The sequence below is a fragment of the Myiozetetes cayanensis genome, unplaced genomic scaffold (assembly GCF_022539395.1).
Source record: "Myiozetetes cayanensis isolate MyiCay16 unplaced genomic scaffold, myiCay2020 scf13, whole genome shotgun sequence".
NCBI lineage: Eukaryota > Metazoa > Chordata > Aves > Passeriformes > Tyrannidae > Myiozetetes > Myiozetetes cayanensis.
The window spans coordinates 6,601,590-6,672,822 of record NW_026086937.1 but is presented as its reverse complement, the minus strand read 5'-3'; the positions used below and the strand labels follow the sequence as shown (position 1 = coordinate 6,672,822).

Below are 71,233 nucleotides of genomic sequence, written 5' to 3'. Positions count from 1 at the left end.
GACATTAAGGACTTGAGGAATCTTAAACTACAAGTGATGACATATGAACAACTTCACACACTAGTAAGCTCAAGCAGTAGGCAGCCTATCGAGCTTTGTGATAAAGCACTGCAGCTGCACTGCCTCAAATCCTGCCTCCCTGCCCGCCACCAAAGTCACCATATTCATCAGCTCAGGGATTGCATCCACCTGCAGATGGCAGGACCCTTCCCTGGTGAACTGGAGTTCTTCCCTAAGGCTTTTTCACATAGGAAAGGCATGCTCTGACAAAGTGGGATGGACTTCCTGGAGGTGACCCTGTAGCCCCCAGTGAAGCACGTGGCAGTTTGGTTGTACAGCTCCTCCATCGTCATTTGCTGCAACTCCTGGAGTCATTTTCCTTCACAAACCTGTTGTGAACGCAGCTCCATCTTGCCCAGCACAATTGGCTTTGGAAATCAGGAAGATACTAAAATAAGGGGTAGCCTTTATCTCTAAAAGAGGCAATGAATGCACATGAAGGATGAAGGGGTATTTGGAGAAAGAAACCCATTTTAGGCAGTTAATTGAGAATGGCTCTTGTTCTCTGTGCTGACTTGGTGGTGTGGCTCTTCTGCAGGCAACTGTTCCATGAATTGAAAGTGCATGTCCTTCAGCACACATACAGAACTGAAATCCTGTGCCTGTGTTAAACATTGCTGATTACAATTGTATTGCTTCAACTGATTCTAATTTATGACATGCATTATTAATGTTTGATGCATATACCCCAATATCCCTACAGAAAGCAAATAATATTTGAGTTTGCCTTTACTTTGTAAAATGTATATGGCTACATGGTGATTATATTTTTTCCTTTAATCCTGAAAAGCATCTCAGTTAAGTTTCATTTGGGAAATTATATTGAATTTTTAAAATGTATTTGCATCTCAGATCAATGCAGAAAGAAAATATAACAGTAGAAACCAACAACTGTAATGAGATGAAGAAGCTATGGCTGTGGAACTCTCCAGATGTACCCAGCTGTTATTAGGAGTATTTCTAATCCTTACTCTCATAGAACTAAACTGCTTTCTGACTGCAGATCTATGAGGTTTGTTGATTATGTCTTTGAACTCAGACAGTCCAAGTACATAACAGCTGTTCTTCAGAAAGAAATCAGCCTTACTAAAAACAGTATAAAGAGATGTGGTGGTAACACTATTGCCTGTAGTTTTATTAACCAGGCAGAACCATTGTAAACAACTATATTAAATGATATTACATTATATTATGTGAAAGATGCAATATTCTCAAGCTGGTTTATATTTTCTTTAAATTGTGTTAATTGCAATCAGAATAAGGATGTAAATTGCTAATCATATCACTTTGGACTCATAAAATATCACAGATGTAAGAACAACTCTGCAGCTACAGAGACATATAAGTATTTTTAAACTACAGAGATAGAGAGGAGGCACAAATGAACACAGAACAATTGAGCTCTGTGCTGTCAGTGAAAATCCCTTGTGTCTCTGAAACTTCTTTATTCCTTTAAGATGACCTGTAACCAGTCTGCTATTCCCCTTATTCCTTAATAAGGGTTTAATCAGAAGATGGCACTGATATGTGGGGTAATGTACCACTGCACTGTGAGGAAGAGGAGAGCTTTGCCTGTCCTGATAAGGAGTGAAGTAATGGGTCCCACAACTGACTACTGTGGGTGAGAAAAATTGTTGGTATCATCTAAATCTCCAGCCTTGAAAGAGCCATGTCCTCCTTCATACATAATCACAGCTTGTAAATGTTCCATACTACCATATTCCAAGTCTAAGGAAAACACAAAGTGCTATTGAGACAAAAAGTGTTTGTCATGTACATCTATGTATAATTAATTACTATTCTTCTCTTGTTAATCTTGTTAATTCATGATCATCCCTATTAATACAGTCATTTGGCAGATTGTTCCATTCCTGTGAATGTACTTACTGGATTTAGACAAGTGAATGAAAATTTGGTTGTAGTTGGGTTCAGGAGGTCAGAGAGCAGCTCTGGAAGCACAGAACTCTGCTCACTTGGCTGCCCAGGCTCTCTGTGGCACTGGGCACCAGCAGCTGGGAGACAAATGTCTGCAGTCATTTTCAAAAACTGTTGTTGGCATGACTGTCTCCAGAACTGATTTGTCCCATGTACCAGGGGACATTGTCGAGTGTCTGAACTAGATGAACTCCTCCCACACACAGAGACCTTGCTTTGGGGACTATTCTATATTTTTCTGAGGCTACTCTATACTACTTCATAAATATGATAGTAAACATGGTTATAAATCAAGTGTGAGAGATGAAGGAAAGCAATTTAGAAGTGCAAAGGGAAGCATCTTTCCGTCTAAGTAGAAAGTACATAGTTTCCCAATCAGTTGTCAGATACCATATTATCACATTCCTCTCCCAAATGCATCCACCTTGCAGATTGTTGTAGGCTCCTCAGCATGCTGAACCACATACTCAGAGTTGTACACTCTGCCTCCACTCAGGACTGGCTCCCAGGATGCTCTGGTAAAAGGAACTGTAAGGCTAAAACAGTTATCTCTGTGCCCATCAGGATTTACACTGGAAGCTCAGGTAGTCGGGCATCCCCAGCTCAGAAATGAAGCAGCTACAGAAAACTGTTTCAGAGACGGTGCCAGTTCTCACACACCTTGTTTGGAGTTCACTGTGAACTATTCGTCTCCTTCATACAACATGATTAGCAAATACTGAAATCAGGAGATGACAGGTAGGATATTTATAGATTTCTCTTTCATACAACGAACAGTTAACGAAGAACCACAGTGTGTCCTGTCTCAAATGCATATTCAGGCTGAAGTTTTATCTTGTGTGTGTCATAATTCTATTAATGTTGTGTTACAGTCTAATAATTTGATAACCAGCTGGCTTAAGAGCCTGCTACTATACACTGATTTACACTGGGGTTCAGTATCTGGATCTATGCCATGTCACACTCATGTTCATTAAAGCTCTGTAAGGGGAAAATGGACACCATCATCCTCCAAATCTTCATTATCCTCCTGCCTTGTAAAGGGCTCATGTGAGCAGTGTCATTCCTTAATTTGACAGGTTCTGGTTTATATTGCAGGGCACAGTATGTTCAGAATCAGTGCAGATGCAGTGCAGTGGTAGCACTGACCCCAAAGAGTAACCCTTCCCACCACAAAGAGTAACCAGTCTTATGTTAAAACAACTGTAATACAGCTGACTCTCCATTACTCACAGAAATGGGAACTAGGACAGTAAAGGTCATGGAGAAAACATGGCTCAAATGGTTACCAGGCTGCATGGTGCACAGACAGCTGCGTGGAGCCAGCCAGGATCCACCAGGGATAATGGTGAGCTGGAGGATACGGGTCCCTGCAGAGGAAAGGCTCTCTCTGCACATCAGCGCTCACTGATCTTGGTTTAGAGGGAACCAGTGGATGTGGCGAAGCACCAGCCCTCTTGTGAACCCGTGTCTGCCTCACTGAAAAAGCTTCTTGGGACCCAGAGTGCTGGAGAGAGTGCTCAGACGCCCTGGCAGCTCTGTCTGGGTGTCTCTGTGGCTCAGCACCACTGAAGTTGCACTCAGAGCAGCTCCTGCAGACCCTGTGTCAGTCTCTGCACTGGGATGGAAGTTACACTTCATTTTTAAACATCAATAAAGCACAAACCCTCAGCTTCCTCCTTATGAAATTTCCCACTGAAGTCTGCAAAGGTTTTACATTCAAAACAATTACGTCTTTAATAAGAGCTCTAAATATCATCCTATACATTAAGAAGAGGGTGTTTAGCAAAGCTCATTTCCCCCCATGTTTCTGCTCAGTTATTTAGCTACAATTTAGAAAGAAAAGAAGATGCAATGAAATTCCATAGCTGCACTGCATTAGAAATGCTGTCAAGACTGGCTGAAGATTACTGATTCTGCTTCAGTTGGAATTTGTACAAGTAATGTTATCTAAAGAAGAACCATATGAGAGCAAATTGAGAAGCACAGAATGAAAACTATTAAAGTTTAACCCAGCGGCAAAATATCTAAAAAAGGATCATGCATTCAGCAATACCTCTGAATATGTGAACATCTCAGATACCTAAGGAGCAAACCAAATCACTCCAGTTTCTATTCATCCAGCCCTAGTAAAAGTCACAAAATCTTTAGAGCATCTCATTGTTATAGATACACAATTAATCCCTTTCCCTTGAGAATGCTGGATCTGTTAATCTACAATTCATTAAAAAGGACTGATGCTTAACTACAGAATGCATCAACCTTCCAAAGTACAAACTGGCATATGTAAAAAGGAAACTTGCATTTTGATAGAGTTATTTGAATAAGTATTATCTTAGCATAGACAGCTATCATTTAATACATATCAAACCTGCTTCTCTGAATGCTATTTAGATTAGAAGCATGAGCACTTTATTTTGAAGAGCAACTCAGACAATAAATTATCTTTACTTGCAAATACTCCATGGTTAACTCATAATTCCACCTTTTGTTGAATTTTGTTTGCTTAAATGTGGGACAGTACTGGTACTCAGCATTAATACCATTCACTGTACAATCCTCATGCATGTTCCACAAAACATCACAAAGAAAGAGTCATAGGGATGAACTGCCACAACCTGGCATGTGGCAGCAACTACTGCAGTAAACTGAAGCAACAGTACACCAGAAAAAGAAAGATAATATTGGATAACACTTTCCTCAGCTAAGAAATTATGGGCCTTGTAGTTACAGCACAAGTGGAAGAGACAGGAAATCTGGGATTTATTCTGGGATCTGTCACAGATTTCCTGTGTGGCTTTGAGAAAGTCCTGTGGGGTTAATTTCAGCCATGGGGCTTTCTTCCCTTTGAGAGCAGCTTGTACCCATATCTCAATACCCCTCTGCAGTGTGAGCTGATTAACACAAAAGGGAGGATGTTACCACTGCAACTTTTGTACACAAGCAACAGCAGAGTCAGGATCTGATACAGGTGAAAAAATATGATCAAAATCAGCCTAGGCAATAAAATTCCAAACACTGGGGCAGGCAACATACCCCTTTCCAGGAGCTGGCAGGGAGGGAATAAAAAGAACATGCGCTCCAGCCATTGACTAGCACAGTTGTTACACAGGTGGAATCAGGAAACAGAAATTTATTTTCACTGGAAGCCAAGACTTCATTTCCCTACTGTCTTCCAACAATGAAAACTAAAGGTAACATACAGGGCTTGTAATTTCTTGAACTACACCTCCTTTTCAGTTTCCACCCACAGTCCATTCCCCTCCTGAAATTTAACTTCCCTTGGTGGGAATCCAAGACACTCATTCTTCCAAAAGACACCTTCCCATACTTTACAGAGATAGCCTGGAGTTTTCAGTTACAGAAAGTATTATGGTAATTTCAACAGGTCAGTTTTATTTATAAGGCCTGGGTGGCTTCATGTCTCTGATTTGAGCAAAACAGAATAAATCCTGCATGCTCCTGTTGTGAGCTCATACCCTTTTGGGTTCTTCTGGCTGGAGAGACAGTTCCACCCATTCTCTGAGGACTGCCCCAAAATTAAAATAGCTAACCCACAACAATAAACCATCTTGTGTTTTAGGTCACTTGCCCAGTGCTCTCAGATGATCAGTTTTTATCCCTGTGTTCTGAGCTGTTCTGTTTCTCCTCAGTGTTGCTACCTACAAGGGAAAAAAAAGCTCAAGAGGCTCAGTGCTGCTCTCAGCTTCGGTGTCTGGAGCAAAGTGTTACCCAACTGAATTTCCCACCCAGGAGCCAATATGGTAGTTAAATCACAGTAGGTATTTCTACTTGTTTCGGTGATGCTAATGATGCTTGGATGCTAACAGAGCATGCTAACGTCATACATTTATAACTTTTGGTTATTTATAGTCAATAAACAAATAAACTCCAATATTTTGGGCAATGGAAAATGCAGCCTAGAAAAGCCTTACTTAGAATTTGATCTGTGTGAAGAATTTAACAAACTTCTGAAGTGATTTATTGTAGTCTGTGCATCAAATCTTAAACTGAAGAATGACTTCCTTTAACCTTCATTTTTAGAGAAAGATAAGACTGGAATCAGACACTTGGGTCTTATTATAATACTGCCTCCCAATCTCCTAAATTATCCTCAAAAATTAAACATGTGACAACATATGGCTGCATCCACGTAACCCTAACTCACAACTTTTGTTAACACACTGTCTTTATAGACTGTGGTTAAATTTCTAGGAGACCTGAAACCACATTTAACCACTGAAAATGAGGCACCTGCTTTCTCAAAGATGTCCAGTTGCAATTCTTCCAGCATTGCTCTCAATTGGATCTGCTGGGCAATTGTGAGAAATGAATCACTTCACTGAAAGTCCTAAATGGAAACAAGTGGATGCTGTTCTGTTTGGTCCCATAAGCAGCACAACTCTAGAAAAAAAACCAGTTAGCAAGATAACAGCTTGTGTCCTGAGCTTTAGGCTCAGGTTTGAAATCAAAGTTGATTAGAGATGTAATGCAAACCTCAAAAGGATATAATGAACAGAAAGGTCAAGATACAGGACCACATGTTCCTTTTGTCCACTATAAATCTCCTCCTGGTGTGGAATCAAAACACATCCCTCAGATTCTTTCAGTGCAGTGCGATGGCTGCATCTGCCTGCTCACACCCATCCTCTTCCTCCTCAGCCCCATGCGCAACTTCACTCTCCAAGAGCTCAACATCATGTCAAACAAAGAGCCTTCTCCTGATTTGGGGTGGGTTATCAGCCCCCCTCCTCTTACCTAACTCCTACAAACACCGACAGGGACGTTCCCAGTAACACAACAGGCCTAATTATCCATCAGAACATATTAAGCATTCCATTGATCCTAATCATTACACCACACCAAAATAATTAACATTGTACTTTTCTCTTCCTAAGGGCTCCAAAGGACACTACAACAAAAATATTCTGGACATAATCTGTCTGTTTAAATCTGTAGTGACTCGAGAGAGGTCAAAAGAGTTCAGACCCAAGATACAAACCCAACATCTTCATGAAGTCTCCAGTTTAAGTTCTACTGCTCTTGGACACAGCACAGATCATGCCAATATCTGCCTCAGTAAAATGCATCTGATACCATTTATTGTTTCAATTATTTTTTCCTCTGATGCTGTATCAGAATCTTTATGAATCTTCTCAGAAAGTTGGAAATGCAAACATGGTAAAAAACTCTTCTGTGGTGGAGTGTAAGATGCAAGTCAGTCAAATCTCTAGAAAATTAAGTCATAAGTAAAGTATTATGTAATATTTCTGCTGTATGATATGCATTTTGTGCAAGTTTTTATTTCCTCTTTTTAAGAATTCAAATCCACGTATCTTTATGCAAACCTTGCTCACATATATCCACATTTCTAGCATGAGCATGGCTACTTCTTTTCCCTATTACTTTATATAATTGTGTGTTAAATGCAATTTTAACCTACCTGGGATGGTCATATTTGCCTATAAAAAGTAGAACTTACAGTTATACACCCTCAGGGCTCAGGGATTCCAACAGATGTGGCAAACCATAGCATTTCTCCTCCAGAGCAAACACTTCCTGCCCACATTCCATTGTCCCCAGGAATATCAAAACTAGGATCCAATTTTCAAATACAAAATGAGAAAGACTTTCCACATTTTCATTTAAGAGAAGAAAACTAAAAAGCCTTTACCTTACTGTAGTTCCAATAACGACTCCAAATTTTTAAACCAACCAACCAGTGCTGTATTTTCATAGCCATGGCCTGTCCAAAGCATCTTGGGAAGGTTCTATAACCGTGCTAATGGAAACTTTAGAAGAGCCTCTTGGTCACAGTGGGACCAAATCTGTGGCCTGTGCTTTTTTGCTGTGTGTTTGTGGAACATGCAGCACAACGAGCCTCTAATTCTGACACAGATTCCTGGGAATACAGGACAACAAAAACTACAAAAGGAGAGAGGGTGAAGGTGCCACTGCAGTTATGACTGGGGCATTCTAAGCATGGACATGAAGTTCAACTCATCCAGAAGGGATTAGGAGACCAGATTGTTTGCCATATAAGAGAAAAATGCAAGGAGTTTTTAATAACCATTTTTTCATGCTGTAACTGCATTTTGACAACAATATAATTTTGTTAAAATATCATAAGAATAGTTTATTATCTCACAGCATTCCTTCAAAATCTAAACTGAGTTCCAGAGAGCTGTACTAGATAATTGACATCAGAACAGTGTCCATCTGTTGTCCTTCCTGGTCACCTTGATTTATCACCGTTCCTATCTAAATTACAGTAATTAACTTTGTTTGCTTGTATGTTACATTTCCAGATATTTTTATATGTTACAGTAGACAAAACCTTTAAAATATTTTAAATTTCTTTTCATTTACTCTGTCTTTATTGCCATGAAACAGGCCTTCAGCCAGAGTAGATTCTTAATATCATAAATTTCAACAAGGGTTTGTACCTCTTATATCAGCCATTTTTGCTATGCATTTGGGAAATTATCAAAAATCTTATGTATCTCTTCTAGAAAGGAGAGAAAGCATAATTATCCCTTTCTAATTATTGCACTTTGGCTTCCTTGGAATATTTGTTTAGCAACAAGATTTGTTTATATTCTCTGATACATTGGTTAAGTTTATTCTTCATTTATTTTAATTTTATGTTCCAAGGATATTTTACTGAACACTCCCTGTAAGACCTTCAGCTGGCCACCCACATCCTGAAATTTTCTCTCTACCTAATCCTGCCTTATGTCATAACACCACAAATATATATATATATTTACAAAATACATTTCTGCCAGCAAAATATACGTGGTATTTTGTATGTTATTTCAAAAAGCTTGTGTAGCATTGCACAGTGTGTGTGTACAGAACTGTGTACACATGTTACCCCCTCAAGAATATACACAGAGCTATTGTTGAAAGTTTTCATTAAAACTTTGCAAAGGAAGTCCATCTGCCACAGCTCAGGATGTCCTGTTTCTGTGAGGGACTTCGGCTATTGCTTGGCCCTTTTCTCACTGAGAAACATAAAGTAGGAGATTTGAGAGCATTTAATCTTGCTACTGTTAAAACAGACTGATTTGGAAAGGGTGTTTGGAGGAGCTTTTCCCCAGCAGCTGGGAATCCTGAGGCACAGACACCTCCTCAGACACAGCACGCTTACTTTTGTGTCCCCTGTTGTGGTGTCATCAATGGGAAGGATGGGAGGAAAAATTCTTTCTGTAGGGATGGGGAATAATCTGGTCATTGAGATAATCTCAAAGCACAGCTGTTGTTCCCAAGCACTGTCTGTGCCCCGGTTGTCTTTCAAGGCGAGGCACTGTGGGCTCCTGGCAGTGGTGTGGGCTGTTCCTGCCCTGCCCTGCAGAGCAGCAGTGCCCCTGTGCCCCCAGTCAGGGGCCTCGGCACCTCTGCCCAGCCAAGGATGTGCGTGTTCCTCTCTTGCCAGAGGGAAGGAACAGAGAGCCTTGGCTTCTACAGGACGTATTTTGGGCATGGTATCTGCTCACAATATATATCTACTTGTTTTAAGAGCCTGATTGCTTTGTAAGAGGACAGAGGCAGCTCTGGGGCTAGTCAGGATTCCAATTTTATTTTGAATTAATGAAAAAAACCCAGAACATTTAAACCTTGGGAAAATTTTGTCATGATTGACTGGATATATTTGTTTCACTTTAGTACTTCTCTCCAAAACATTCAGTTTTAATTTTATAGTTGATCAGTCTGCAAACTGCAGAAAGTTCCCAATCTCATTTCCACTAAGCAAGGGCTTGTCCTTGTTCTTCTTCCTCACTGAGAAATAAAGGATTATAGCCATCAGAGGTAACAGTTCACCCCTACACATGATGGTTCTGAGTACCCAAATCAAAATGTTTTCAGTGGGGACTGGTATCAGACCCAACCAAACAAAACTAAATGCCACAGGGATGTGCCCTTCTACCAGAAAAAGAAGACGACAGAGAGGGACAATGGGTGGGAAAAAGGAAGTGCACAAGGGGTCAAAAATGTCAAAATAAAGCACCAGTGGGGAACATGGAGCAGAGACAAATAGCAAAATAGAAACAGGGGTGGAGAAGGGTCATTAACAAAAGACCCTAAACATCTTAGTTTCCCGTTCAGGCTTTCTTTTCCCGATGGAATGACTACTGGTGTGTCACAAGACAACAATGCATGCTGCTTTAGGATGGAGAAGTCAACGAAATAAAGCTGTCTGCTCTATGCTCTGCCTCTCTTTCTGCACAGAAAGCAGCACTGCCTGTGAGAAGAGAAGAATGAGCCAGTGCTGCCTTCATCCCACCATCATGGATCCTACGGCACAGCAGGAACCACAAGCCATGGACAGTCCTTCCACTTCCTGAGAGCATGACATGAAACAGCCTTTTAATCCACCTGTCCCCAGAGGCAGAGACAGCCTTTCTGCCCTACTAAAACCACACCAATGGGCAGAGGAATGTAACATTCTGGGATGTCTTAGGGAGGAATGCAACATTCCGTGGTGTCTAAGGGATAATGCCCCTCTGTAACGTCCTTGGTGGGTCCTCATCATTACAAACCTCCCTCTTGTTTGTACAGCAGGAATACACTACATGCAAAACTGTACAGAGGTGCACAAAGGTATCTCATATTTTCATTCTTCTAACAGTTATACCTGCTTGCATTTCCAAAAGGTGAGATAATTAACTGACAAACACAGGGCACTGTTTTCTCTTGAGGAAAAGTGACCCACACAGACTAGTTAAGAGAGAGACCTAAAGCGGTGAGGCAGAGGTAGGATGTGACGTGGAAAAGTACAACACACCACTAGTGTTCAAGCACAACACACCACACGTGGTTTAACTGGATGACCAAACACACTCAGCCTTTCCCTTCAACACCCTGTGCAGGAACGGGCCCTTTTCCACAACATGTCAGCTGTGTTAAAATCAGTGGCTTTGAAACCACCTCTCTTGAAGTCATCCAAAAGCAATCAAATACTGACAATGTAACAAGTGTTGTTTTCAAGATACTATTTAGGTCAAAATAAGGGTATAAGGTGGCTATTGCTACCCAACATCTTTTGCTTTTACCTAATTTTTTAAATTTTCATTCTAATCGTTGTCATAATAGTGAGTAAAAGGTTATTTGAGGAGAGAGAAGAGGCCAACACGCTCACTGTCATTCCTTCCTTCCTGTTCTGAGTCAAGAAGCATGTTGGTGATGTTGGGAACTGAAAATTCTCCCTTTTGATAGATTAATCGACTGGAGAGCTTTCTAGTACACCAAAAAATTGAGTAAATGTTCCACTCACCTGTCCAACTCATTAAGAAATGTTCCACATGCAGTCATAATGCAGGAAAAAGAAAGTTTGCGAAGTTTTTAGGGTGTAAAAACCGAGCATTTACACATTTTAATTGTTTTCATAATAAAAGGGCAATATTACAAATATTTTTGAAAGATGAGGATTCTCTCGTGTTGAGAGACTTTTGCTACTGCCGTTGCCGCTCATGACACACAGCCACACATTGCCATCTAGCGTCCGAGGCCATGCCGGGAATAGCCTGAGGACTTGGAAAGGTTATTCCGAATTATTTCACAATAACAAACACGGATTGGTTTTATTTTTCAGAAGTACAGTACTATATGATAAAACAATCACATCAGTAGTTGAGAAGGCAGATATTATTCTGAACTACCTTTTTTTCAATATTTTTGGTTTTGAGTAGCACTGAGGAAATTATTAGGAGAAAGCAGAAGGATGTCTGACTATAAAGTAAGCAACATTTAACTATAATTAGTAGGACATATAATCATATTTAGAGTACATTGCACATATTGTATCAGCATTTAGAAGAAGTTTGATTGGGCCTACAATAAAAAAAAAGAGAGAGGAGAGGAGGAGAGAAAAGAGTGAACAGCTAGTTGAAATTATGCTTTGCTTTAAGGGCAAATATTCAGTCCTCTGGGTTGAAATGTGCACAGAAGATGCACAGTTGATTTTGGACTCATCAAACACCCTCCAAGGAATAGCCTGCTTTATTTGTAAGTACCAATCAAAAATTACTCTGCTTAATTACAAAGTAAATGGTACTTGGGTTGGAAGGAATTCTGCTGCAACAGAGCACGGGGGAAATGAAGTGATCTCAGTTACGCAAAACTGTACTGTAAAATAAAATCCTAGTGGATTGGTTGCATCTCAGTAATACCTTGTAAGGTTTAGGAGATCTCTGTTGCAGAGACTCAAAGGGGACAGAATCCAGCTTGCTTTCCCATGCAGCATATATGCTCCCTTCCAGATCCTGAATTTACCTGTGTCCCAAACTGTTGTGCTTTTAATCAAAATTCAGAAGAAAATAGTTGAATTTGTTTAGGGACTGTCATGAAGACCAGAATGTCTTCAGCAAGTGAAACAGCCCAAGGGAGGGCTTGAACTGAGGGTACAGAATAGTCTTGGATCAATTTTGGCCAGTTATAAAATGGCATCTTGAGGCTGTAGTTACCTGAAGCACTGTGACACAATCTGGAGGTTTGCTGATATCAAAAGGAGAAGATCCTGCTTCCATTTGTTTTCCTTGAGAGGCTCTGGCTCTCATTAGACCCTTCTGTGACTTGATTCAGCTCAATAACCTAAAAGAAAATTATTCATTGTTTCCACTTGGATAATAAGCTGAGATTGTTTAAGATATGATATGTGTGTCTGGAGTGAGTGCAGGGGGAGGAATTAGAGGCAGGCAGCCCAGAAGGGGTGAGTAAAAGCAAGGACCAAGACAGTCCCATTTTGCTGTGCAGCTGTAAACCAAAAAAATATCTAACAAGATACAAACATTTGGACTTCTAGCACTTTTAGCTTTGCATCTTAATTTTCAGTCTACTCGCTCGCTGGAAGGTTGTTTTTCATGCTCTTTCCCAACAATGAAAGAATTCCACACTGTGTCTCACACACTTACCCTTTGACAAATGGGGACCTCCTGCACACAGTGCACAGTGCAGAGTCAGGCCTGTGTGCTTTATGTTTCTGTCACTAAGGTTCCTCCTGCCATGCTGGGCTGTCTGCAGGGTTTTTTTTTTCCCCTTGAAACCTCTTATAAAACCACTACTAGATCTCTCCAGCTACCCAGCTACATTATTTATTTAGGTATGTAATATGGGCCCTCAGAAACAGCCAAGCACTTGTTCTAGTCCAAATGTGCAAACTCAGTGAACCGTTTTAAAACAATTCATAAAGAACATACATGTATTTTTTGCCCCAGATTAAGCAGGTGTAGCACCAGCTGAATAATTTTTACCGGCGCTCTTCTGGAAATCATCTGGTGACATCTCGTGCTCTACTCAGACAGTTTGTCCAAAAATGGATGGGAATCTTCCTATTAACTCTAGTAGGCAGCCTAATAAATGCCAAGAGGCTTACTTGGAAATAAATGAGGAAAATAGTCTGATCACTATTTGAACAAATTAATTCTATTTCTGCTCTTCTTTCTAGAAATTCTTGATTTGTTTGGATAGAAAGAAAGTAACAAGAACAAACACAACTTGAAATTGTTCTTGTGAGACAGGCGCTTCACTAAAGAGCTGAATAACCATTTAATCTTGGACCTAAGATATCCTTCATATCAAACAGGTAAACAAAGCTGTTTGGTTGGCAAATGAAAATTCTTCTGCTTAAAACAGTCCAACAGGAATGGCTGAGATTTTAAGTGACACTAAATTCTTTTAGCTCTACTTCTGTGAGATAAAAATATCTTTTACTTTCTGAGCCTTTACGTTCACTTATTTGATCATGAAGAGAAGATACTGCAGATTTATGTGTTGTTTGTACTGAAGAGCACAGCTGGTTTAACTTTCCTGTCAGACCCCCAGGATCTTGTCTTTATAATGACTTTTTTAAACACACAGTGGGTTTGCCTAAGTGAATGTAATCTCTATTGCATTCTGCACCCATAGGAAAGAATAAGAAAAAACCCAGAAAAAAAACCCCAAACAACCCTCCCCCCAGTGCCACCTTTAGGAGAGAGGGGGTTCTATTTTAAATGGTGTGATATGGGTAGGAAATAGGTTAAAAAAGAGTTGGCCTTATCATGCAGGCTATTTAAATTTATAATAGCCAGCCAAAGGTACACATTGCCCTTCTCAACAACAACAAAGGAAATTAAAAAAAAAATTGTGTATGGCAAACTACAAGAGCTTATTTCCACAAAAAAAAAAAAAAAAATTTGGGGAAAGAAGAAAGTGGAAACAAGGTGATAAAACAAATCCTAATAAATCCAGATGAATTAAAATAATATGAAAACAGGAAGGCTGCAGGGCAATATGATGAACAATTAAGAGATTTAAAGAAAAATAATTGCATAAGCCTGAAGAAGTGAAATTGTGAAAGAATCCCAGAGAAAGATGGAGTTTGAGAAGCAAAAAAACTTGAGAAGGAAATGAATTGAAAAATAAGGCCTCAATTCAGAGCTTGCTGAAGTTAGGGAAGGACTTTAATGGGCTTTGGCTCAAGCCCTTACAGTGTAGCAAAGAAAACAATATAAACTGAAGTGGGATTTATATCCCTACTATAAATAATGTATGTAATCTCAGCTACTGGAGACAGTCTTTGTATATATCTAATTTATCATTATTAAAGTGAGATTATGGCAGCTTTATGCGAGACAGAGGCAAATCTGGGTCATTAATGAAAGCAGCTCATTTCCATGATCGGCTGGAACTCCTCGGGCACTTTCCTTCCTCCCGTTTAGCCCTCACTCCTGCCCCACCGTGGCCCACGGGAACACAGCACAGTGGAAGTGTGGCTGAAACCAGACTGAACGTCAGAAATGAAGACCACGGATAATCCTTTTGGTTTTCTTGTTTTCCCTTCAAATTGGAAATACAAATGTCAAACAGTCAAGGCACAAATAACACCTCGAGGGACATTTGCTCTTCAATCTCTGCTGACTGTTAGCTCTTGCCAAAAGAGCACTGAAGAAACAACTTTGCATAATGTTTCATCATTCCCTCTCTCTGAGGATCTTTGCACCAGTAACAGAAGGCAGCTGGTCCCACAGGATGATGATGCTGCAGCTGAGCTCCATTTCTGTAGTTTCAGCGGCCATCTCAGTTATTATTTGTAAAAATGGGTTTTGTCCAGCAGAACCAACCATCACTGCCTTCAGAGGTGTGTTTGGCCCAGCAGCCCAGGCCAGAGTTCTACAGCCACACTCATCTGTCCCTGCTGCGAAGAACCAACATGAAATCTGAAAATCAAGCAGCTTCAGACATCTATATGGTCTTTGAGACAGAAAATAGCCACTTTGAAGTGTAAGCAAAGGCTTGTGCATCATCCTCATCACCATCATCATCCAAGTGGCTACACAGGGCTTGGGTTGGCAATACAAATCCATGGCCACAGACCTTAAAACACAACTCTGGATAAAATAATACTCTCTTCATTAAACAAAGTAAACTGATAAATAAGATGCTTGCAGGCAATAGGCCTGAAAATAGGCAATCCTATTACAAATGACCACCCCAATAATTTTTCAAAAAAATAACAACTCCCTCAATGTACATGGGGAAACAAACCCAAACATGTGTAAGGCATTAGTCCTTTCAAGACTAATCTGATGATATAACAGGGTTTGTGTAATCTCTCTTACTTCAGCACTTTATGCCTTCTCTGAAAAAAAAAAAAAACCAATTTATCCATGCGGGTTTAGTAAAAAGAGTTTCCAACCTGGTCCATTGTGTCCCTCAGAAAAATGTTCCAGAGAATTGCCGGTGTTTCTTATCAGGAACAAGAGAACCAGCCATTAATTTTAAAAGAGTCATGTCATCAAGTGTGGACACGTTCACAGCCTGCCTGGGTTCACGCTCTTTATTCTTATAACAAATGGATACACAGTTACCAAACCTTACATTTTGTATCTTTCACTGTATTTTTTCCTTTCTTCCAAAGAATTCTTTCTTCCAAACAACTTCTTGCTACTAATTTGACATATTTATTACTCAGAAAGACCAGTAAACTATAGCTCCTTATTTTATCAACCAAAGAGGCAAAGCAACAATGCAAACCTTCCAAGCCCCTCATTTGCCTTCCCTTTCCCTGAGATGTTAACCAACTGGCTCACTCGCAGCAGCCATCTGATCCTTTCGCTCTCCTGAAACTACCAACAGAAAGGAAATTAATGCCAACTGTGCAGATGATTTGGTATTGACACTTTTCCAATAGAATCGAGACTCAGAGCACCAATATGTTACCACAGGGGACATCCACCCATCCATCGGATGATTGTAAATCTCCAACAGCAGCTGTCTTGGGATGCATTCAAAATTATAACAAAAGCCAAGAAAGATTCTTTATTTCGTTATCAGTTTTTACACCACTGATTCTTCAAGATGGTGCTATATTTTTAATTATACCAACATAAAACATCCTACTTAAAACTGTTACTTCATGTTACAACTTCATGTTACAAACATGAACCACAAATAAAATATAACCAATCCATTCAATATAAATTGATACTGCTTTATAAGTTATGTTAACCTGCTATACCTCCATCTACAGTACAGTTAGTTAATATTTCCTTTCATCCCACCAGACAAAAAGGTTAATCCTCACACCAGCTGTTACTACTCCAGTACAGAATGAATGTGAATTTAACCTCTCCTGGATATAGCCCAGCAAATTCTGTTGTTTTTCTAAGCACTTCTGTGAATTAAAATGGACGTTGGCTTGCCATCCAAATTCATGAACAGGTCTGAAGTGGCTTTTAGGCAAGTCGCCAAATAACTTCCCAATTCCCTTATAGGGTATAGCTCTCACTCCAGAGATCTTCCTGCAAGAATTGCAAAAACAACACCTTCTCCATTTCCTCAAAGTTATCTTTCATTTTCTTAGTATTATTTAAATAAATTCTGCACAAAATTACATTAAAATAATATTAAGGGTTCATTTGCCCTCTTCAGTTCTCAATGATTTCAGCTTAGTTGTAGCAATTTAAATATGAGAAGAATATGCCCTCCTGCAACCTTCCTGATGATGCAAACACCAGGATATTGAAAAACTTGAAAATTAAATTCAATCCAGCACACGTGTTTGGATATTGCATAAGGCTGAGAAAAATAGCAATACTCCCTAATACAAAAAAGATCAATTACAAGAAACAAATATATTTTTTCAGCTGACGCTTAACTTCATTCTAATGAATATCAATATATGCAATAAAGTCTTCATTTTCTCCCGGACTTCAATGGTCACTTTTAAAAGTAGCATAATTTAGACTTTGGTTTGGCAAAGCAATGAACAAACCACTAAAGTTTAAAACAATTTGAAAACTACAGAATTTAAGTACATTACCTGTGTTTTCTTATCTCCCCTCTTGGAGATGAAATATTTGCTCTTTGAACAGGAAGTCATCAGCCGGGTTGCATCGATGTGTGCGGCTTTGAACTTTCCAGAATTCAAAGCATTTTGGGGCCCTGAACAGAGGCGTGCCTGCTGGTAACAGGATCATACAATCACCAAGATTGGAAGAGACCTTAAAGATGAAATGAGTTCTCTTTCAGTTTCACACCCCACTAAGCACTGTCTGTAAGAATGAAATTCTCAACAGAAGATACAAACCAGCCAGAGAAAATAAACTTCAAGTAATAATAAACTTTCAACCCCTTGAAATAGACCTACTTAGAAGAAATCAGTTATTGTCTGATCATAGAATCATAGAATGGTTTGGGGTGGAAGAGACCTTAAAGATCATCTCTTTGCAACCTGCTGCCTTTGGCAGGGACACCTTACACGAGACCCATCCAGCCTTGGACACTTCCAGGGATGGGACAACCACAGCTCCTTGGGCAACCTTTGTTGGTGCCTAATCACCCTCACAGGAAAGATTATTTTCCTAATATCTAATTTAAACCTACTCTCTTTCACTTTGAACCCTTTTCCTCTTGTACAGTTTCAGTGGAATACCATACCCCTTTCAACCGCAAGCTCCGTCTTCATTAGCTCTGATCTGACATATTTAGTTTATATTTATATATTTACATATTTTACATATTTTATGTATTTTCCTTTCTTTACAAACGCCTCAACTCCACCTTTTTCCCCTATTACTTTTTTTCCCCGCTGAGGGAGGAATCCCGCCAGCCCGCAGCCCCGCTCCGTCCCGCCGGCGGCTGAGGGAGCCGCTGCGCCCTCGCTCGCCCCTCGCTCCCGCTGTCCCACAACAGCAGGACGGGTTCCCTCCCTAACTTGCCCCTCACCTCCGCCTCGGCAGCGCTTTAATAACACAAACGCACTGGGGAGACTTGAAACAACGAGGTTCTTACCCTTTCCCTCGGAGAAAACGCCGAGGGACCGCGTGTCTCCCTCAGGCGGGGCAAACGGGGATTTGTTCAGCTTGGGTAAGAGGAGACTGAGGGGACACCTCATAGCAATGTACAGCTTCCTCATGAGGGGAAGCGGAGGGGAGGGCACTGATCTCTGCTCTGTGGTGACCAGTGACAGCACCCGAGGGAACGGCATAAAGCTGTGTCAGGGGAGGCTTAGGGTGGATGCCAGGAAAGGGTTCTTCCCCCAGAGGGTGGTCGTGCACTGTAACAGCCTCCCCAGGGCAGCGGTCACAGCACCAAGCCTGACGGAGCTCAACAAGCGTTAGTACAACGCTCTCAGGCGCAGGGCGGGATTCTTGGGCTGTCCCGCGCAGGGCCAGGAGTTGGAGTCGATAATCCTTGCGGGTCCCTTCCAATTGAGGATATTCTGTGACTGCACGACTCCATTTCCCGGCGCGCCCCGAGGCGGGCGGAGCCGAGGCGGGGCGGGGCGGGGCGGGGCGTGCGCAAGATGGCGGCGCTGGGAGCGTGGGTGCGCTCGGCGGGGCTGCGGGCGCTGTGGGGGCGGCACGCGCGGCGGGGGCTCGCGCAGGACGCGGGCGGTACGTGAGGGGCGCTGAGGGGAGGGAGGCGGGACGGGCGCGGGAGGAGGGGGTGGCTGTGGCCGTGACCGTCCCCTCGCCCCCCGGGTGACGGCAGGTTTGCCCCCCGGTTGACGGCGGGTTTTCCCCCCGCCCGCAGACGGAAAGGCCAACGCCAAGCCCAGGCCCGCCTTCACGGACGAGGCGGTCCAGGCGCTGCTCTACAAAATGACGGGGATCGACCTGCACAAGGTGTTCCGGCCCGTGAAGAAGGAGCTCAAGCCGCCGCAGTACAAGCTGATGACCGAGGCTCAGCTGCAGGAGGTAGGCTGCTCTGCTTCCTTCGGAACCGAGTGTTGGCTTTAATAAAAGAGCCTGTAACAGCTCATACTTCTGTTTCCTTAATTGCTGCTTTTGGAAACATTTTGGTTTCTTTCCATTGTTTCAGGTCATTCCCTTACATAGTGTAAAAAGCAATGTTTCTTCACTTTAAATAATTTGTTTTGTTCAGTGTTCCTCGATGTTTATGCAATAGGAAGGAAATTGGATGCTTTTTTTCCCCCCTGAGTGACAGCTTCTCTTTATTATCCCGTTATGCTTCCTAACTGTGTTAAATGTTTTATCAGATATTTAAATTATAGCCCTGGGATTCCTTTGACTACTGTCTTTTTCCTGTGCTCTGACTTGGTTTGGGGTGACAGAGAGGCCTGACTTGAACCTGTTCTGGAGCCACAATCACAGCTATACACAAACTGTTGATTGTGGTTTATGATCTGGGGGAAATTTACGCTGGAAAAATACCTGAAATAAACGTGGTGTTTGCAATTTGTCCATTGAAGTTTTGGAACTATCTCCAGCATTTTGCCCACGTTTCAGAACTGGTAAATTGTTCACCCGTGACTCATCCACCTGGAGTTTGAATTAGTGTCTCACCTTCTCTCAACTGACGGAGAAAAAAAAACAACCCTCTTCTAAATGAAAATCTTTGTTCCACAATTGTATGTTAGCTTTCCAACAGGATGATATTTTTAATTGTAAAATTAAACTACTTTTTGTCCCCCAAGGCCACAAGAAAAGCCATTGAGGAAGCTAAAGAAAAACTAATCATGCCCCCTGTTTTGGATGAGCGAGAGCCAATTGATGATGTCTTAGCAGAAGACAAATTTCTTGAAGGAACTGAAACTACAAAATATGTATTTACAGATTTAACATACTCCACTCCACATCGTGTAAGTAACACAATTGACAGTATTAATTTGTTTTCAAAATAAGCCTTTAGGTTTTAATAAAAACTTAATTATATCAGTTTGCAAAAAAGGCTGAGGAGTTGTAAATTTAGTCTGGTACGAGGTAATAGAGAAACATATATTTCTAAAAACTTGCTTCTTACTCATAATGATAAATTATATTCTGTTACTCAAAACGAGGCATGAGGGGAAGCTGTGGGGTAGTTAGTTATTTTATAAGCAGATGCTTGTGATATGTTAGGAGTGCTGAGTTCTTCCATGTTTCCTAGCAGCTTTCTGTGGAATTTGGTTACTTAGTACATAAACTAAATATGTACTGAAGGTGGAGCTACTTCACAGTAGCAAAAATCTGGTGGAAAGCTGTGCAAATGATGGATGAATTCATGGGAAAGCTGTAAAGAAACAGTTGTCAAGTAGAATTTTTGAGTATGGGGATAGAGTTTTCTTTGTCTAGTGAAACATCCATATGGTCATTAAGTACCAGTAGTAAGAGGCTGGAGAAATTCTTAACAAATAGTTATGACTCTAAGAAGTCTCCATGGTTCAAACGTGCATATAGTGATGGGCCTGTGAAAGGAATTGCACCTACCTCTGAAACAAAGGTAAAGAAGTGCCAGCCACTTGCATTTCTAATTTCATTCTTAAGTGATAAAATCAGGCCAGCAGCAAGGCTAACTGCCTTGTCTGGATATGACTGAAGTTGTTAATCTAAACTTCACAGAGCTCTAGCTTTTAGTGTAGGCACATGCACAGTAAAATGGAGGTGCAGATGTAGCACTTAATTAGCAGGTACTAAGGCAGGAATGATTGATCTAGCACACAGCAGCAGTCAGTTAGAAACTGGCATTATTAGTGGGAGTTCAGGTATTGAAGGGCTTTGACAAATAATCTTTTTTTACAGTGGTTCTGGCTATGAAGACAGAAGGCTTTGGGAGATAATGCCCTTTTTTTAAATTTATATTACCTTATTTTCAGGAACGTTTCATTGTAGTTAGAGAACCAAATGGTGTGTTAAGAAAAGCGACCTGGGAAGAACGGGACAGAATGATCCAGATATTCTTCCCAAAGGAAGGGCGCAGAGTTATTCCCCCAGCGCTATTCAAGGACGAACACCTTGGGGTAAGTTCCTCCTGAGTTTGAAAAATGATTGTTTTTATTTACTTGTGCTCTGTTACTGGGCAGAGGAGCTATGAATAAGGCACTCCGAGTATGTGCTTTAAGGTGCCTAAATTCTGTTTTGAACAATTGCTTATCATTGTGACTTTGTTAAAATACTTACAGGGAAGTTCCAGGTTAGGTCCAGGTAAATCCTGGATAGGTGTAAACAGTGTGTCACACTAGAATTCCACATTTAATTGTTATGCATTGATGAAACTGTACATTTAATCTGAACATGTGAACTGGTGTTTCAGAAACAAAAATCGAGAAACACTGTATTAACATCAAGGCAGTTATGGCACATCTGTGCATTTTATCTTTCAGTTAAGGGGTTACTGACTGTAAGTGTTGCTCAGAACAGAATGCTGGGATTTTGGAGAGTTGGAATGGTGTGATGCACAGTCTCCTGAATTTGAACTGTTGTTTCAGAATGTATTTCAGCAAGACCGTCATGAGGATGTCCTTAACATGTGCATTGCTCAGTTTGAGCCAGATTCAGCTGACTATATCAGAGTGAGTTCACTTGTCATTTTTCTAGTAAAAAAAAAAAATAAAATTAGTGAAGAACTTTAGGGTTTGTCTTGTAAACACAAGTATTATCTGGGGGCTCAAAGGTGTTGGTCACGGGTTTTCCCCTCCCCATATGGATTATCAGTTATCCCTGTGATGAGTTTTGGGGTTTATTTTTATGCAGAAAAGTAAACCAGGATTCTGTTTAAGTAATTTTCAACAGGATAGAAAAATACTAAATATGCAAAAAAAATAGCCTTTATGTATTAGGTATTTTTATTATCTAAACAGAATTGATGGAAACACCCATAAGTGGCCATGGGCTGATGGAGTCATGGTAACTGCTCTGTTAGGACTTAAAAGGACCAGTTAGATAACTGAAAGTGCACTTTGAGAGAGAGTACTCTACACAAAGTATGACTTTTGACAAAGACCAGGTGCAAAAATGTAGTTCTAGCTGAATTACTTAAAGTTAGTAGCTGTAGCTGCTGATAAATATGTTAGTGTACAGTTGCTTTTAAAATGTTTACTACTCTTTACACTGTAATATTCTCAGGTATCTGAGAAATTGTAACTTCTGTTAGATAATTTTTCAAGCACCTTTTCTTTGAACTACAGTTTCCCCTCTTTGCTCTAGCGTTTTTCTCCTTAAAGAGCAGATTACAACTTGACAGCAGTGCACTGGAGGTTAAGAGGTTATGTCCCTGCCTCCCCAAATGCTCAGGACAGAACTAGGATTTATCTTCCTTTTCCCATAAAGATGTCTGTGCCTAAGTACTGAGAACTGGTCTGTCCCAGTGTTACCCTGAATTACAACATGCATAAGGCTTTAGGGTAGCATTGTTTCAGTCTGTGGCTTACTCCTGCACTTCAGGGAAAGAGAAAATAGACTAAAAACTAAGAGAGAGGCAGAGGGGAAGAACTGCCCTCAAGCTCCAGTTGTGTGAATGAAACCAAAACCTCTCCTGGGTGTAGGTTCATCATCGGACTTACGATGACATTGACAAACACGCCAAGTACGACCTGCTGCGCTCAACAAGGCACTTTGGAGGGATGGTGTGGTACCTGGTCAACAGGAGGAGAACAGATGGCTTACTAATAGATATGATCAACAGAGACCTGTAAGTGGTGTTTGACACTTACTGATTCTGCTTATCTAAACAAATAGAAAACAAGCACCACTGTTCAAAATTAGTATTTCTGTAAGATGTGGAAGAGTTTTCACTTGCATGAACTCTTAAGCTGGCTCTAATTGTTGGCTGTGTAGATGCTGTTAGCTCTGTGGAAGGACTGATTACAGTCCAGGAAGTTGTAGGGTACTAAACTAAGTTTCTGCAGAAACTGACCTTTTGTAGCTGTTGGGTTTTTGTTTCCCATGTAATTGTCAGAACACTTTCAGCTCTGGCCAGTGCTGATTTTAAACATGCAAGTTATTGCAGTCTGTGTTCTGAAGTTCCCCTTTGGCACAGTTGCTCCACTGTTTGCTATGGGGTAATTAATTGTATTTTACAGACAGATTTCAGGTGTGTTACTGCTGAGCAGGGCACCAGGCTTCCACTGCACTCTGGAGAGATTTAGATACTTTTCCTGGTGCACTGTGGTATTCACATGCTTCTGGCCTCCCTTCTCATGAAGGGGCTGCCACAGATGATGGGATGGATGCCCATTTCCCTGTTTTCCATGTTGCAGTGACTGGATACTCAAAAGCAGCAGCCTGTGGTGTGCAAAATACATCACAATATACACTTCCTCTATATACTCTTAATTACTACAAGACAGTGATTGCTACAAATGAGCCTTTATTTTTTTAGGCTGGATGATGCTACAAGTTTAATTACACTGTATCATATGCTCCATCCTGAATGTCAGTCAGCAAAAGAAGCTAAAGAACAGGAACTCAAAGGAATGGATCTGATCAAGGTATGCTTTTCTGCTTTAAACTACTTAACTACAGAGGAGAAAGCTTTTAAACAGCACAACCCATTTAGTAGCCTAAATTTCTTACTTTAAGCAGATATTTAACTAGAACTGTTCTGCATGGCATGTTGGGTGTTTAATATATATATATCTGCAACAGGATTTCGGCTGTAGGTGGCTGATCTGCCACTGGCATGATGATATCTCATTATGCAACTCTGCTGTTAACTGTACATTAATCTCCTGCCATGGTTGCAGGTATTTGTGAAAACTGAATCCCAGAGAGAAGGCTACATCCAGCTGGCCCTGCAGGCTTATGAAGAAGGAATGGCTACTTCTACAGCTTCATGAAATAAGCCTCAGTTCATCCTAAGTTTTAAGTCTGTTTATAAACATTCTCTGTACAGGATTCCACAATAAATACTTTAAACCGACTGTTCTAAATTTTGTTTTACTGAAATATGCAAGAATCATTACAGCAGTTTATTATTTTGAAAAGGTCTGTAAATGAACTTAGAGCAGTCATCACGACTTTTGTTTTTGGTGACAATATGTCCTGAATTTAATATTTTAATGTTACATCTTGAGTCTAAAAGAATTGCCCACAATTCATTTTAGTTATTTTACTGATTGTTACCAAACCCAAGCCCAATAGCACAGTGAACACAACCATATACCCCAGTGCATATGCTGAGGAAAGTCAGGCTAAAACACCAGTGTTCAGCTATTATGCTCCTGTTTCATGTATTTCTAATATACACTACTGAAGCTGGGTTATCCTTAAGAATGGCACTATTCTCAGTAGAATTACTAGTAAATGGAGATTTGAGGAGAAGAATGTTTAAAGGACTTTATTGAGTTGCTTGAAAAATGAAAACATTTGTTAGTAGACACTGGAGTTTATGTCTTGAAATTCAACGTACTGGAAGCTGATTCTCCTCGTACAATTGCTGGGTCTACACTTCCTCCTACATGTACATGGTCCACTTGTGGTATAAAAATCAAATTAACTTGGAGCACATAGTCCACAGATCTTCATTCCTTGGCTTGGAGTAACTAACTGATTTGGTCATCTAAAAGAAGGATGTTCACTCATCTAAGATCTCCTCATCCAGATTGATATCTGTGGTATCAATATCCTCCAGATCCAAGTTATCTAGGTCATCTTCCAAGTCCAGCAGCGTCTAGGGAAAGAAAAGACCAGATGAAGGGGTTACTACTATGGTTCCATGTCAGCCAGCTCATATGATGAATGATTCTGCAGGATGTCCTTGCACACTCTGCAGGCCCCAAGCCATGGCAGTGGTGTGGAACAGGAGTGCCAAAACAGGCTGCAGAGGGAAGCTCTGTGCTTGCTAAGGGAGCATCTTTCATGAGGTGTGGCTTTTTAACATGTTCTGATCAGCTGGGTTTGAACTTCACCCTTGTACCCCCCAGGGTGCTGAACTGCTCTGTGTTGCTGTGTGTGGTTTCTGCACCCCACAGCAAGGGACCTGTACCCTGTACTGGCCTAGGCTGGCCAGTAACACAGACATTTTCCAATGGCTTTGTTCAATCACATTGAAGGCTTTAACATAAAATTAGTGCTCATAGTGCTCCCCTTCATAGAAATATGTTTTGGTACCTTCTGATCTCTTGGTGGAAGTATATCAGAATTCTGCAAAACTGTCTTCATCACTTCTTGTTTAGGAGGGGGAACTGGTTCTTCAGCCTTCTTCTAATGACAAAGAAATTCCTTTAGTTCTTTTCAATTTTAATTCTTCAACAAAAACAAGTAGACAACAGCAAACCTATAATCCTCCCCTCCCAGTGGTTCTCTTCCAAGGTTTCCCTCAGCATTTCTTCAGCCACAGCCTGCCAGGGTTCCAGTCCTCACTCCCCTGGAGACTGCCATGTCCCTCCCCAGTTTATCTGAAGCAGTTGGAACTGATAACAGTTCAGTTGGAACTGAACAACCTTCAGAAAGTCTCAGTGCATGTCAAATACTGAAGTGCTGTTAGTGACTGTAAAGGTCCTCAGCGAGACAGATTAGGTTACTTGAGATGGTGACAGCAAATCTTAGTACTGTTGCTGGGGTTTGTGTACCCTGTAAAGGTTTAACACTTCGTCTTCTCACTTTGCTGCTGCACAAATTTTGTATTAAGATAATTCATCAGTATCATTACTGAAGCAATGCTATTCAATTAATTACAGAATTAATCAAAACACAGTTATCTCCTGCTCTGTAAAAGACAACTGTGGCTTAAGCCTTCTATGCAATCATTAGCTGAATGAAAAGATACACTTCTAACAGTGGCCTTGTCTTCAGCTTCTAATGCAAGCTAATTCTCATTTGTTTCAGGTAACTTTTGCAATGTTTATCATCTTTAACAAATGTGCACAGAAGTTTGATTTTAGTTTAACGATACTTGCTTTGATACACAGCAAGCAAACAGTCACTACAGCTACTTGAAAGTAGGCTGACTTCTCTGAACTGACACTGATGCTTTGTAGTGCATCTCCTAAGAGGAAAAAAATACAGACAGAATGGGGAGTTGTGGCTTTTCTGTTTCTTCCTCAGTTTCTGATTTAAGTTCTAATTTTAGATGTTTATAGTGTCAAAGAGCTGTGCCTCTTCAAGAAACTCTCATGTTCTCTGATTTTCATGAACAAATGTATTGGACGTGAACAAGAACTGGAAGTTGTCATCTTCTGTTTGAGCTCTGAAAAGCATTTGAAGTGTTTGTTTCAATCTCTATGCTCATTCCTTACACTTAAGTTGTGTTTTCTGCATAAAAATTGGACAACTGTGGTGGGGCAAAAAAAATCAGTTTGTTACTTCAAATATTGATTAGAACATTTGTTCTATGATTCCTAACCAGTCAGTTATGGAATAGTGTTATTCCATAACACTATGCAGCACACTAGTGGAGAACATAAAGCATTTTTAATTGCTGTAACACATAAGAGTTTCCAGGTTCCAGCAACTGAGCTTTTAGAAAACCATCTGCAGTCGGGGTGGTGTTTGTATGTGCAACTGAAATTGGTTTACTCTAGGATGAATTCAATAGTGAGACTCCACAATCACTCACACTACTAAGGGTGACCCAGGGTATGGAAGCACACAAATAATTTCACAGTCAAGAAGTTATTAGTAGTTACAGACGCAGATAAGAAGAATCTGAGGCAAACAACATGGAACTCAGCTGCAGCTCTTACAGTCAAGCCAATAAGAGCAGTAATTTGTCCATTATTGGTGAAATATTCCCCAGGGTAGATTTACCACCAAATAGCAAAGTTGTCTCTTAGAATTCATCACTTAGTAACACTGACCTGAGACACCATTACTCCAGAAGGCTCAAATCCTTTTGCTTCTTCAAGCAAGTTTCTTTCTTCATTTGGCTAAAAGTAAAAAACCAACACAACGTGTATGTTTAAATGTTAAATGTTAAAGCTCATTTCACACAGCACCGAATGTTTTTCTTCTAGAGACAATACAAACTCCCACTCACAGTGACAAGGGGGTATTCCTTGGCCGGCCGCAAGTCAGCCAGGCTTTGTTTCACATATTCTTCAGCAACAAAAGCTTCCTTTAATCCAGGGAAAAGGTTCTCATATTCTGTAGGATCAGCAAGGGACTCAGCAGCTTTTTGATTGACTTTTGAGAGGTTTTCCCGCCAGAGTTTAACAACCCTGGAGATACAAACAGTATTTGTTACATTCAGCTAATTCTGACACCACCATCTGCACTCTGAATAGGCTTAAAAATTACCTGGAAACTTGGCTTGGCAAATATGTCCGTGCAAGGAAAGCAGCTTCTGGGAGACGCCCGGTTTTAATCAGGAGTTCCAAACAGGAATCAAGCCTAGAAGATTTTAAAATGTGGTTTTAACCAATGAATTTATTAAAGACAAATTCCTGTATTAGATTAGCTGTTTATACTATGACATTAAAGTGCTTTCATTTCAGATTTTAAATCTAGCAGCCATCATAAAATAGAAGCAGCTTTTCTGAGAGGGTGCCCACCTCCAACCTTCTCCGTCAAAGTTGGCTGTAGTTAACCACTTGGAGAACCTGAGGTACTTTGAACTTGGGAAGGCAGAACAGAACAATCAGAATCTTCGTTTGCTACTTACTTTCCCTGCAGGAAGTAGCTCATAAATGCCACGTTATTCTTGCCATCTTTCTCTGCTCCTTCAGCTAACTTGTTCACCATGCTGGCATTTCCTGAAGCTGTGGCCAGGAGCAGCAGCCCTCCATAGTCTTGTGCGTGGTGGAGACATTCCTGGGCTAAGCCAAACTGGCATTTACTAATGGCAAGCTCTGCAAGTTGCTTCCATTTCTGTTCTGACTAATTGCACAAAAAGGGGAGAGGGAAGGAAAGAAAATAACAGTGTTTAAAGATTTGCAGAGATTCAGTGTGCAAGTGTAAGTTTACTGATGTATCCCATCACTACGTTGTCTTCCCTTTGAGGTCCTGTGATTACTGCAGCTTCACAACACGACACAGTGAGTTTTGTAAGATCATTACACAGCTATACCATTACATAAGATAAACTGTGTCAGTAAACATGGAGGTGGGAGGTAGGAATAGCTTTGGAAATTGGCCTGAAAGCCTCAGCCCTGTCATTGCTCCTCTTGTTGTTAAGTACTGGAGACCAGGGCTTGGTTCCTGGCCCAAGTTCTGATTCTCCAGGAGTTCCTGTAGCTTTCTGAGCAGACAACATTCTTCTGTCCCCATCCCACAGCTTAGATGCCTTTGAATTACAGGTAGAAGGGCTTCATCAACAGTTGGAGGTGTTTCTGTTGTGCTCAGGGAGCTGTACACACCACTGGCTTTTCTTACAGGGCCTCTCAGATTGATGCTAACACTCAGGATCAGTATCCCCAAAAAGGATGTATGTACCTCTGCTTCCACTGCAAGCTGATATGCTATTTTTAACTCTCCGAGCTGAAGAGCAAGTTCAAAACGATGCTCTGGATCTGTAGACACTGCAAGAGCTTGTTGTTTGAAGCCCTGAAAGAAAAATCTCTAAGTTAGGCTGGGATCTGTCAAATCAAACAGCATCCTAGATGTTTTAACAAAAATACTCCCAACAGAAGGTTACAGTATTCTCAAATAAATACAGATAATTAACAAGAGTTTATGTTTACAGATAACATGACTGGGTTTTCCTTAGCAAACTCAATGAAAAATATGAATTAACTGAATTATTTAGTTTGATAACTAAGAAGTAGTTTTCTTGCCTGTTTTTCAAGGAAATGTGCAACTCTGGTTCTCTGTTCTTTTGGAATTGTGGGAAGAACTTTGTCAGCCATACCAAAATCTCTTCTCATCACAGCAGTCTGATATTCAAGCACCGAGACCAGCAACGAGTAACTAACAATGTTTAGCTCTTTATCACCCAAATAAAGCCGGTTGTCCTTGGGGATATACCCCAGAAGATACATTGTTCTGAAACAAAACAAAGAATAGTCATCTTCAACAGATCCACTATAAAACAGTCTATCAAAAACCCTCCAGTGATTCTTATGAGAGCACTCACACAGAATATTCTACTTTTACTAGATGTACACTTCCACACAGCACTGTTCATTCCCTCCACGATTACATCACTGCCCCAGAACACACATCAGCATGGCAGAGAAGAACAAGCTGTAGTGCACAGCAAGCAGGTGAACAAGGTTTACCTTGTACTCACCTGACTGACAGAACCTTTAACACTCGCTCAGTAACCTGAAGCAGCGACTCACCTGTCCAGATGGGCAATAGTGACAATCTCTCCTCCGACGTAGTAGTTGAGTCTGTTCACAGAACTGGTGTAAATAAAGCAGTCACCCACCCACAAGCCTGTTTTCACAATCTCCTGAATCTCACCGAGAACCTGCAAAGATTGGTAGCAGAAAGATTACTGCACTTGGAAATTATACTTAACATTCTGTATTGACTAAGTAGTTGGGCAAGTTGCAAAAGTAAGTTTAGATACAGATTAGAAGTACATAAATGATGATTTTGTTTTACAAAAATGCTACCTTAATTCTTAACTAACTCAATTGTAAATCTAGGAAACAAGCACCAAACTAAGCATTGAGCAAGGCAATCAGAGACAACTTTCCTCCTGAAATTTTCATTTCTGACATTTCACAGCACGACATTTTTTCACTTCTAAATCTGAATAACATTTAAAAACTCGAAAGTTGCAGGAAAAAGTTTAAGCTAAAACACCCAAAAGCATGTTTTAAAAACAACCTCTGTAACTCTGTGAGAACAGTAAACAGGTAACTTCAAACTGGGAAAACTCTCCTCTGGAACCCAAAGAAAATGATGAAGATTGTTCCCTCAGGCAGACCTACCGTGCAGTACTCTAAAGTCTGGAAACCATGGTTTCAATAGGACTGTGTTAACCACTAAGTCTGCCACACTCTGGGAAGACCTGCTTCTACCATCTCGAATCTTATTCCACTTTTTAAACACAAGTTTTAAATACCTCGAAGGCATCTTCAATTCCATCTTCAGTGACACCTTCATGTGTTTCTTGGGCTGCTGCTACTTTTTCTGACAGGTATTTCAGAATGAAGAATGACTCCTCTGTAGCAATGCACACAAGCTCACCCGAGTCAGACCAGAAAATCTGTATCATCAGAACCAACGACAGCACTTTTAGACACCTCAGGTTAAGAAAGGAGGATGTGTAAATTAAGGTTAAAACATATTAACTCTACAAGCTTTAGGACTTGAAAAGCCAACACATACAGGATTTTTTTCTTCTCCTGCTGTATGATTGAGATAAACTTTATGATTGATAGCTTGGCTTCATTCAAGAAAATCAGCAGTTTAGTAAACAAATGAAAAATCAGTAAACACAGACAGGTAAATATCCTCAGTCCCAGGTAGAAACTTACGTGTTTGGGCTGAATTTCAATTCTGCGAATCAGTTCTGTGTTTTCCCAGTCATAGAATGCCAGGCCATTAACAGATCTGACTCCCAGCAGAAAGCCACCATAGATGCCTGCAAGAAAATAAAGGCAGAAGAAATCCACACTGTGCAAAAAATGCACCAACATATCTATTTTAAAAGTAAATACTTACCTTCTGCTCCAAAATCAGGTTTGAACGACTTCTTCTCTTTGAAATTTTTAAATATCTTTACGACACTGTTGCTCTCCCTGATTGCATATCTAAATAGGGATTAGATTGTAAGAAAAAAACAAGATTATCTGGTTTCCAAAGTAGCAAATTAATAAATCATAAGCTGCTACAAAACAGCTGCATTTGAATTATCTTCTATAACTAGCAGAGTGCTAGAAATAAAAATTTTAAAGCAGCCCAGTTATTGAAAGTTCATTGTCCACACACGTTTTAGTCTTCAGGCCGGTTCACTGTTTGCAGCAGCAAATTTAATACAGAGGAAAAAATGTGCACCACTTACTCTGAGGAATCGTGTGCCCAAACAAACTCCTGTGCAGACCCAAAGCTCTTGTTTCTCAGAGCCATGGCTGTGTAGATGATGTACTCCCCATCACCACACACCACCACGAACCTGGAGCGTGAAGATGGAATTGGTCAGACATCTTTGTTCACTTAAACAGGCATCATCAAGAAGGCAAATTATCTAAAAAGTGAAAAGCCCCCATGCCCAATATAATCACTGCAAATGCAGAGCATGAGCTTTATATATTCCTGAAGTGTCAAGGAGCTGTAATTTTCCTGCATCATGTTTCTGACTACTTGCTATTCCCTCTTCCTTCTGGTCTCCACTGAGCAGCTCTTGTACCTTGCATGCCCTTCTTTTATTTTAGCCTATCTGTCAACAAAAAAACCCCCACAATTCAAGAGAAGTGATAAAAGAAGGTATTACCGTCCATTAGGGTTGTGCTGAATGGTCTGGGGATAGATTTCACAGCTCCCCATATCCTTCACAGCCAGGGGCAATCTCTCTCCATCTTTGATTTCAGCATCTCCCATGGCTTTCAAGTTTGCCTGTTGGACTTCAGAATGTTTAGCCCAAATAATTTTTCCATTTGCATCCATGGACATGGCAGGCTCTTCACGACCAAGCTAGAAAGCATAGTGTAAGAAGGTGGGTGATGGAAAGAACACATTGTTGATTTTCTTTTCAGTTGAAAATATCAAATGAAATAGCCCATCTCTGTCTGAAACCGCCAATTAAAATGCAAAACTTTCCATATTTTACAAATTACCCCAGAATCAGAAATCAGGTGCTCTGCATCATCATTTCTCATTTCAAATCATGAAGGGTACCTTGACAATGATGCTGCCCTCATCATATCCCAAAGCCACGTTATTGGAGCCTCTCAAGCTGGCCACACACCACACCCTCTCCATGCCATAGTTCAGGGTGCTCTCCAGGCGGTAGGTGCTGGAATGCCAAATGCGGACGGTTCCTACGGGAAAAACAGATGGATGCCTTTCCTTTCCTCCCAGTGCAAGGGCAGGGGGTTGCAGCCCCACCACAAGAAGAGTTCTCCCTTGAGTTCTTTCCCTGGCCTTTGTAGAACAGAAAACACAAAATTACCGTCCTCGGAGCCCGTGATGATGATGGGCAGCTCCGGATGGAAGCTGACACACGACACGTTCTGAGCGTGTCCTTCCAGTGTCTGCACACAGGTTTTATTCTGCAAAAGAGAATGAGAAGTACAGGTACAGAAAATGAACACATAGCTACATTTTAACCTTCATTTCCTAAAAAAATCTCCCCCAAATGCAAGATTTGCCTGAAAATATATTTCTCTAGATTTCTTCCATTTATTTCCAAGATGCTCAAACAACAGCATTAACATATTAAAAATTATGCCTGTACTGAGATAATTTCTCCTGCCCAGAAGAAAATATTTATTTCCCTAGACAGAGATGTTTTCCTCTATTTTCAGATAAGCTTCTGCCTAGAAAATATGCTTTCCCAGAGCTGTGCAGCACAAGAGATTAAAGTAGCACAGAAAGCTGAGTTCGCTGCAAAAAAATCAGAAAACAAGGAAGGATGAAAAGAGTTGATACATGAACAATATTTACACAATATTTACACTTGAACATAAAAGAGGAGCATGTCAATCCACAACCATGAAGCCTAAAAGGCAGGGATTGATTATGTTACAAGAAAAAAACCTAATGCTAACAGCAGAAACCTTATGTCAAATTTAATTTTACGAATTGACTTTGAGGTTATTTAAATTCAACAGCAGGATTTCTCAAGGGTTACCAAATTTTTTTTAATTAAATACACGTCCTGAAATATTCCCCCCTCACTGTCCTTTTTTTCCAAGGAAAAATGAGGGAAATCTGTGGGTTTATTCAAACCTAGCCACTGGTGTTTTGCCATGGCAGCCTGCACGAAGGTCCCTGAGGGGTCTGAGCACATACCTGGTAGTCCCAGATTTTCACCAGCCGGTCGTCAGCCCCGGAGATGAGGTAGGGCTTGTCCCCACCGCTGTAATAGTCGATGCAGTTCACTCCTTTCTCGTGGCCTTCCAACGTGAAGTTGGGAGAGGATGATCCCAGCTGCCACACCTTCCCAGGAAAAGACCCAACAAAACCCCAACCACATGGAGTTACTGATCTTTGGCCTCCAGGTCCAGCTTGCCAAGCAGAGCATGCATCCAGGTGTACAAGTCCAAAGAGAAATAGTATGGAATTCCACAGGCACAGTCGCTTTCCCCAGGTAAGGAGTCTCAACAACTGCTCAAACTACCAGTCCTTCCCCCCAAATAAAAACAAAAAAAACCCCCAACATGCTGACCTGCTCATACCTCTAAACAATAGAATTGGTTTCTTTCAACTTCTTTGAAAACATAAAACCATATAAAGCACTGTCTGTAAGAAGTAGTACTTGTTTATGGTATTAACTAGAACATCAAGAAAAAGCAACAGCTGTGCATACACAGGTTGCCCTCACCTGGCTCCTGAATTTAATGTTTTCCCAGTTATATGAAATAAATAACAAATCTTATGTTAAATGAGGATACCAAATAAGTGCAAAAATACTGCTATTTTCTGACATTTATCACATCAAATCAACATTTACGTGCACCTGATCTCAACATCTGAGGACACTTAAAACCAAAACTGGCTTCTTACAGCCAATGTACTGTAAATGGGAGGAAGTATCACTGCTCAGGTGCTTGTCAATCTATAGTCCCAGATATTCAGTTATAGTTTCACAGCAAATCAGACTCATCAGGGTTTTACCATGAGAGGGCTGAGTGCACCTTTGGAAACAATTCAACAGACAGCCAAGGACATGGAAGTAACACCTTTACCAGGGTTTTGGGTATTTTTCTTTTTACTGCACAGTTAAAAGCCTTTACCCACTTTATAGGTTTAATACTCTCAAACCACTTACCGACAGTATAACCATTACTACTCTCTGTATTTCTGTGTAATCCAAATCGAAAAGCAGCACTTCAAAAAGTTTAAAGAACTACATTTCAGTGATTAGAGGTGACAGGTAATCTGGTAAATTTACTGAAATACTTACTAAGTTGACCAACATTCAGGTCTTTGCTCAATTAATATTCAATTCTTGCACCTGCTTTTAAGGATATTGATGCACTGTCCATACAGGATTATTGGTTTGTGTATACTGTTAACTACTTCCTGACTAAAAAAATCCCCAAATACAGTTTCTTTACCTTAATTGTCCTATCCAAAGAGGCACTGGCAAACTGATTATTGTCTTTCGGGTTTATGACGATCTGCATGACATAATGGGTGTGTCCTTCAAACACCTGAGAACAAGACCATTTTTTATCCCAGTCCCAGAGTTTAATGAGCATGTCATCTGAAAAAAACCCACAAACAGCAAAAGATGTTTAAGTGAGAAGGCTATTTGCTCTTCTCTGACATGACCATAAGCTATTATATTTTAAATTTCAGGTGCAGTTGATATTCAAGCAAAGAAACAGGAATGCAACTGACAAAGAAATATCAGAGTGACATCTGATTCCTGTTTCTGCAGGAAAAGGAGGAAACAGAAGCCTAAAAGTAGCTGGTTATGAAATATAAGACAAATATAAAAATATGCCAAAGGGATCTTACCACTGCTGGTCAGTATGAAGGGCTGTGTGGGATGCACAGCAATGCAACGGATGTAATCAGAATGGGCCTCAAACATGTGAACCCTTTCCAAGGTGTTATAATTAAAAACTCTGATTTGCATGTCATCCTGTGAAAGAGAAGGAAAGCCACCATTAAAATAAGGCTCTCTGGACAGTGCACCTTCTGTGCAATGCAGGGGAGCTAGAGAAAATATTCCAGCACTAAAGAGCCTCTAACAATAAAATGTTTCAGAAAATGTATTTTCTGCACATCGCTAATGATAAAAATTATGTTTTGATTTAGAAGTCTACAATACCCGCTGTATGTCCCAAGACATTTAGGAAGTGGAAAAAACTTCAGCCAAAATTAATTTTTAAAAGGAACTTGGCCACAGCAGCATAAAACAATAAAATGACAAGAAATTTTTACTCTGTGTATAGGGCAGAAGATTAGGACAAGAAAATTGAGTCAAAATTATTTAGGCATTACCTCAATTCAGACAACAAAAATACTCTTCCATCAAGAAAAACGTGCTGCCAACATTAGAATAAAACTATTCCTCTCAAAGTAGACTCACTGAATAAAACCAGAGTTGTTTCTAGAGGTGAGCAAAACTAAAAAATTTATGACCGAGAACAAAAGCAGAAAGCAACTTCTAATTCATCTTACCTAGGATTGTCAACATTTTCATCTTAAAGGAGCACCAGTAATAAAGTAAAAAAGTCAACACTGGGTGCTGACTCCATTGGCAGCAGAAGTTGACTCTAGATCTACTCTGTACTACCTGCAGAGTTAGTCACGTTATCAGGCTGCTCTCTTTTGAAATGAAAAGTTTAAGCTTCTAAGCTCACTTAAAGGAGCACATTTCTGGGAAACTGTAGTGAAGTTCTCTTCTAGGAATTATGTCAGATTAGATTATTATGTGATGCACAAAGCAATGGCATGAAAATAAATCAGAGGAAGTACAGCTGCACATGGAATCACAAGAGGACAGTGTCTTACAGCTCCAGTAACAACCCAGTTCTTCCTCGCCACGAATTTGGCAGCTCTCACAGGCAGGTCACACACTTCGAAATTCTTCACCAGAGTCTGAAAACAAAAACAGTAAGTTTATAGCACAGGAGAAAACACAAGTTTTGAAATCAGCTCTTTGTATTTTCTTAACAGTGCCCACTATGCTGCCTCCCTGTCTACTAATATAGTGACTTTCCTAATCAGAGGAGAGCAGTGACAGTGATTTAAGATTCTTGGATAAATTCAATTTTCCAGTCCTAGATCCACATCTGACAGTTCTGAAGATTCCATAATAAAGGCAAACCAAGGCCCTTCACCTGTGTTTCGTGGTTCCAAACACAGACACTGCCATTGTAAAGGCTGGCCAGCATCCATGGCTCCGTGGGGTGCAGGTCCACGCTCTTCACCCGGTCGGAGCGAGCCGTCAGCTTCCGCTTTATATCCAGTCGGAGAGGCTGGGGGGGGAAAGAATTGGGAATATCCAGTTACTAAACAGAAAACTGGCACAGAAATACCACGGGAAAAGGAAAGCTGAAGTTAGTTAAACCTCAAAGTAAAAGGATCCAGTCTCGCTTTTCAGGCAGACAGAAGGCTACCATTCTTTTCTATCCACCTGCTTATTTGCTTTTGCAGGGAAGCATCACATTCCCACCAAAGGCAATGGGTCCATTAAATTCAATTTTGTGAAATTCAGAATTTCCTCATACTGTAGAAAGTATCCCCAGCACAGTAAAAAATGAGATGCACTGCACATCTTCCTGGTGTCCCAGAACTACCAAAGCGAAGCAAAGCAAAGAGAACCTGCTCCTAATACAAACTTTAGAAAATTAATCTTCCTGCTACTTCACCTGAAAAAAGTGAAGTAGGAAAGCCAATTATCACAGCAAACCACAACAGGATTTGCCCACTATGAATTTATTTCCATTCGCAATTCCAAAATTCAGTTTTAGAACAGAACACTACATTGTAAAAACTGAGAGGAGAGAAAGTTTAAGTCTTTCCCTTACAGAGAAGGCCTTGACCTTCAACTTTCATCACTGGAAATGCAAATCCACAGTATTTAAAAGGCATGAAGTCTAGTAAAATGATTTTATAAACTATTGGACACATTACAGATTGATTCAGACGCTCAGCTGAGCTCACTTAACGCTGCTGACATTTTATCTCATAGGAAACTTAATGGATGATATCTGATCAAAGAACGCTGTGTTTAGCGGTGGGATAATATCACTAAAACCTGCAGTTTACATACGTTAGACACGGCAGGGATAAAAAAATTCCCAGTTACCATGCAGCACCTGCGCGTTACAGACACGACACGGTGGCAGAGGATGGATTTGTGGTTTATTTCTCCTGACACAAACACGACGCGCTCGATTCCGTGCCTATTCGCGGCGCTGCTCAGCCCTGCAGCCCCTCAGGGCTCTGAGAACCAGAGCACGGGGTGGGCTGCTCGGTGTGTGTGTGACCAACACCCCGCGGTGACCCCGCGCTGCTGCTCCGGCCCCGCCGCCCCCCCGCTGCCGCTGCCGCTGCCCCGCGCCGGGAGCCGGCACAGGGCGCTGCCCGCGCTCACCATGGCCCCGCTCCCGCCGCGGCGCCCCCGCGGTGTCCCTGCGGTGTCTCTCCGGTGCCTGTCTGTCCCTCCGGTGTCTGTCTGTCCCTCCGGTGTCTGTCTGTCCCTCCGGTGTCTGTCTCTCCCTCAGGCTCCGCCGCGCCCCGGGCAGGTCCCGACCCTCCGACGTGGAGCTTCCGGACCCGCCGCTCTCGCGACAGCGGCGCGAGGCCTCCCGGCGCTCGCGAGGCCGAGGCGCGGCCCCGCGGGCTGCCGGGAGATGTAGTCGCTGTGTGAGGGGATGGGCTCGGCCGCCCTCTGAAAGAGGAACTTCTACCTGATGTCCAACCTAATCCTCCCCTGACGCAGCTTCACGCCGTTCCCTTGGGTCCTGTCACTGGTCACCCCAGAGCCGGGATCAATGCCTGTCCCTTCGCTTCTCCTCATGAGGAAGGTGTAGATTGCCACGAGGTTTCCCCTCAGTCTCCTCCAGGTTGAACAGATCAAGTGCCCTCAGCCGCTCCTCATACAGCTTCCCCTCAAGACCCTTCACCGTCCTCGTGGCCTTCCTTTAAATGCTCTCTAAGAGCTTAATGTCTTTTTTATATTAAGCTGCCCTAAAACTGTGTCTGATCAGTGTCCCCAGCCACCGTCCCCTGTGTGACCTTGGACCTCTCCCAGAGACAAAGACACGAGCCTGGTCAGTCCTGCAGACCCTGTGAGAGGCTTTGTGACACATTTCTCCTCTCCTTAATCATTTTGTCAGCTAAAGCCACTGCAACCCCAAACAGCATCGCACAGGAACACGGGGAACATGAGGGTTTGGGAAGCACCAAAGCACAAGGGAATTTCTCTCCCAGGGCTGCTGCCAAGTTGAAGTTCCACCTCCAGTTAAAAATTACATCCCCCACATTTCGTTGTATAAAGGAGAGGAATAACATGGACCATATTTATACTCATTGGGATTCAGTTAAAGACAACTCTCCTTTCGAAAACAAATGTTCACCTGGGAATTAGGAGCCCTGTGTGTTTGTTCCCAGAGCAGAACAAGAAGGATTACACTGACCTGGAGTGATTACAGTCTGAAGGACATAAACAAACAAAAAGGAGAGAGACAGAGATGTTACTGCAATTCTTGTTGTTTTCACTCCAAGAGAGCAAAGGCAGAGAAGATAGATAATTAAAATGCAAAAAACCACAAGCTTGATGAGAAGTGAGAAGAGAAATGCCTGAAGCAAGAGAAGGAGCACAATGCTGTCAACTGTTATGGGTGAGTTTAGACTTTCAGATTTCCTTAAGGCTTGCTTTTCACTTTGAACTCATCGTGGTAATGATTGTAGAATAACACTGAGAAAGTTTGAGTGCAGAATTTCAGGATGCAGAATCTGGATAATCTTGCTTAAAAGTAATGATTTGAGTAAAATTTATGACTTCTGAGTCTAGTTCACGGCTTTTAGGCAGCTGAGGTGTAACAATGAAAGAAGAGATGTATAGGAAAGATACCATGTTAGAGAATGAAGGTAGTGGGGGATATAGAGCACACACTGTATATTTTTCCTTGGAAAACTCAGTGAGATTCTATCCAAAGAGAGATGAGAGTATTGAATCAAAGATAATCAGAATGGTAAGTGAAAGATGCAGGTATAGATCTTAGTCAAGAAAATAACAGCAGGGAAAGGAAGAAATTATTTTGCTGTTAGCTTCTCCTGGGAAGTTGTAATAATAGGAAAACTAAATGGAGAAAAAAGGCACAGGGTATAAGCTAAGGCTGACCTTACAGTAGGAGAGAAGAAATTAAAAAAAGCAATGAAATTAAAAGTAAGAAATATCCCTCACAGCTGTTACATGCAATGGGACCAACTGGGTACCAGTTCTGAGTCAAAACCACGATCCATTGTGGAAACTGGATGAGCACACACAGGAAATACATTCTGTATTTGTTTTCCTCTCACATTCTTTCCAGTATAACCTGTACTGGCCACTGTTTCACCAAGGCTTACATATATAATTGCTGGCACTATGGGGTGTCTCTAAGAAGACTTTCACTACAGGGATTAAAGCTGTACAGAATATTTACAATGCAGTGTCTGGTACCATTCTACAACTGTCTTCTTGTCAGAAACACAACCAGCATTCCTGTGAAGTGTGGATATTTGTGTGGATATAAGTGCATAATAAAAGAACTGGTAGTAGGATTTTGCAGGACGCATTTCCTGGAGGTGCAAAGCTACTTTTAAATCTCCTCAAGGTCTCAATACAAAGCATTAAAAAGGATCTTTTTTATTACCAAAACCCCCCCAAAATCAGAAAAAAATGATGTTCTAAACAACTGGTCAGGTAAGTGCTGGTAGTTGAAGCAGTTGCATTCTGACACATTAAGTTTTGTAAAGCTAAAAAATTGCTGAAGTTCTGTAACTCATTTTACTGAAGTTCTGCCCATTTTTAGTGTTACTGATCTAGTGAGAAACAGAGCAGCTAAAGTGGGTTTGCTATAAGCAATACAACAGTGGTAAGGAGGAAGCAACACTGGTACTCCTTCAGCCTACTGGTAATTTCTTCTTTACAGGGTTTTTGGCTCTCAGGAGAGCCAATCCACTCAACCTTATTTGTCTGAGATTTCAGCTTAGACCCTTTTGGCTATGAAATTATTGGCAGGTTTTGAATTTGCATGGCAATATAAAAAGGTTTTTTGGAAGCAGGATAGAGCATTTTAAAATAAAAAACTTTACAATGTCATTCTTTCAAAGAAAAAGAGTAAAGCAGTTTGGGACGCCAGTCACAAGCACCTGTAATTTATCCTCAGTGTACCAAATGAATTTTAGCTGGTGTTTTAACAATAAAACATGAGTCCACTTTCTTTTTCTCTCAGATGGAGACTTGACACCACCCCTGTGTTTCTCCAGACTTCAGCCACTGCTGGTTTTCTTTATGGGGTTCTGTAGCACAATCACTGCTTTTCACTTTGGGTTTGCCACTGCCTCTGAGCCTGGCTAACTGAGGTAGTACTATGGGTGGCTTATTAATTCCCCAAGTATTCTGTGAGTTATCTTGTAACCTGAAAGACTGTATTTTATTCTCATAAGATCCTGTATTTTATAATAAACAGAGGCACTTACATATTTAGGTCAACACTGCAGTATTGTAAAGTGTTTATTTCATATGCAAAATCAATGTGCTGTGCTGGCGATTGCCAGGAGTTAATACTTGCAGTGCAGTGAACTGAAGCAAAACTCATTGCAGCCTTAACTTGGAAGATAGTAAAGATTGATGGAACACAGTGGGTTTAAAGAAAAGGTGTTATTAACATGTAGGTAGGTGTCAGAGCTGTGAGACAAACCTCACTGTAAATCTGCATTAAAGCCTCCCTTGAAATGATAGCATTTCCCTTTGTTGCAGAGCAGGGGCACAGCAGTGTGGTGGGATGCAGTTTGTCTCTCTCAGTCTGAGATGCCCAGCCTGTCCCTTCTCACTCTCTTGCAAACACACTCCCCTTGGATACAATCCTGACTCAGATACAGAGCATTAAACTCACTGGGGTAATGAGGAATTAAAATGCCAGTAAAGAAATGAGAGCTGTCAAAAGTGTAGAGTTCATATATGAAAAAATATAATCCCATCCTCTCCAAAAGCTGCAACCTGTCAGCAGCAGCCTGATGGTGCATAAACTGATAGTTTCAAAAAATGGTTGTTCCCTCAAATACAATCACATGTGTGGTGCATACAGGGAAACTAGATACTGCAGTAAGTAAAGAAGGGTTTGGAAGTTTTATATTTGATGTCATCTAAAATAATATCACCTGACACTTTCATTACAGGCCTGCCTTTTCAACCCACAATTCTGCCAAACTTCAGCTGTGTGGGTTTGGATTTATTGGTGCTGAATGTCTTCGTCTGAACAAGGGGCCTATTTCACCTTGTGTTTTCAAGTTTCGATAGGAGGGTTTAGTCATTTTTAAAGGGTTTTAAGGGAGCACAAAATACCACCTTCTTTAAAATCAGCACCAGGATAAACAACAATATTTTTAGCATCACTTGATATGGACTTAATTTAAAGTATTAATCATGGTAGCAGACTCTTAAGTGTTCCTCACATGCTAATAATAGTGAAGAGAGAGATGTGCATAAACAGGCAGCTCTGATAAAAAAGAAGATTGTCAGTGAGAGAAAACAAAGTGATGTACATAATATAAAGCCTCCAGTTCGTGACCTCTTGTGCTACATCTTCTTTGGGTACATTTGATTCATTAGACAAGTGCTATCTTTATGTCATTCATGGAATCACTTACCAGCAATGGTCTTGATTGACCTGTTAGTGCTTCTGATTTATTAACACTTGCTGCTTCGTGTTTTATTTCCTGGAGGCCATAGTCTCAATTTTGGCACAGTTCCACTTCCATTAAGATCAGTGACAAAAGGCCAGGCCTTGAAAGCACAGAAGTGGCTCAGAAGGCAGCAGGATATATCCTCCCAAGTAGTCCAAGTTTGGAGCTTATAATGTCTTTCTTTATCAGATTTACGATGCCTTTCACTATGGCTGAATGTTGGTGTTAATGTTCTTTTATTGAATTTTGAGGCTTCAGATAAACATATTCCATTTTCTCTGCTCATCTTTAAACATGTCAGACTGCTTTAAGGTCTGATTCAGCAAGAATCCTCGAATATAATTTTGAGATAACATGAACTAGAAAACCCATAAAATTATTTCTTCTTGTCTGAGGAGTATCAGTCCAATAGCTGCTTAAAAGTTTCTGTGATGATATTGATTTCAGGACAAAAAGAGGCTATGATTTTCACTTTTAATTGCTGTTATATGTTATTACCTTATCACTACTGACCACAGAGTTGGAGCATCCTTGGGAAACGATTGAGCATCAGGTTTTCCATAACCTTGCAAAAAATGTTTATTGAGCAGTATGGGTTGCCAGCACTCCGGAAAACTGAAAATACTGAGTTTGTTTTCTATTGATGTTAGCCAAAATTGACACAGAGTTATTTTTTATCCAGCTACAAAGTGGTAATAAAAGGTACTTTAAGAACAGCACTAAGGACACTTAGTCAAGGTGAAAGGTTGCTGGTCAGACTTTGATAATTGACTGTAGATTGTGAAGGAACAAAATTGGTTATTTTCTCTCAGGCAGTTTTGTGTCTTGCAGATGCAGAGGTGAGGCTTCAACTCCTACTGTAACATCTCTGCAATACATAACATTACAGGACCCAAGAGTCAAAGCACATTTATTTAGTTAAAACGAACCCAACAGTACTAATATGTAAATATTCTGCATTAGGACCTGTTTCAAAGGAACAGTAGTGATGTCAAAACATTTATGGGACTGCAATGATGTAAGACAGTATCTCTCACTTGAGCATTGCCTCACCAGCAAAGGAAAGGAAATTGAGGTTAAAGTGTAGCTGTCATTCTTGTCACTAAGGCCCTGTTGCTTAGGCACTCACCCTCATGACCCACTGCTCTGCCCTGAGCAATCTTTTAGTTTATAATTTGATAGCAGTTGTTTCACCAGGGCTCAAATGCAGGTCAGGCTTGTGGTGTGATAGCGCAGAAAACTAAAACCCTGCTACTAAGCTTTTGTTTCAAGTCAGACTAATTTACACAAGGTGTCAGGAGAAGCTTTTAGAAACCCAAAATGTGACTGTAATCCAGTGCTCTTCTCTCAAGACATGCAGATCAAATGGAAAGTGGCTCTGTCAATAGGTTTGGGGCTTTGGAAACATTCTATTATTTTATTTTAATTTGTTCTTGGTATGTGTAAGGTGGTTTTTTTTAGGAAAGTGAAGACCACTCCGTGTTTGTGATCTGAGCTGCACAGTGATGTGGTTTATCAGTTTGCATCGTGTTCAGACAATTAACACTCACATAATTTTGTGGCATCTCTGTAACTCCAAATGGAGGGCTTTGTATCAGCAGCTTTTGCTTCCCAACGACACAGTAACAAGTTGTTTATGTGGGAGAGCAGGCAGTGATGAAAACCATATTAAATTTTATCCCTGCTCTTTTACAATAATCACACACAAATAACACATTGCCAGAGGCAAATGCAACAATGTGTTTATATATACAAGTCCTATACAAGGGCAGTTTCTTTTGTTTTCCCATTTCTAGTAGAACCTGAATCATCAATTTTTTCAGAGACCCAGTCATATGTATAACTCAATTATAACAGTGTGTGGTATGAACCCTCTTCATCTAGTCTGAGGGCTGCAAGTTATCCCAACCATCCTGTGACCAATGTGTGAATTTTCAAACACTGACTGTAGCAATTAATGCTTTTAGGTCTCGGTGTCTCTTTTTCAGTCCTTTGTTAATATATTACATAAATGGAGCCTGACCTAGGGGTTTGCAGCATTCAGATCTTCTGCACAAATTCACTCTCAAAGATGAAGTATATAAACTGATGATGAGTGAGGATCAATAATATCTTGGTTTAGGCTAAAAAATGGCATGCTTTTCATCCTGGAGTTTTCTGGTTCGACTCTGATGCTGCTTTTCTTGCAAATGCTGCCATTCTGTAGTAGAATCAACATCCGCCCTCCCTCCAAGTAGTGATAATAACTATCACCTATCACCTACACAGTGTTATAACCTTTATGAATTATTCTATCAAAAATGGATATGCACTATTTTTTAGGTGGCTATCCAAATTAAAACCGATGAATTTGAATAATAGGTAGTCAGTATGTGGTTGGAATTTCATCCTCCTAAAGCAAAAGCACTTGTAAAGTTGTGATGTGGTTTAGGGCGGTATTTTTTGGTGTGAGGCGGCGAAGGGGACAGTGTGATTACAAGATTCACCACTCGATGGCGCCTTGATCCTGTTAATATCTATTTTGTGGTCCCTGATCGATGTCTGGATGTGAAAATCCCAAAACTGTTTCTGTAGTAAATCCGGCTGGGAAAGAATGCTTACTGCACATTTCCAAACGATAATTTTGAATGTCTTCTACTGATGTAAATGCATTCTTTTTCAATTTTCACTGATGCTTTTTAACTCCAGCCTTTCAATGAATGATGGTGAATTTCCTCAATTTTGGTTAAGCAGTACTTCAATGTAAATATTTGCAGGTGGGCGCCGGCATGGGAGCAGTTCTGGGCACCAAGTTGCCAACAAGACCTAATTCCTTTGTGATGTTTTTTATGTATCAAAGGGCTGCACTAGGCCCAAACCCTAATATAACACATCTTGTGTGTCAGAACATTATTATGTTCTATGTGTAGTTTGCTCTTTTGCTGACAAAATCCAAGCTCTTTAGGTGGTTTTGTAACTGGAAGAGGTGCCATCCACTGCTTGAAACTTTTAAATTAGTGACAAGGTGACTGTAATGAAAATGCTTTCTGATTTTTTATGTGAACTATTTCATGACAACTGATGAATATTGTTATATTCAATGCATTAGAAATCAGTGGTGGAGTTGTTTGAAGGGCTTCTCTGAGATGGAACTCGGAATAATGACTGACTGCAAATAGAAGCTGGGAGCATTTATAAAATAACACTGGAGACTGTTATTTTGTCAGCAGTACTTTTGGTAACTGTTGGCTGAGAGAATTCTGTTGTTTGGGAAAGCAGATTTCATTTCAACAAGACAAAAACTGGGCTTTCCTGCCTTGCATCAGGTTTGTGTTTATAGTTTTAGTTCTCCTCTAGAACAAATATCACTAAATTAAAGCATTTTTCTTCAGAGAAGATGCTGCAAAGTCCTCTGTGGCTTCAGGTGACGTCCTGAAGGGCTGTGGGGTGTATCAGGATGAAGTTCTGCAGAAGGTTCTCTGTACCCTGCACTGGGTAGGACAGCCAGGCTGTGCTTTGCAGCTCCTGTCACCCTGCAGTGACCTGGTACAGTCTTACACATTAAAGACAACCAGGAAAGGATAAGAGTAATAGTGGTTTCATTACCAAAACCTAATGGAGTGGTCAGGAAAGTTATAAGTTATAATTGAAATATTTCCATATTTTGTTCCTTTAGTCCAAGTGGAGCCCAGAAAACAACCAAAATATGTCCCCCAAATGCTCTAGCATTGATCCAATATTTGAAAAAGTTATTTGGGCTGTAAACAGCCTAAGGTGAAACTGTTGGGTGGGATTCTGTGTACATTCTTCAGTGCAGAATTATAACCAGAATGTAAATATTTAGAACTCTTGGTTGTTACTATTGTTGGTAATCCAGGCAAAGGACTACTTATATTTGAAAATATCTTGCAGGCTCAGATTTTTAGACAAGTTGTTGCACTGTTGTTATGTCTCACACAGTGATACTGATTTATTCTAAGAAAGAATTTTAATCTGTGTTTGCTTCCATTAGGAAACAAATTTGCAGTGTGAGGGGAATTATTTGGGCTTTCTTTTAACCCTATTCCAAGCTGCCAAAATATGTTCTGCTGTTCACTGGAAGATTCCTTACATGCTCTGGGTCTCACTTTATTTAAATTACCTGCACTAGGACAGCTACAGAGTTCTGTCATATACTTTATAAATAAAACCACAGATCTGAGACGTTATTATGGTGTTTCCATGCACAGCTTTGCTGATAGTCTGTTGATATTGAGATCTACAATAAACCAAACAGATTTTTTTTCCCTCTTTGTGACAGATTGACTTTCTTATTTGAAACAAAAGACAAACACAAACTATATCAACAGAATATAGAGATTTATCCTTGTGAAAAAGCAAGTTATGAAACCTGTAAACTCAAGTCTGAGCTCAAGGGCCAGAATTTCCATTGCCTTGCATTGTGTCAGTGGAGCATTGACAGGCTCAAACTGCTATACTAAAATATGGTCTGCAATTCCTTTGTGTTAACTTGCTGTTGTGGGTGTGAGTGGAAGGCTGAGACAAAATCTATTAAAGAAAAGCCCTGCTGTTGAGTCACAAGGTGCAGAAAGGGCCCCTTGCTTTCGAAACTCCTTCTCAGAGAGGAGTTTGGGTGTGGCTGAATCCAATCTTAGCCTCAAATTATGTCAGTGGTTTAAATGTAAGGAATTCCAGAGGTGTGATTGAACCACTTTTGTCCCACAGGTTTTAATGATTGGCAAAATGAGAATATTTATATAAAATGAATAATTTATTATTACAAATGATCGGACAAAAGATATTAATCAGAAGTATTTACTACACACTATAGATGCTAAAAGTACTACCAGTATAGTATAAGATAGGATAGAGCACTATTTTAAAACACTTATCGAAGCAATTATATTAAAGTTAGCAAAAAGAAATAATTATTAAGTAGAGATTTGATATTACTCCCCCATACCAACCCTCATGGGGAGATCTCTTTCTCTCAACCTCGAGGAGTAACCTTGAAGGTTGAATCTCCACACATACACCCCAAGAAGGGTTGTGTAGGAAGAACCTGACTGTATGAAAGTGGACTGGACTTTCATACTGTGAAGTGATTGACTGCTAGTCACAAATTTACAGGCCAGCTACCAGCTTATCTGTCACATCCAGCTTCAAAAAGCAGGATGTGTGTTTGAAGTTTGGTGAACTGGGCTGGTTTTAGCAGAATTCAACTCCAAACCCAGCACCATGGTGCCACCGGTAACTCAGCACAGAGAGCTTCCAGGAGAGCTTGCACTGCTTGCATTCCCTGATTGGATTTTAGGTCTTGTTGGGGTAGGCCCTCCTGCCACTCCTGTTCTATGCAAAGAGTCCAACCAGTTGGTATGAGATCATGTGCTGATAAATATCCCCCTCCTGCAGCATTGCATCCGCTCTGCAGGACCTCCTGGTGCAGGTGCAGAGCAACCCAAGCCAGGTGAGTCCTGTGTAACCAAACCATAACCCTGTTGCTGTGAGCAGATGTTGGATCTGGAAGTCCAAGTCGGGGTTGGAGCTGTCTAGAATTCCATGGGGACACACTGGGGCCTGCACCCGATGGCCAGCAGGTGATTTATTGCTGCCATTGTCAGTTAGTCACAGTCCCCCTGCATTTTGCTCTGCTACAGAATGACTCTGCAATCAGCATGGCCATAGAAAATCTGCTTTTTGTTTTAAATGACGCAAGTTCACTAAAACAGAAACTAAATTGATCACTAGAACAGATCAATTATGATCATGCAAAGTCTTTCTCTGCAAAACAGTTATTTTCCTTTAGTGCCTTTTGATGTGCTAACATTTTAACTAAGTGTTCTTGTTTTCTGTGTATTCAGTTTATGCCATCAAGGAAGGCAATTTGCTGTAATGCTACACAAGGCACCCATTAGTAGCAAACAGCAATCTGTGTTTTTAGAGAACCAAGGCTGTTATTTCACAAAGGGAGCAATTCAACTCTGCCTTAATCCTCTAACCAGTAAAGCTCATCTTCCAGGTGTTATTCCTGACTATTTTACTAGTAATGGCTTCTAAAAATGTATAGAAAATTAAAGTCTAATTTAAATTCGGTCGTTGGTGATTTATTTTAAAAAGTAAAATGTGGTATATATCTATACAAATAAATGTAAGTTCTCAATTTCTTTTCAAAATGACAGAAAAAAGTGCCATATGTCATATGCCTTTATTTTTAGTTGCTTTATTTGAACATCTAATCAAAAAGAAAAATGTTAAACTTCAAACCCTCTTTCTAAATATTCAGGAACTTTATGGAATTCTTTTGTTGTTGAATCTTTGAAGCAGGTGTCAGTGACAGTGAATAGTGGTACACATTTTTCTGACCCTGATACTTTGAATGAATCAAATTCTGCAGCTTCAGTCTGTGTTGGCAGTAGATGTGTGTGGCCTGACTCAGGATCTGACCTGGCTGATGGAATAAATGACTCCATGGAAGTGCTCTCACTTAACTACAACTACTTGCAAATCCAGCTCCAATGGACAGTTAGAGGCCTTTATAATTACTTCAAAAGCTGACAATTAATTAAAACATTTTAAAAAAAGCCAAAATGACATATTTTGAGAATATGCCGTTGTCTCACTTGCCACACCAACTGACTCTTATTTTTTTACTCAGTCTTGTGCCAAGGGCTCCATAACCTTTCTCTGCTCAAGCAAGAGGCACAACCACAGTGACTCAGTGAGTTCAAAAGGCACCCCACACCCTTCAGTTGGCTCTCAGGACTGCTGCCCTGGATGGAGTGCTGGAAGAACATGGCCATCAGAAAATTTAAGCAATCTTTAGGGCACCTCCATGAAAACCGAATACTTGTTCTTCAGTTCTGAAAGTTCTTTTCCTCTGCACGTGTGTAGGAAGAGATGAGTGGATTTTGAAAAAAACAAGTGATTAGATCCTAGAGATAGACAGCCAGAAAAAGGCAAACCAGATGATTAAGTAGCAAAAATATTAAATATTGTAAAGTGGCCAATAAAACAAGCACTCCTGTGAGCAGCAGAACTCTTGAAGCTTGGGTTTTGGTGGGTTTTATCTCATGGTTGAAATCTTTGGCATCAAAATCCGAACTCCAGCCGATGGTTTTCCATGGTTACGGGCATTTATCCTAAATGATTTTGCTGGAACTTGCTAAACTTGAGTTCACCCTGCAGCCTGTCTTTTACTGAAGGCATTCTGTCAGGCCATTAAATGTCACATAATATTGTAGAAATGCTACATCTTACAGACTTTTACAGCCAGGTTTGCTTGGCTGGTCTGCGCTGGGCAAGCTGTGGAGGTGTGGGCAAACAAATATTGTGGACACTCTGCTTCATTTTCTTAACAAATGAGGCTGCTGAACCTCTCTGCCCCCAACTGCAAAGGTGCATATATCTGTGCAAAGTAAATGAAACAGAGGGGACAGAAAAAAAACAATTAAGAAATTATAGGAAAACAATTGACTTTGAATGCACTGACCAAAGGTAGCAAAGGGCACCACATATTTAAAAAGCAGCTGGAAGGAAGGCCCTTTGCAGCTTTCCCAGCGAGACATCCTATTTAACTTTCATGCCACAGTTTAATTCTGAAGTCACAACTAAGTTTACAGCAAAAGCCTTTGTAAAGGGTTTAGGAGATTTTCAGAAAGCCTTTCTTTGAATGACTGTTACCTAAACCAAAGCCAGCAGAACTCCAAAGTACAGTATCATGAAAATAGGTAAAGAGAATTTCCACTGCTCCTTAAAGCTTTTTTCTGGGTCTTGGTAAACATAAGTTTATGCTGTAGCTTTTCTTTTACTACAGGTGCTCTGTTTGGCCACTTTTCCCCATAAAAATGGGAAGAATACAATATCTTTGAGATCTTCCTGACAATCCTTTTGTCAACTATTATTGCAGGTAAAATATAAGATTTGCTGATGGAAGCAAGTGGATACAATGGTGGGACCATAGAGATTCCACAAGCTCATCTGCCAGTCTCTTGCAGCCCTTCCCTGTCTTTCAGGTGCAGAGCTGTTGCCTGATGTTTTCCTGAAGTTTCCAGGCCATTACTTCTTGTCCTGTCTTTGTTTCCCTGTGTTTGAGTGTGGATGACAGTGTGCCTCCTTTCCTCGAGCAGCAGCTTTTCATTTTGTATTCTTATGCCAACTGAAGTCTCTGTTTGCTGTCCCATAGCAAAGCTCCTAATCTTTCCATGGATTTGTCCACCTCTAAGAGCTCTGGAATATGTACTGTTGTCTCTTGCATTCCCATTTCTATGTAACGGTGACTGAGGCACTGCAGTGTGAGACATAACTAAAGCAAATGTGATATTTAGAGAATAACTGACCAAAATTTTGCAGTTATTGAAAAGCTTGTCTGGTTAATTTTGTTTTAAATCTCATTTTCATGAAGTGATTTCTTCTAATCTTCACCATCTGCATAACAAGTGTAATCAGTGAGCTGAAATGAAAATCTCTGCAACCTCTGCCCTTCAAATCAATCACAAATTAAACCTGAAAACAGTGTCTTCTAATGGGAAAAAACCCTTTTGTTTATTTCTCTGCACTAAAGTAAACCATTTACTCTTTCTTGAAAGAATACAAATAGATGTTACTAAGCAACTTTTTCTTTTTTTGGCTGAGTTTTGTCTTCATCACATCTAGAAGTAAATGCTGATTTAGAAGCCTTAGACTTTTTGCCAGCTGGCAGTGCAGGATATTCATGGGAAATTTGAGGGGCATATCCTGGTGACCCCTCAGAGCTCCCCAGAAAGGCAGCAGCACAGGGACTTGCCCCAGAGTGTTACATGGGAGGAGCATTTACAGCGTTGTCCTGCAGCCTTGGCCTGCAGTGTTGTCTCCTCTCAGCAGCTGGCAAGAAAATGCAGGTAACTTTTGGAGAGAAAAACTGGCTCAGTGGAGAGGATTTTTAGAAATTCCACCATAAACTTTTGTTACACACAGCTTTGTCATTGTCCTTTGAAAAGGCCACTGACAGGTAATGTCCTGATTCTTTTCCTGGCACTGTGTCACTAGGAAGGGCTTTTGCACAGTATGGGCTTTTCTGTTTTCTGGATCAGAAGGTTGCTGGTAAATTCCCTTCCTGGAGCTCTATTTGAGTAATATTCTCTGTGAGGAAAAGAATCCATGCAAATGGTAATCCTTCAAAACAGTTGAGACAGCACTGTGTGCCAGAGGGCTGAAAAATGTGAATGAACATGTCCTGATTTACCAGCAAGGTCTGTTCCTCCAGTGCAAGTATTTAATCTGCTGACAAGGAGATAAGGGGCTTTGTACAGCTTGGAGACCAAGCTAATATCCCAAATATGATACAAGCAAGGATACCTTTGGAAGAAGTTATAATGCAGCATAGTGAATATCTGTTCTCTTCTGTGCACACAGTTGTAAAGGATACTGCAGGTTCTTCCATAGCAGTATGTGCAGAAACAAAATGTTGTTTTGGAGAATAAAAAAACCTTGAGCATTTTCTCACTTCCTGTTAAAGAGTCTGAAATTTTCATTTCCAAAGTAAATGAAAAAATAGGGTCAAATCCAGTTTTCTTCTAATCAAAGTCTACTTGTGTTCAGTTTCCTACTTCATTTACTTCTGAAGCATAACCATTAGCTAGGACTACTAAGCATAATAAGAAACAAATTGAAGAATGTTTGCTCTTCATCTTCAGACTCATCATTTGTGAATTGATGATAGTTCTTTTTGATATATGAAAGGTTTTCTTTTGTTTTATGATTTGGTGTGCAGGTACAGAACCCTTCATTGTGCTCACTGCTGGCAAGAACTACGAGAAATGTCACTGATTAAAACATACACATTTTGTTTTCTAGTCATTGCTTTCTTCTGATAACATTTTGAAACCTTAATGAACTGTGGTATTCTTATCCTTGTAACTATCAGAGACTTCAAAATAGGAATTAAAGACATTTCTACTGAAAAGTTCAAGTCAGGGCTGAATAAGAAAAAATAAGGAGTTTACTAACTCCAAGTGCAGTTTCTTCTATATGAGCTAACATGAAAGCATTGCTCAGTTGAAGTTTGATACCAAGTTGACTTTTATCAGGAGAAGCAAAGTCCAGTCCATAAATACATCCTTACATATGCACCTCTGTGCCTGTCGTGATTTAATGCCAGGCAGCATCTGAGCACCACACTGAGAAAACTCAGGTTGAGCTCAAGACAGTTTGATAGGTAAAGAAAAAGCTGCGTGAACAAGGAAAGCAGAACAAGGAATCCATTCACCACTTCCCATGGGTAGCAAACAACCATTTCCCCTCTTCTTCCTTCAGCTTTATAAGCTTGATGTTCTGTGCTGTGGAGCATCCCTTTGGCCAGTTTGGGTAGGATAAGGACAGGGAGAGATCAGTCACCAATCACCATCAAAGGCAAAACAGACTCAAAGTGGGGATATTAATTAAATTTACTACTGACAGAATCAGAGCACAAGAATGAGAAGCAAAATAAATCTTAAAAACACCTTCCCCCCTACCCCTCCCTCCTTCCAAGTTCTATCTCCTCCCCACAGCAATGCAGGGAGATGGGAATGGGGGTTATGGTCAGTTCATCACAGGTTATTTCTGCTGCTGCTAAGGGACAGGAGTCCTTGCCCTGTTCCCCGTGGGGTCCCTCCCACGGGAGACAGTCCTTCACAGCCTTCTCCAGCGTGAGTCCATCCCACTGGTAACAGTTCTTTGCAAGCTGCTGCAGTGTGGGTCACTGTTCCATGGGGTGCAGTCCTTCAGGCACAGTCTGCTCCAGCGTGGGTCCCCCACAGGGCCACAAGTCCAGGGAGAACCTGCTCCAGTGTGGGCTCCTCTCCCCATGGCTCAGCAGCTCCCTGCAGGGACCCTGCTCCATCATGCGCCTCTCATGAGCTCACAGCCTCCTTTGGGCATCCACCTGCTCCTCCATGGGCTGCAGGTGGGTCTCTGCACCCCAATGGTCCTCCATGGGCTGCAGAGGAACCTCAGCTCTGGTGCCTGGAGCCCCTTCTGCCCCTCCTTCTCCACTGACCTTCATTTCTGCAGAGTTGTTCACATGTTCTCACTCTGCTCTTCTCTGGCTGCAATTTTTATCTGCCAAATAACTTTTTTTTCCTTCTTAACGATGTTATCCCAGAGGTATTTCTGCCATTCCTGATGGGCTTGGCCTTGGCCAGTAGCAGCTCCATCCTGGAGCTGTCTGGCATTGGCTCTGCTGGACATGGAGGAAGCTTCTGGCAGCTTCTCACAGAAGCCACTCCTGTAGTCCCCCTGCTACAAAAACCTGGCCTCAGAAACTCCATAAAACTAGCTACTAAGAGGAAAATAACCTCAATCCCAGCTGGCACCAGGATAATGTCCATGTCCATGTAAGTACTGGTGACATAATAATCAGATTTTTGCAGATGTAACCCAGTTTTCAGCTGGGACTGTCTCACTCCTTTCCTATCCTGAGCTATTGGCAGTGAGTGGGCTAAGGAACAGGTAGGGATGAGGAGAAAGCATATGTTCCTCCATTTATGGAAATTTTTTTTCCACATATTTTCTGTTCTTCCCTACCACTGTTTAGTGAACTTCCACTCCTCCCATAGTAGACAGCAGATGGGGGCAATGGACAAGAGGGAACTTGTGATAAAGTTGATAAAGAGAGCGATAAAGCTGATGTGAAAGTTTTTATATCTGAAAGGCAAGGTTGTAGGAAAGACAGTATATATTGTGAAATAGTTCATATAGTTGGGAACAAGCAGATGAGCTTTTGGGCATACCAGCTCTTCTTCAGTTCCGTGGAAGGTACACACACACTTCAGTTCATGTACTGAAGGAGTGCTCATCAGCCATGGTTAACTTGAACTTGCCTTTAGCAAAGAACATGAATTCTTTTGAAAAACCCAGAATAAAACTGAGTAGAGTTGCATGGAAATGACTTTTCTTTTTGAAGTCTCTGAAAGATAGGTACAAGGTGAAGATTGCAGCAAGCTGCATGCTCTTTGTGCACAGGGTTCATGCAGACTGGGCATGCTCTGAAGTTTTCCTCTTACATCCTAAGTGTATGCCTTAGTTGTCACACCATGGAGCAACTGTGAAATGTAGAGTTTGCTTCAAACAGCAGATTTCTCCACTGGGATTTTTAATAGGATGCCAGTTCTAACTGGAGGTTACAGCTTTGCCGCTGATCACCATATTAAGGAGCTGCAGCATTTCCCAATGGCCAGGAGACATTTATCAGGTGACAACCACTATAGACCTGGGCCACATTCAAGTGAACATCTTGTGAAAGGCCATGGATCGTGCTCAGTGAGCCATTCTGATACCTGAAACTGTGGACTTAGTGATCCAGGACTAAATTAAATAGAAACAGTCCAGTGAATGTCCAATTTTACTCAGTCATCCAAATATATTATGATAATCCAGCACTATGCAGAGAGAGACTGTGGTTGAGATAATCGTGACTGTTAATTTTCAGCCCTGTTGCTAAAGGACATTCCTCTGGAAATGATTATAAAGATGTAGGGAAGCAGTATTTGAAAGACAATTACTTTTATTTACCTCCAGAATGAAAGGCAAAGGAATTTATGAGGTTTGTAACTGTTTGATGTTATTTCTATAAAACGTGTTTGTTTCCATAAACAAGAACAAAATATATTCACACAGCAGTGTCAAAGAAGTAAAAATCTGGCTTCGTTCTTCTTTCAGACAAAACAGAACAGCAGAACAGTGTGATGAAGATCTGGGCAGCTTTCTGCTCAGTTTTATTTCTTCTTCCTGAATGTCTGATGGCACACCTGGTCTTCACATGTCAGTTCCTACAGTATTAAAACAATGAGTAAATATGTAGTGGTAGAAGTTGTATTTTGCATACACAGCAGATTCCACCAGAAATTAATGCAACTGAGCCCCATAAAAAACTTATGCTTATGAAAAAGAGAACAGAAAGAATAGTGTATTATATGTAACCAAACAGCAGGCATGCACCTCATGTTGCAGTAATTAGTTTTTGACACTTGAATTGAACTCTAAGAAGAATAGACATGAAAAATGCACAAAAACTGTGCTTTAATGCAAGGCCTTTTCATGCTCTGTTATTAAAACAACATACTGTACTAGTTTATAATTCACGTTACCTTGTAATTCATGAGAAGCAATGAAACAAGGAAATTAAAAAAAAAAAAAAAGAATTCTTTAACAAGATGATTTTCTTCAGAGGTGTGCCCAGCCATTTCTGAGGGGCCAGAACAATACACCATTTTTGCCCAGTGTTGCAGCTGACTCCTTCAAGTTTGGCACAGCTGCTCATTGCAATGCAGTCAGTTTGGTTAGTCTGACCAGCCAGCATTCCTGTGCAAACAGGATTTGGAGGGAGCTGGAGCTGGCTTTTTGGCCAGCAGTGAGCTAATACCTGCAATACAGTTTCTCAAGACTCTTGTAAGGATCTACTTGGCCTCTCTGTTTCCACCAATCTGAGCCTCAGTCATGGTTCCATCATGTAGAACCTTTGTTAGGTCAGCTTTTGAGGATGTGTTAAAACAGGTTTGAAGTCCCTGGACAGTTGACTTTTAGTTTGGTGGCAGATCATGGTTTTTAGGTCATAGCTTTGACCTTTCAGGGGTGCAGACCTGAGCCACTGTTGTTGCCACACCAACTGTGCACAGAGGAAACGTGTGAAGGAGCAGATGTCTGGGTGCAAACACGAGACAGAACAATAAGATCTCCTCCACAACATTCCTCCACCCACCCATTGTGCCATCCAACACTATCATGCCCATTTCCTGATTGCTCTCCCAGGACACTCTGGAATCATTATCATTCTGTGAAATGTTCAAAACCATGAGTAGATGTGGCACTTCATGGTATGGTTTAGTGGGCACGGTGGTATTCAGTCAAAGCTTGGATTTGATGCTCTTGGAAGTCTTTTCCAACCTTAATAATTCTATGATTCTATTATTTTGAAATCTTTCTGGACTTCACTGGCTGCTTATTTCCTGCACAGGTTCTTCAAGCCTCTCTTGGACTCCGCTTTTCTGCAATGTAACAGGAGGGGTTAATGGCTGGAGGGCAGTGGACTGGAGAAAAAACCCACTGCGGGGTTATGACTTAATTGGGAGCAGGTGGAAAGAAATTGAGCATTCCTATTACCTAAGGGTAATTTCCTTAGAGTTCAGAGATCAACTGTCTAAACAAAGACCTTTCTAGCTCGAAAAAGGATCCTTTGAAATGGAAAAGCTGAGCGTGTTGCACCCTCAGAGATGTGCCATGGATCTGCACAGCAGCCCTTACCAGGTGCAGAATGTCTCCTTCAATCCAGTGCTTCCAGCCCCTGTTGTTCTTTTCACCTTTCTGCACACAGACCAGTTTGTCACCATCCCAGGTCACCAGTGTCTGCACGAGCCAGATAATTAACGCAGATACGTTAATGAGAAGTTCAGGAATACATGAAAATAAGTTCAATCAAATGATGGAAATACACAATTACACCACTGCTTTCTATCATTCCCCATTTTCCTCCTAAGAGAACACAAATGCCTTTTACCAAAACCTCAATGCATTCAAGATGCCAACAGCATTTTGATGGGAAGCTTTTGCAGTGCTTTGTTTTCATGCCCATGTGTCTCTTCACATCCACAAATATCAAGTGTTCACACCAACCAGTGAATCTGAGTGAGTTAACAGATAATTGTGCAATATATGCACATTATATTTTTTTCTTGGTGTTTAAAGCCATTAATAAGACAGGTGAAGACCTGGGGCTTGTACCAACTAGTGCAGTGCTAACACCTTTTCTAGGTCTGCATCAAGTAACAAGAGGAAGTGGATGTTACTATCATCTCACACAATACAGTTTTTGATATATTTTCATGCACTTTTATGAAGACATTTAAAGAGATGTGATCATAAGCTGGACAATGTGCTGTAGCTGACCCTACTTGAGCAGAGGGGTTGCACAAGGTGATCTCAAGAGGTCCCTTCCATCCTCAACCGTTTGATGATTGGTGTCACCAGTCTGTCACCAGTAGAAAGGGTATTGGGGGTGCTGATTCTTGTCCAGGAGCAGAATAACTTTGTCAGTAAGGACAAATTCTCTACAGATGTGCTGGGGTACATTCACAGCGACATTGTTTGAACTGTTCTAGGTTTGAACAATTGCACTTTAGGGGCACATTTAACCACGTATCAGACAAATCCTTTTTAGAGACCAGTTACAGTCCATGTAAGTTCAGTTATGATAAAGCTCCAAGTGTATTGGGACCTTAATCATTTTCTAGCTCAGCACTGGATAATTTATTTCTCTTATAGGGAGCTTTCTATTAATGAGACAAAACTCATTCCATTTCAGTTAATTTCTTTTTTATTTACGGAATTTTCAAGCTACATGCTCTTTAAATTACCCATGCCCTCTTTACATTTAAATGTTGCCTACCAATTTTATTACCTTCATCTAACTTTAATATGTTTGTGGCATTGTTTAGTTAATAAAATGACCAGAACATTCTTTTAGAGCAGTCCAGAGAATAATGGCATGGCATGCTTCCTTTATGCTTCTCTTCTCATTAGGAACAAATAATATAATTTGTTTAGAAAACAATGTTAGGCCAAAGATTTTGAAAAGATTTTGCAGAGAAAGGCAAGGCTTTGGCAGTGGTGAAGAGCACTAGAGGAATTGCTAGTTGATGGATTTAAGGAGTGATGCATCTAACGAGTCCTTAGATCCTTCATGATGCCTTCAACTGACCTAAAGAGATGTGGGAGCAATTTTTTAAAGCATAGACTTTGTCCCAGGAATATGTCCCACCCAGTGCTCACTGGAGGAAGAGATAGGAAGAAAATTTCAATAGAGGGATATTCAGGATAGTGGGAAAAAATTGGGTTTTATTATTTGATGCCTTGCAGTGCTGTCAATGGGAAATAATTTGGCAGAAGTCATAGAAATTACACTGCACAAAGTTAGCTTGAGAATGAAAAGTGATCCATGCTGAATAAACAGTGTCTTGTGTTAAATTTGTGCCTCTCCAGTGAAGGATGATGTGAGTTCAAATGTAAACACGTCCTTTATGCTGCCAATCTCCTGTGGCAATTGCCAAAAGAAAAACAGATCTTGTTGACAGGGACCTTTGATCTCAGCTTCTCAGAGTTTGGCAACTGAGAGCTGAGTGGCAGAACAGGACTGTGGGAATTGGCAAAAGGGATGCAGGTGGATACAGTGAATGGTGACAAGAGGAGGCAGGTGATGCAGCATTAGCAAGGCTCTGAAGGGGACAGGCGATGGAAATTTAAGATCTGCTGGGCTTTCTAGCTTTGAAAATCTTGCTTAATTATTTTAGGGGTGAGAAGAGAGTAAAACCGCGGCAGTGTCGATACAGAAACATGACGCTGAATTCAGTAAATGAATCAATACTCAAATGTGTTCCTTTGCTCTCTGATAGAGCCTGGTCTGAAGGCCCCACAGGAACAGACTCACTGGCTCTGCCACAGGAGGGAGGGAAGGGGCCAACGCACAACCTGGCCCTTGATCCAAACCTGTGTGTCTGAACGAATCCCCACAGACTCCAGGAGGAATTCTGAGCTCAGGTTACTCCAATAATCCAAAAGGTGTTAGAGCATCCACGGCTGGGCCTCCTTGCCCCCCTGCCAGCAGCCCTGCCACCTGGATCACTGGCAGCTCTCACTCACATTTCCCTCCTGCCTCTTCCTGAAGCTCCCTTAAGGTTCAGAGCCAAGTGCAAGTTTATTTTTAACAGTGTCTGACTGTTAAACTGCCCAGCTGAGGCTGATCAGGCTCACATTAAAAATACACTGCGAGCACAACCACTGCAAAGTGAAAATTTATATTGACATAGAAACACTCCTAAATTCACAGGGGTGAAGTTAAAGTTTCATTAAAAAGGATACATAGGTAAAAATAAGTTTCTCTACTCTCTAAATACACAGAGATGTATCATGGAAAAGCTGGAAAAATTCCCTTCTAGAAAAACATGCAACTAATGATCGTCCTCATGAGTCTGAGGAACCATCCTGATTCACATTTCTAATAAATCCTTGTGGCAGGAAAGAAAACTGTCTCAAGAGGCAAATTATTTCTGCTTTATAAAAATCCTCTGATGTTTGCAAAATATTGGGCTTTTATTTAATGCATTCAGCTGATTTTTGAAACTGCTGACTCGGGTACCAGATTTTTACCTTTACCACTCGGTTATCCAGTCCTTTGGTGTGTTCTTCAAACTCCACTCCCACTGTGTAATCCAGATCATAGTTTCTGAAAGTGCTGAGTGTTTTTGTTTTAAAATGATCTCCATTTTGAGTAATCTCCTTTGTTTGTTTCAAGTGTTTTGCAATCTTACGAGTTGCAAAATCAATACCTGTCAAAAACCAGAAAAGAGAGTATCACAATGAAAATTCCAGTATTTGATACCAAAAAAAAAAACAAAAAAACCACACAAACAACCCAGAGCATATATTTATACACTAAAAAAATAATGTGGAATGAACCTACAGTATGTGGGAGTATATAAGAGGTTAATTAATTAATCTGAAATAATGAAATATATACTAATAAAAGAAAAAGAAACAATTAAATAAAAGCCTGACACCCATTATTGTTAGACAGTGGACACAGGAATAAATTGCAGTTTAAAAGGAGACAAATTCAAAGTCAAAAGTCCAAAAAGTATGTAGGTAGAGCATTTCCCAGTTCCTGTTTGATATTCTGTGAACATGTTATGCAGTTCTGATCTCCTGAACAACCCTATTTTGTCGGTGATGAAGACTAACATTCTAGTGTAAACAACTGCTGGCAGTGGGATGCATTGGAAGTCACCAAAGGCAGGGTATGGATTGCCATGATGACAGTTTGCTCAGCCAATCCTCCCTGTGCCAGCAGCATTAACAGCTGCAATAAATATTTCTCCCCAGCTGGCAGGGAATCCTATTCTGGTGCTCTATGCAAATGGAATCATCTCAAATGCTGCTGCAAGAGACTGAAAAATGGGTTTGGTTTGCCAGCCACCCTTTAGTGGTTCTGCATGGGAGTTCATCATTGTCAGCTCAGCAATGCCACATCCTACAGGAGCCTTTTTGCTTCTGCTAGATTCATTAGACTACTTGTGAAGTACTAATAAAGTTGAGTAAGGGGATTGGCTTGAAAAAAATGTGACTTTTTAACACAGGGAATAATGTTCTTGTTGGGTGTTTATATTCAAGACTTCTTGGGTATATTTTATCTGCTGTTGGTGGATTAAAGGTATCTCTGGGTCTGATTTATAGCCAGACAACATAAAATTTAGTTCTCTCTGAGGGAAAAAAATGTCGAGACCTCTAAAGAAATGCTATTTCTGACTAATATATTAGTCTTGTAGCTCCTGGAGAAAATTAGGGGAGGTTTTATTAAAGCATGGTTTTCATAACTGCATTTTGAACAATACAAGCAATAAAAATGATATATTGTTCAATTACAGTAGATTAAAATACTTCGTAACATGTTTACGATAAAACCAAAGTTCCTGACTTAGAGGACAAAAGTATTCTTTAATTAAAGTATGGAAATATGTGTGCATTAATTAAAAGGATGGATGAATTTTTTAAAAAAAAATCCAAAACTTCAGCGTGCTTTGAACCTGAGCGCTTTCATACTTAAAATACCAACTCTGTGTAAAATTGTGAGGAACAGAGCAGAAGAATATCTTTTCACCCTTTCCCTGTAATTTCTTTTCGTTCTGAGAATCACCTGTAGCATATCTATCTTTGTGTTGGTTGTGGTGTTGGGTTTTTGTGCTAAAGGCAGGCAGGGAGAGGAGCCTGAGTGAGATGAAGATGGCCTGGAACAGTCAATTTGTGACAACTGGAAGTTGTCCTAAGCATCAGCCAAGACCAACAGGCCCCGTATTTAAAGCTGAAATCACATTTTAGTTGCACAAAAACCAGCAATTATTCTTCATGCTTAACCAACTGCCAAACCCCAGCATGCAAATCACTTCAGTTAATGGGTATCTTTCTTCTGAAATTCATGGCATTGGCTTAAGCATTCTTATTTTTTAAAACCTCATGAGTATCTGTGTATATTAACTACAGGTGGCCCTAAAGTTATTGATCTTTTTCTATAAATGCAAAGACCAAAAACTACAAATAGTGAAAATTGCCTTTCTGTCTTAAGAGAGTTGAAGTTTTGAGGAAATTACAAATATTCTCAGTTGCTGGTGAATAATGATGAGAGTTTATTTATAAGTATTTATGTGTATATATTTATAAGTATTTATGTGTTCCTTCTCTTTCAATCTGAACAGATAAATCAGTTAGGGTTAAGATTCTTTGGTAAGAGTAAAGCTAGTACAAAATCACTTAAAGCATCACATTTTTCATTTATGTAACATATAATTTTGTTAATTCAAAGCACTAATTAAGTATTAGCATTATGGTTGCTTTAGTGATATAGAATATCCTATTCCTCTTTAGCAGAGCTAACTAGGCTGTGGCTTCTCTGTTACAGTAAGTATTTACCAGGAATAAAAAAGTGTTTCTATATCTGAAAGCCCATTGTTTTGGATTTTTCTTCCCCCCATCTGTATCTGTTTTTTCATTTATCTAAATGAAGAATAATATATTTGGCTACAAATCTTCTCTTGCTTACATACTTCTGTTAAGTCCGTTACAATTTGTTGATTTTTACTTGATTGGCAGAAACCCTCATGCCACAACACCCATTACAGAAATAATCTCATTAATTTTGAGGAGGATTTTCCTTATAATTGAAAACACATTCCCTTATCTCTGTGTAGTTAATATTTTGTCACTCACCTAAAGCAACCATGTAGCCTTCAAAGTTTTCATTGCTTTCCATCTCCCACGTCCCATTGTAATCAGCAGGCATGGTGGCAAGGGCTTCAAATCACCTTCAGCTCCAGAGGGGAGGCTGGAAACAGGGGCTGCTCAGAGAATGTTTTATAAAGCTTTTCATATCTTTTTTTCTTAATAAGGTTTATGGTTTTCTAGATAATACAGTGTAAGGGGCAGAGTGATAACCCTGGAAACTTTGCCTTCATTAACAAAGTTCACTTGAACAGCTGGCAGACCAGGAACACCTTCAGAAAGCTGGAGTAATACAGGATATGATTTTACAGTGACCTTTGTAAAGAACGACAAGCTATTATGGGATACCTTTGAAATACATTGAACACGGTGTCAAATTGTACGACCCAGTCAAAGTTTCCAAGGTGAATTCTCTTTTTCAGTTCCTTTCTGTGTGTCCCTGTTCCCTATGAGGAGAGAGTTTTACAGAACTGTCGCACCCAGAACTCCCATTTAAAATTTCTGGAAGTCTTGAATGTGCAAAAAAATGTAAGGCAGGGCAGAAAAGGGAATATTCCTGTTGAAAATATTTTGGTTTTCCTTTGATTTTCAAAGTATCTATGTACAAATAGCTGTACTTATACCAACCACACTTCCATATTTTTTAGTTTAACAGCAAGTTTATAAAATGTAAAGTAAATAAAAATCAATCTTCATTAGTATCAAGTCTGCCCTAAGAAGGATTTTTAATTACTCTGAAATGTTGTGTTAGAAAGCTGTTTTTCACCCACTGGCATTACATTGTTGTGGACAAAACCCCAGATTTCAGTTGTGCAAATAAGCACATTCAGAATGTGTCTAAATGGAGAATTTGAATGTGCAGTCAAACTTTATTGGAATTTAAAGTAAGTACTAAAAGCAAATTAATATAAGATAAGGTTTTACATTATGTGGCTTTAATCTGTCAAGAGAACTTAGAGATGGCTCTACAGAGAGAGTAACTGAAATGATCAGCAGTCAAAAACTCCTTAAACTCCTTGCCTTTCTTTCCCTCCTCTTTCTTCCTTTTTTTTTCTTTTTATGGGTACATTGTTAAAAAATTTACTAGAAAAAGTAATAAGGTCTAGAACTCTAACTCAGAAATTACAAAATTGAATAGTTACTGATCTTATAATGTCTCTTCTATTGCCTTCATTTTGTTAAAATTTAATGTAAAATACCCCAATTGCTGAAAATTTATGTAGGGATTAAAAAAAAAAACCCAAAAGACCAAAAAACTAAAGAAATTTGAGAGTTTCTGGGAGCTGAGTTCTTAAAATGCCTTAACTCATGCACATGCATAATAATCTTTACCTTATCACACTGTCCAGTGTTCTCCTCTCCTTCAGGATACTGAAACAATGATGTGCAATTTCTAAGCAGGTAGTGGGTGTTTTACTTTATATGTCCAGATGCCAAGGGGTGGATTCATGAGGAGTAAATCAGACTGAACGTCTACAATCACCTCCAAAACTCAGAGCATTGGCTGGAATCTCATGGGCAGAGATTTTGTGTGCTCATTGATTTTAGTTCTGATGCAGTTTGCTTCCTGTGTAACAGTCGTTTTGGTAGGATGTGGAGGACGCTGAAGCTGTGCCATGTGATGATCACCAATTAATGGCCATTAACAACAATAAAGTAACAGAGGGTCCAATTGCTGTAGATATGCAGAGCCAGGCACGCTCAGACAAAGTCAATTATGAGACAAGTACATCCTTTGCATAAAACACCATAATTAATTAACAGCATACACACATAATTGTACAGGGTTTCCCCATGATGTTTTGATTATATTAATCTTTTTTTAAATTATTTTTTCCCCAATGTGTATATTGTCTAAGCACATGTTTACTCATTAGACTAAAGCAGCATTTTGAGCCTTTTCAGGTAAATATACAGCTAAGAGGTTTACAGACAAAAAGTTTAACCAATCAAAGAACTGGCTAAATAAGGAATTAATAAAACTGAAATACTGAAAATGAAATACTGACTTGACAGAGTTCTGTGCTGCTTCAGGAGCTTTTAAAGAGTGTTGTGTCAAGGTCCATAAAGAGAATTTTCAGTTTAAGAATCGGTATCTTGGTAGATAGTAAAACCTCTACCACAGATAAACACCTGCCTAAATCATGTGGTGCCAAGACACAGTTTGGATACTGTGAACACAACTCTTTGTGTCAGTTATCCACACTAGGTGGATAATTGCAAGTCTTGGGTCTGTGCCTTACTAGTTATACTAACCCGCCTCTCATAACATTTCAGCTTTAAAATTTTGACTAATTATTCACTTGAAACCTTAGAAATTATTCAGTGTGCTCTGTATTTACTGTTTATGTGCTGTAGACATAGAGACAAACTTTCAAAATGGCAAAGGAATATTTCCTTCCCATGGGACAAGTCTACTTTTGGGGAAATGAAGATAAGGTGCCTTCTCCTGATTGTTGTGACTGTTTTGTCCTCAGCATCCTTTTCTTGCAAGACCACCAGGGATGCCATGTGCACCATGTGCTGAACCCCAGCGGTGGGGAGAGGGAGGTGTCTGTTCCGTATTTTCCAATATGTATGTTAAACCCCAAAGTTCTGATGTTTTCATGTCAGGCGTCAACACAGGCATAAGTTTTATGGTTGAATTACTTTCGCTAAAAGCCTAAATAACTTTTTCAGTCTTTATCTGTGTGTGAAAAAACAAAAAGAGTATTGAAAAAAATAATCTCATAGGTAGAGTCTAGACTGACAAGATTGAAAAGTGAGGCCCAAATTCTGTCTGTGTGGAATGAGTCAGCACTCAGGGATGCTACTTCTAGCACTTGCCTCGAGTTCTCACTGTGCCTGAGACCTGCCCAGAATTCTATCCAGGGAGCTAAACAAAACTCAGCCTTTCTTGCATCCTGAAAGAGCTGGTGGTGCATTCTCCTTGGAAAGGTTCCTCTGCAAAGCTCCGTTGGGAGCACCACATCAAGCACAGAAGGACCAGGTCAAACAGAACTTTTCCTGTAGACTTTTGGGCATGGTATTTTGGAGAGACACTAACATGCTTCCCACTCTGTCCTTGCCTCATTTCATTTTCCTTTTAGATTATCTAATATGCATATATAACACAGGAGAAAAATGCCTTGTACTCCCTCAAGCAGCCCCTACACTCCTCATGCTTGACAGCTGGGACTTTTGCCTATAGTTATTTGGTTGTTGTTTAACACATAGAAATATGGCAAGCTGTGGAAGTTGTTCTTAGCAACTGAATTCCCCTGAAGGATCCAGACAGAAGCAGCATGGTCACAGACACCTATTATTATTTTTAACTTGCTAGCACATGTGCACTCAGTGGGTTTATTCTTATTTTTAAGAAAATTAATCACTTGAAACATATTCAGTGATGGCTGCTACTGCAAAAGCTGTCAGAGGTGCTGTCTCACCAGGCTTGGGGCTCTGTTCTACACAAACATGAGGAGTCACATTGTGGCAACTAAAAGTACCCTGCAAGGAGGCAAGACCCTTCCTGTCAGCGTGTTGGAGGCCTTGGGGGTTCAGCTGGGTGCAGACAGTAATCATCTGACGGCAGAGAAGTGATAGGAGCAGCAGAAGAGGACAGAATCAAAAGGTGCTGTTTGCAAAATGAGCTCAGTAAATTGGGTTTGATGGCCTCCTTGTTGGTGCCCTCCCCCAATGTCAATTGGCAGTGAATTTCCTTGGATATCCTTAACTGCTGAGCTCTCCAGCTGGGTCAGAGACAGCGATGAGCCAGCCCACACCAGTGCCTTGCAGCTGGAGTTTTGGGTTCTGAGTCCTGGGCTGGTTTGTTTGTTCAGGCCTGGACCATCCAGAGCAGGACTGGAAATCTGACCGGTTGTACAGAGAGTTGTGGGCTAAACACTTACCATCTGACACCGGTCCTTAGCTGATCATGCCAAAACAGAAATCTGCAGGAACAAACTTTTGGTTGACACCTCAGAGAAGGGAGAATTCCTTCATTCCATCTCAGCACAGGAACATCTTCCACCTTGCTGACTCGGCAGTAGGGACAGGTTGCAAACGCCGTGGTGGGGTGAGGGAGTGCACACAGCACACGGGGCTTGCAGATTAGCACCTTTTGTGTTTACCTTCAACTTAAACAAAGAGGTACAAAAATGTGGTTTTAATCACTCTCTTAGAAAGAAAATACTTGGCTTTCAGCCTTTGGATTTTTATCCCTTTGTTTTTTTTTTTTTTTTAATCAGTGACTGGCTGCCTTCAGTCATTTCTGTCTTACTCCATCTGATTTTGCTGATGGAGTTGGATGCAGATGTTGCACACTTTATTAATTAAAAGCCTTCCTTGTCTCTACCTAAGGACTTTGGCTTAGCTCATAGAGACTTCATAATGTCACTAGTGATCACATTACTTAGCTTGATAATATTAAAAATATAATCCAGTGGATCCTACCGGCTTGAGAACTCACTTTTATTAAAGTGCTTTACATTATGAAAAATTATCCTGTAGAGATATATTAGCCAATGGATAAAGCTGACCTTGGTTTTCACAATAAATGGGAATTACTGAATTTATTTGTTCCTTAATTCTCCTGGGCACTTATTCAATGCTCTTTACCCAGGCTTTGAGGCAGCAGGCAGAAACCATTAGCCTTTGTGAAATCAGAAAAACTTAGGGAGTGACAGGGTTTGGCCAAGGTCATGAAGGTCATGGAGCCAATGGACAGAGTGAGTTAGAGTAGAACCCTTTATGTTATCCACTAAAATCCTGCTTCTGCCTGGGCTCACTTTAATGTAGATGGAAAATCTGGAGCCTAGTTTAAATGCTTTGTCAATTTAAGGCTGCTTAAATTTTCCCTTCAGAGATTTTTCTCAGGATCTGAATTCCCTGCATGAGCTGCACATTAATATCTGTAACTGTAATCTATAACTTAATTGTATTTATTCTGTGGCAAAGTTTTGTAATTGCAACTGCCACTTCTTATCTTCATCAGATAAAGGTTGCATTACTCAGACATTGGACTGGAATACTGATGGATGGGTTTTGAATTAAAAGAATCTACAGAAAGCAATCTGAGGTTTTTTTTCTTTGATACTTCTATGACAGGCACAATTTAGCTAAGCAAATGTGGGTCTACTGCCTGACCATAAAAGCCTAAATGTCATTTTAATGCAGGGTCTCATCCATTAAAAGAATATTTTAAAGAATCAGTTTTTATCAAACAGAAAAAGTCCTTTTTACCTCATCTGAAGAACACTTTATAGGGGTAATTTCAAATATCTTAGACCTCAAGTTTTCACATACCTTATAAGTGGTTTAATTCAATGATGGAAAGATTTTGCTTCAAGTGCTATAATCCAGATAAACAGAAAAGGTTGTATCAGCTGTTGCAAGTAGTGCACAAATTTGAATTCACTGTAGCCTTTAAGAAAAAGACTAAAACCATTCCTATGGATAATCTGAAGGACCAAAAGCCACTGTCCCAGAAGAACTGTAGGTTGGGTCCAGACATACTGATGAAAATCCACAATAACATTCTGCCTGTTTTCTTCCGCTGTGCTGCTGCCAGCGTGGAGCAGTGACAGAACTGTCCCCCCAGTCCTAGGGAAACTCCTCCAGTGAGTGTATCTATTTCCTGAATGCTTTCTTTTGGCCATACATCAGCTTTTTACTGCTTCAGATTGAAAAAGATCACAAGTAACCCAGGGGCAAAACCTTCCTAGAAACTGCCTGCAATCATCCCGTGCTGTTTCATATCTCCCAGGGCACAGGCAGAAGTCGCTATTTCCTGTTGATTAAGGGATGCTCTGTGTTGTAAATCTCGGGAATTTACTCTTCCCCCAGTGCTGTTTGGTTATTCCTTTCTGCCTGCATCTCCAGCTCCACAACATCACCCCTGCTGTGGGAAAGGCTCTGGCTTCTTTCTACCCACATTTGTTGAGAACAGACCAGTGTTCAGCTCTCCAGTGCACCCTGGAACTTCTCAGAAAATCATTTGTTGTGGTAACAGCGGTGTTTAGATGTCTACCTCTCCTTGCGGTGAATTTCTGGCTCTGGGTTAGTTGGCAATTATTTGACAGAAACAGCATTTAAGATGGAAATTTAAAAAAAAAAAAAAGTATCTTGAAAAATTCAGATATTGTCTGATGTAGTTAGATGAGTTGGTACACTCTGTGTTACTAAAATGCAACATTGACACTGCAAGCTGGCCCTTAAGGCGTGTGTATAATCGGTCAATTTGGGAATCACTGGTGGTGGGCCAGGCAGTATAATTCAGGACACATTGCTGAAGTTAAGTTTCCTCCCTGACATCTGTCAGGATCTGCTCTTAGCTGCAGCGATACCCAGCAGTTTCAGAGACTGGTTGCACATGCACGCAAAGCAAGGGGAAGGATCATTTAGATTTGATTTATTGATATTGCCAGTGGATGTCTGAATTGAAATGAAGACTTGATAAATATGGTAATATCAGTTTTCATTAAAAGACTCAAAGTACATGTAACATAGAAGAAGATAAAACAGAAAGTAAAGTTTCTTAAATGGTGCATTTTAGAAGAAAATGTATATGTGTAGATATAGATACACCTATACCTACATGTATAATATAACAGAATAGCAGAGTGTATTTCACTGGAAGAGTAAAAGAAAATATAAAAATAATCGAAAACTGAAAACTCGAGGCCTAAATAAAATCTCAGATAAGGAAAGGATTCCCCAGAAATTCAGTCATGTTCATGATGACATGTTTCTCTAGTTTATGTGTGAAAATAAAATTAATCAATTGATCAGAAGAGTTACTTTCAGGAGAGCATTTGAAAGTTACTTTCACAGATTTCCATTTAATGCTTCCTAGAAATTGGAGAACTATATCAATGTTTTTTTCTTATACTAACTGGGTTTAATAAGGGAAGGAAGAAATGAAGGGAGGAAGGGAAAGAAAGAAAGAGAAGGGAAGAGAAAGAAAGAAAGAATCCTTATTGATGGATGTAAAAGTACATTTTTATTTACTATAACATTAGTATCACAGCTATCCTAGAATATTGACTCCTTATGAGGTCCCTTCCCTCATGACACAGTCCTGTGCTGAAATGAAATTTTACTGAATTGCTACTGAAATGAAACGTGTTACTTGTAAAAATATAGAAAACTGGGCAGTTTTTTCTGACTTGCCAAACATAAACAGAAGTGGTTGCAGTGAGCTCTATATCTGTGAGAATGATGATTTATCGTTGCCTTTGTTTCTAGTAAAGGACAACCCTGCCAGGGAAAAGAAAGTGTCTCAGTTATCAGGGCATTGTGCTCCACTGCTTCCCAGTTGAAAGATGAGCTTTTTGGGGAGAGGATGCTGCCTGAATTAGCTCTGTTATCAAGGCATTGCAACAAACAGGCATTTTAATGTAGGAAAAGTGTCTTTTAGACCAATATTCAGCATGAGAGGGGGAAAAATGATGCCTTTTGCTCCTTGTGACTGTTACAGCCACATCTTCAGCCAGCAGTCCTAAGGACTCAAACAGCGCCGCGTTCTAACCGTGCCAGTGCCAAAGTGCAGCGTGGTTGGAAGGTGTGTGAGCCCTGTTAACAGACAGCTGTGGCACTGACTGTGCCTGCCAGTCCTTGGAACTCTCATGGCCTTTGAAGGCTGATTTGCTATCTCTGCTCACCAACAAACCCTTCGCTCGTGAGTAAAGGTTACGTTCCTGCGTGGCAATCAGACACAGCTGACACTTCAAAGGCATCACTTCATGATTGTAACCTCTCATATGGTGTCTGTTTGATATGCACTCCATAGAGTGAGGTTAATTGGGTGCTCAGAGAGTTTGGATTTATCAAAAACAGCCCTAAACTGTTCCTCTTCCCCCCAATAATAAACTCCTCATTAGGATCTGACCACACTGCTGAGGGACCTGCCTTTTATCTGCCCAGCACATTGACATAACTTTGCTTCCTGTCAGTGCATAATTTTGTGTTTTAATAGTTCTCTTATCAAGGTAGAGATCTCAGGACCTCACAGAACCCCATTCAAGCACATTTGCAGTGCAGACGGTAGATTGAGTTTAGATATTTAATTAGGACAAGGAAACATACCTGCATTGATCTCTAACATGGAAATACCTACTTTTGAAATCCTTGGTGAAATTGCAGGTAGTTTTTGCTGTCTTTTCAAGAAGAGGAAAAGGATTTAAAAAGTGTTATTTCAGAAAATACTTTCATCGTGAAAAGATCAAATTATCAGCAAACAAGCACCAAATAGACCAGTGGTAGAGCTTTACAAAACTGAGTTTTCTAAAAAAAGGATCACTTGCACCAGAAAAAGAAAGGAGTATGAAGAAAGGAAAATCTTCTTGCTTTGTGTAAGCTGTTTCATCAACAAATTTTTTGTTCTGATGGAATGCACATGTTGCACAACAAAACAAAATACACTCCAAAAGAAGTTGTAGCACGTCCAGGAAGAACTTTACTTCCCAAAGAAATAACTCTTTTGAAAAGTGGCCTTTTCTGTCGATATTTGTTCCATTTATTTTTTCTCTTGACTCATACAGACATTTTTAGGAGGAGGATTTACCAGCCAAGATAAGTAGAGTGCCATCCTGAATTTAGGCACAATGTCTTGAGGTTTTATGCTGCACAGATGAACTGCAGGGAACCTTTGGTCAGCTCTGTAACTGAAAGCTGGACTTTGCTATTGATGATTTTGCTGTCATGGGGCTTTTTTTCCTTTTCCTTGTGCAGAGAGGACTTAAAAGAAGAACAGTGTTATTTATGTGGGGATTTACTCTACATTTGCCTCTTCTTCACTAAGAGTTAGGCATTCCTTTTTCAAATTTTCAGTGTCTGATGAGCACTGAAAACCAATCACTTCGGGGGAACGTATGACTGAAAAGGCAACTAGATGCTCCTGAAGTTACACAAGCTGGAATGGGAAGTGCAGGACATCAGGCCAGCTTTTCAAAACATTTTTGTGGTTGAAGAGGGAAAAAGGCTCTCCTAAAAAAATCCACATGATGTTCAAGCAAAGTAGGAACTTGTTACCTGTTAATTTTAATTAAGAGTTAAGCACCTGGTAAGGTTTTTGACTGACCTTAAACAGTTTGAGTGTCTACCTTTGGTCCCCAAAATACTTCTGGAAATACAGTCAAAAATAGATGCCACCATGCTGAGAGCTGGAAACAGAAATGGAATTTTGTGTAATGTGATACTTTAAATGTTTACAAGGTAGAATTGCTGTGTGAGAAAAATACACTAGAAAGCGTTGTGCATATGTTGACAAAACCATTATATGCAATAATTTTGCATCTGTGTTTGGGAGACATTTGCCTTGTGTTCAACTGCACAAAAAATGACAAGGAAAGTTTCTAATGGAAATTTGGGGGTCTTTTTTTGTCCATAAGGAGGTGGAAGCAGACTGTTCACAGACTGTTTTGCCATGGAACTCTAATGTTCTACTTATTTTCTGTTTTGCTTGCTAGGGAATGAGTCATCTGTTTCTGCATCATTTAGGACAGTGTGAAATCGAGTTTGCAGCTCTTGCTTGTCTGGCTCCTAAGTCAGCCCCCGTGTCTGAGGCTGGTTGAAGTTGGTATGATGTGTTACTGCTGCAGAGTGTTGTGAAAGTCTGTTCTGTGCTTTTGGTTGTTTTTTAGATATAATAGGTCTAAAACTCTCAAGGAATTTTTTAGAGCTCTTAGGAGCTGAGACAGTATCTGTGTTTATAGCTGAAATAATGGGACATATGTGTTGGAATCAAGAACAGTGATGGCTGGCTTTCCAGCTAGTGCCATTTTAGACCATATGTTGCCCTTAAGGATTGTCCTGAGTAATTAAGTGTCTCTGATGAACACTGGCATCAGTGATACAATGGAGAGGACTCACTGCATCACAGGAAACTA

At 40.4% G+C, this 71,233-nt stretch overlaps 3 protein-coding genes across 4 annotated transcripts; 1 reads left to right on the top strand and 2 right to left on the bottom strand.

Annotated features, from left to right (window-relative positions):
* The first annotated feature begins 18,771 nt into the window (after positions 1 to 18,771).
* On the top strand, positions 18,772 to 24,120 carry MRPS22 (mitochondrial ribosomal protein S22). Its single transcript, XM_050308052.1, has 8 exons — positions 18,772 to 18,875; positions 19,015 to 19,178; positions 19,919 to 20,083; positions 21,077 to 21,220; positions 21,689 to 21,772; positions 22,745 to 22,890; positions 23,581 to 23,689; positions 23,945 to 24,120. The coding sequence occupies exons 1-8, from the start codon at positions 18,785 to 18,787 to the stop codon at positions 24,035 to 24,037; spliced, it is 996 nt and encodes a 331-aa protein (XP_050164009.1). The 5' UTR covers positions 18,772 to 18,784; the 3' UTR covers positions 24,038 to 24,120.
* Positions 24,121 to 24,522: 402 nt separating this feature from the next.
* Positions 24,523 to 37,484, bottom strand: COPB2 (COPI coat complex subunit beta 2). Of its 2 annotated transcripts, none has more exons than XM_050308050.1 (22): positions 37,309 to 37,484; positions 36,050 to 36,187; positions 35,721 to 35,807; positions 34,719 to 34,845; positions 34,313 to 34,461; positions 33,045 to 33,191; positions 32,203 to 32,302; positions 31,929 to 32,071; positions 31,525 to 31,724; positions 31,096 to 31,206; positions 30,756 to 30,844; positions 30,569 to 30,675; positions 30,154 to 30,297; positions 29,420 to 29,550; positions 28,913 to 29,120; positions 28,572 to 28,682; positions 27,802 to 28,016; positions 27,438 to 27,530; positions 27,178 to 27,358; positions 26,999 to 27,067; positions 25,311 to 25,403; positions 24,523 to 24,870 (listed from the first exon to the last, which is right to left on the bottom strand). In XM_050308050.1, exons 1-22 carry the CDS (start codon positions 37,309 to 37,311, stop codon positions 24,775 to 24,777), a joined length of 2,742 nt encoding a protein of 913 aa, XP_050164007.1. In that variant the 5' UTR covers positions 37,312 to 37,484; the 3' UTR covers positions 24,523 to 24,774. The 2 variants fall into 2 exon arrangements, with proteins under 2 accessions (XP_050164007.1, XP_050164008.1); XM_050308051.1 differs by having other exon boundaries at positions 25,311 to 25,400.
* A 16,764-nt stretch (positions 37,485 to 54,248) lies between these two features.
* RBP2 (retinol binding protein 2) lies at positions 54,249 to 65,315 on the bottom strand. Its single transcript, XM_050308232.1, has 5 exons — positions 65,255 to 65,315; positions 61,353 to 61,467; positions 58,743 to 58,921; positions 55,845 to 55,946; positions 54,249 to 54,373 (listed from the first exon to the last, which is right to left on the bottom strand). The coding sequence occupies exons 2-5, from the start codon at positions 61,423 to 61,425 to the stop codon at positions 54,320 to 54,322; spliced, it is 408 nt and encodes a 135-aa protein (XP_050164189.1). The 5' UTR covers positions 61,426 to 61,467; positions 65,255 to 65,315; the 3' UTR covers positions 54,249 to 54,319.
* Positions 65,316 to 71,233: the final 5,918 nt, after the last annotated feature.

What these genes read in the sequence shown, in the direction of transcription:
- MRPS22 (XM_050308052.1), top strand. Translation starts at nt 18,785, where the DNA reads ATGGCGGCGCTGGGAGCGTGGGTGCGCTCGGCGGGGCTGCGGGCGCTG. An exon ending in ATTCAGCTGACTATATCAGA is followed by an intron (nt 21,773 to 22,744) that starts GTGAGTTCACTT and finishes TCCTGGGTGTAG; the next exon opens with GTTCATCATCGGACTTACGA. An exon ending in GATATGATCAACAGAGACCT is followed by an intron (nt 22,891 to 23,580) that starts GTAAGTGGTGTT and finishes TTATTTTTTTAG; the next exon opens with GCTGGATGATGCTACAAGTT.
- COPB2 (XM_050308050.1), bottom strand. An exon ending in CAGCACAACCCTAATGGACG is followed by an intron (nt 31,207 to 31,524) that starts GTAATACCTTCT and finishes TTCACGCTCCAG; the next exon opens with GTTCGTGGTGGTGTGTGGTG. An exon ending in AGGAATACCCCCTTGTCACT is followed by an intron (nt 27,068 to 27,177) that starts GTGAGTGGGAGT and finishes TTTTACTTTTAG; the next exon opens with CCAAATGAAGAAAGAAACTT.
- RBP2 (XM_050308232.1), bottom strand. Translation starts at nt 61,425, where the DNA reads ATGCCTGCTGATTACAATGGGACGTGGGAGATGGAAAGCAATGAAAAC. An exon ending in AGGCTACATGGTTGCTTTAG is followed by an intron (nt 58,922 to 61,352) that starts GTGAGTGACAAA and finishes GGTTTTTGACAG; the next exon opens with GTATTGATTTTGCAACTCGT. An exon ending in AAGGAGACATTCTGCACCTG is followed by an intron (nt 54,374 to 55,844) that starts GTAAGGGCTGCT and finishes TTAATACTGTAG; the next exon opens with GAACTGACATGTGAAGACCA.